This window comes from Cornus florida, unplaced genomic scaffold (genome assembly GCF_030987335.1).
Source record: "Cornus florida cultivar Cherokee Brave unplaced genomic scaffold, ASM3098733v1 CherokeeBrave_3.0.0_Hap2_Chr05, whole genome shotgun sequence".
In the NCBI taxonomy this organism is placed as follows: domain Eukaryota; kingdom Viridiplantae; phylum Streptophyta; class Magnoliopsida; order Cornales; family Cornaceae; genus Cornus; species Cornus florida.
In genome coordinates this window covers 77839649-77904698 of record NW_026775575.1, presented here as the reverse complement: position 1 = coordinate 77904698, position 65050 = coordinate 77839649, and the positions used below count along the sequence as shown (strand labels likewise).

Genomic DNA, 65050 nt, shown 5'->3' with positions numbered 1-65050 from the left:
GGAGGGAGTTTTTTTTCCCTCCACACTTTACCCCCAATTTCATTTTTAATTGAGTGACGGCTCCTATTAAAGAGGGAATCGAAACCGGTTTTTTACTTTGCTTCAGAAACGGTTCGAGGTCTTTCATTATTAGTCCGTCATACAAGATTTTGCAAGAGTTACATTCGCCCTTGCTGCACTTCTGCGTTCTTCATTCCATCGCTTTGTCAGGTTAGTTTCGCATCTTTCTCTTCAATCTTTCATTATGAGTACTTCATCTACTCCCGAACGTATAGACATTGGGGATTCTGAATCCACACCTTCATCTTCCCCCGTTCGCATTAGGGCTCCCCCTCCTAGGGTTTCTACAGATCGTCTTTCGTTGAATCCATTAGGTACTTCCCCCCTTCCAACCGAGACATCCACCTCAGGCTCTGATTATGTTCTTACTCATGAAGAGAGGAAAGCAATCATCTCTATTCGCCGCATCAAGTTCTCTATTGCTTCGGTAATGGAAGAATTTGATATTCCTGAGGGAGTAGAAATTGCAGAATATCCCGAGGGTGCCGATTTTACCTCCGGCGAGGGAATTAAGGAGAATGAATTGCTTCTTTCGGTAGGGCATCTTAACGCCCTTCGATTCCCTCTTCATCCCTTCTATCATTTAGTTTTCAACAAGCTAGGTCTTGCCCCCCTTCAGGTAAATCCTAATTTCTTTCGCATCCTTTCGACACTGTTGGTGCGCCGGAAATTAGAGGCTCTGGATTTGACCCTTGCCGACCTTCTGCTTACTTACAATATATCTAAGCATGGGACCGAGCCTGGTCGCTTCTTTTTTACCTCCCCCCTTCATCAGAGGATATGCACGAACCTTCCTTCATCCGAAAAGAAGTGGAAAGAAAGGATGGTTATAGTTAAAGGAAAATGGTTCGTGCCCCAATCAATTATGCTCCCCATCCCGCGCAAGTTCGGGAGATTAGGTATAGAATACTTAACCTCCCTTCATACCAAGTGTTCTGGCTGTTTTCCTTGCCAAGTCTTAATGTTTCGCCGTACTTATGAGTTTCTTGGTGTTTTTTCAGCTACATTCCCATCCTCCGCAGCAAGGAACAGACTTTCTTTTCTTGAGGAACGAGTCTGGAGTGACCCCTCGCCTATCGAGGACCTGCTAACTTCTTCAAACCTCAAGGATATTGCCTCCAGTGCTGTCACTGCAGACCTCGTGGATCTGTCTCTACCATCCTTTGATAGTTTCCCCATGACTGAGGAGGAGATACGGAGGGCTGAGGCTTTAAAAAAGAAAGCCGAAGATGCCCAACCCTTGGTCGTTATTAGATCAACTGAGGATGAGGTGGAGGCTGAGGAACCACCAATGAAGAAATCTCGCCTCAACCCCCCATCCTCTGGTAAGGGCAAGGTCCCTTCTAAAAGCAGAGGAAAAAAGGCTGGAGAGGCCGAACCTGAAGATGAAGTCAGGGCCTTTGTTCTGGCTGAGACTGGGGCTCCTTGGACTCCTTCCTTCACCAGGGTTGACAGGTCAGTCCTGCACTCAGGGTATTCTGTGATTACAGACCCTTCAGCTGCACTGGCTGTGGCTCGAGGGATGTGTCTCCCAAAGGACGAGGAAGCCATCAGCCAAATGGGGTTGGAACAACTACTCCCCTCTGCCCCGGTCCGGGCCATAGAGGTTCGCATTGCTCCTTCAGAATTATGTTACTCTTGCTTGCTTATGTTTCCATTTATGCTCATATTTGTTCCTCTGTTATACAGAGTCTATACCACACCATGGCCCTCTGCGCCACTGCTGAAGCCCAATCCCTCTCCATCAAGAAGCTGGAAAAGGATCTTGACAATGAAGAGAAGAGAGCCACGACTGCCTCTACCAATCTGAAGATAGCTTCTGAAGCCAAGGATGCGTATAAGAGGCAGTTGTCAGCCTCTGAGGCTAAGGTGGATTCTCTTCAGGCCGAAGTTCAACGCCTGACCGAGGCTCTTACTACTTGCTTCAAGGTGGGGAAGCAAATGCAGGGGCGCTACTCCTGTCTGGCACACCTGGCTAGTGCTAAAGTGTTCCGGTCTGGCTATAATCAGGGCTTAGGCCCTAGGACGATGGATCCGGACGCTTTTGACAAGCAGGTGGGGGTGCACTTCCCATATGATGAAGGGCCAGAGGCTTTGGAAGCTGAAATCCGCTTTGCCGAGATGGTGAAGGCGCACCTGAAGGGTACTCCTAGCTCTTCTGCCCCTGCGGCTTCAATTCCTCCTACCCCAAGTCCTACTGTAGTGGATGCTTTTGAATCTACTCCCTTCGATCCGAAGAGGAAGTAGAACCATGCATTTTGTTTTTATGGACAGCATGTTTGGGATAATGAATATAATTTTTTGTTTTAGGCTCTCAATACCTGACTTGTTTTTGCTGTATGCTTTTGATACTGTTCATATTTTTCTGACTGGTAATGTGTTTAAACAAAACACATTGTCTTTATGCTTCGGATTTATGCTATCCGAGAAAAAACAAGGATGGTGGGAAGAAGGAGATCCTTTTAACAGTTTAGTTGATATCTCAGGATGATTCATATGGACAATGATTTAACTGTTAAATGAACTCTCCTTGCCTTTTACTTGCCTGCAGTAGACGTATACATACTCTTTCCTTCTCGTGTGTTCCTGATGTGGGGTGGATCATGATGAACTTATGATATATCCACATCCACAGGGTGTTAAACACTTGGATTCCGGAGGCAAGAGTTCTGATCCGGGCACCAGAGGTCTGAAGCGAATTACTCCTCGGCACTGAGTATGGAGGAATATTGTTGAATAGGACACTTAGGGTCCGAAACTGTCTCGGACACCTAGGATTCGAGGCGAATTGTCCCTCGGCACTGAGTCGTGGAGGAATAGTGCTGAATAAGACACTTAGGGTCCGAAGCTGCCTCGGACACTTAGGGTCCGAGGCGAATTAAACACTCCCTGGCGCGGAGCCGGAGGGGAGGTTTTGCCGAGCCGGACACTTAGGGTTCGAGGCGAGATTTTTGCAGAGCCGAACACTTAGGGTCCGAGGCAAGATTTTTGCGGAGCCAGACACCTAGGGTCCGAGGCGAATGACCTACTCCCCGGCGCTGAGCCTGAGGGGAGGTTTAAATGAATTACTCCCCGGCGCAGAGCCAGAGGGGAGGTTTTGCCGAGCCGGACACTTAGGGTCCGAGGCGAATGAACTACTCCACGGCGCTGAGCCTGAGGGGAAGTTTGTTTATATTTTTCCTCAAACAACTTATCATAAGGCCGAGGATTCAAAAATGATAAGAGGCCAAGAAAGCGAGTAACAGTGGCTGTGAAGTTTCCCATTTGTTGACTTTAGAGACCTTCCTCCTCCACTGATACTCCCTTCTTGGCAACCAAATGTTGTGGACCACGCATATATGAACCGCATTTCTTTTCTATTTCTATCCGATGTGGGATATAGACTAAATTTTGTCAAAAAGGTCGGTGTAAGGAATGCCTCTGGTATCGAGCTTGACAGCCTTAAATACCAGTGGGCCCTCCTTACACCGTAATTAACTATTTGAATATTCCCACATATAACAGAATGTAGCACATACTTTTTTGTCGATGTGGGATAGAAAGTTTTAAGCATAGGCCATAACTCATGTTTGTTTTTTTTTTCTTAAAAATCATTGTGACGAATGCTTTTTAGCAGCTTGCTTCTAATTACATAAAAATTGCATAGTGCGACTTGGCATGCCTAAAAATTGCCTAATGCGACGCATGCATAAAAGTTGAATAATCATAGAGTAATATGGCCCCCATTTTTATAGAAATAAATAAATAGAGTAGAGTTGTACTGAATATAGAAGCAAAATAAAGAGAAGTTTGGCTGACTGTGGATATACTCAGCCTTATTTGTGAAGAATTTGCAGCAAAATTGACAAACTTAACTAATGGAAATACCTTTTAAGGTGTATTGCGTTCCAAGGACGCGCAATGGGACGTCCGCCAGCTTCAGCCAAACGATATGCTCCTTTCCCCACTACTTCGGTAACCCTGTAGGGTCCGGTCCAATTAGGTTCCAGTTTCTTTACATGAGCTGTCTCCTGCTTCAAAACCCAATCGCCTACCACAAAGCTCCTGAATCTGATGCGTTTGTTATAACTGTTACACACCTGCTGTTGGTATGCCGCGAGCCGAATTGCTGCTGCATCTCTCCTTTCGTCCACAAGATCAAGGCTATGTTCGAGTTGTTGCTCATTGTTCCCTTCCAGTACCAAGGATGTTCGAAGGGTTGGGATTATGGGCTCGGTAGGAATGACAGGTTCGGATCCATATGCCATAGCAAATGGGCTTTCTCCCGTGGGTCGTCTTGGAGTGGTTCGATAGGCCCAGAGCACTTGAGGGAGATTCTCGTACCACTTTGTCTTCAATTTCTCCAATTTTTTCTTTAAGCACCCGAATATCGTGCGATTAGTTATTTCAGCTTGCCCATTGCCTTGTGGATGACTAACTGCAGCCAATTTTTACAGGATTCCATGTTCGCTAAAGAACTTTCTTGTACTTCTGTTATCGAGGTTCTTACCATTGTCCATTACGATGACCTTTGGTACCCCAAATCGGCAAATAATGTTGCTCCAAATGAAATGCTTTACTTCTTCGTTGGTGACGCTAGAGAAGGCTTCAGCTTCCACCCACTTGGTGAAGTAATCCATAGCCAGAAGCACATGCTCCTTTTTTTCCATGGTTTTGGGTAACGGTCCTACTACATCAATCCCCCATTGGGCGAACGGCCATGGATTAGCCATGGCGTGCAAACCTTCGGCAGGTTGATGCTTTATTGGACCATGGCGCTGACACTTGTCACATCTTCTTGAGTATTCTTCGGCATTCCGAGCCAAGTATGGCCAAAAATAACCTTGGGTTAGAATTTTGTGTGCAAGGGATCTTCCTCCCGAGTGATTTCCACAATCTTCTTCATGAATTTGTTTTAGAATTGTGAGAGCCTCAGTGGGGGTTAAACACTTGAGATAAGGACCGGAGAATGACCTTCGGTACAACTGGTTATTGATGATTGAGTACTTAGTCGTGGTAAGCCTAAGCTTCCTTGCCTCAGCTTTTTGATTTGGGAGAACTCCCTCCTTCAGGTAGGCCTCGATTGGATCAATCCAACATGGCTCGCATGGAACTTCCGGGATTACCATCACCTCTTGCCGGGGATTAATGCTGGGTTCTTCGAGAACGTCGATTGGAACAAGCCGAATCAACTCTTCGTCTGAAGATGATGCGGCTGCGGCCAATCGATCTGCTTCGGCATTTTCATCTCGTGGTACCTGATGGAATTCGATTTGATCGAACTTCCGGATAGCACTCTCTGCAGCATCTTTGTATGACTTCATACGTTCCTCCTTGGGAGAATAGTACCCTGTCACTTGATTGATCACAAGCTGTGAGTCACTAAAAACTTTTAAACACCGTACCCATAGCTGTTTAGCTAGCCGAAGTCCGGCAAGCAACGCCTCATACTCGGCCTCGTTATTAGTAGCTGGGAAATCTAGCAAAATTGACTGCTGCAGCTTGGTACCCTCGGGTGTTGTGATGTCAATCCCGGCCCCTGCCCTTTTCTGGTTGGAAGAGCCATCAACCCGTAACTCCCAGTACGGCTCTTGAAGTGTCGGTTCCTCAAGTTGATCTTCATACTCTAGTAAGAAATCCGCTACTGACTGCCCCTTGTGAGATACCTTCGGTGCATAGGTGATGTCAAAAGAGCTAAGTTCAATAGCCCATTTTGTAATTCGACCAGACAGGTCTGGTTTAGCTAGGATAGCCCGTATAGGGTGATTTGTAAGTACCACTATGCTGTGAGATTCGAAGTAATGTCGAAGTTTCCTCTTGGCATAAATTAACGCCAGGATTACCTTTTCTGTCTTGCTGTACCGTGTCTCGGCATCCGTCATCGTTTTGCTTGTGTAAAAGATTGGGTGCTGAACCTTGCCTCCTTCTTTAATCAACACTGCGCTTGTTGCTACAGCTGATACTGCCAAGTACAGGATGAGAGTGTCTCCGGGCGCTGGAGCAGAAAGGATTGGGGGTTTTGTCATGTAGCTTTTCAATTGATTGAGAGCTTCCTGCTGCTGAGGTCCCCACATATCTTTGTTTTTGGATCGAATAGCATCAAAGAAAGGTTTATACTTATCAGATAATCGGGATATGAACCGGCTGAGAGCCGCAATTCAGCCGGTTAGAACTTGCACTTCCCTGCGGGTTTTTGGCTCTTGGTTCTGTATGAGTGCCTTTGTCTGAGCTGGGCTTACTTCTATTCCTCTTTTATTTACAATGTGCCCGAGGAACTGTCCTGACGAGACGGCGAAGGAGCACTTGGTGGGGTTCAGCTTCATATTGTACCTCTTGAGAGTATCAAAGACCTCCTGGAGGTGCTTCGGGTGGTCCTCTTTCCGTATACTTTTGACCACCATATCGTCGATATAAGCTTCAACTGTATTCCCCAGTAGATTATTGAAAATTTTATTGACAAGTCGCTGGTAGGTGGCTCCAGCATTCTTTAGACCGAAGGGCATCACCCTGTAGCAGTAAGAGCCCGTCTCTATGATGAAAGCAGTTTTCTCCTCATCTTCAGGATTCATGGGAATCTGATTATAGCCGGAGTATGCATCGAGGAATGTGAGCCTCTCATAACCTGTCGTAGCATCCACCATTTGATCAATCTTGGGCAGAGGGAAGCTATCTTTTGGGCAAGCTTTGTTAAGGTTGGTATAATCTACGCATACCCTCCATTTCCCATTCTTCTTTTGAACGACTACTACATTTGAGAGCCATTGTGGGTATTGCACCTCTCGAATGAATCCTGCTTGTAATAGTTTATTTACTTCCTCGGCTATTATGTGATTCCGTTCAGGTGCGAACCGTTGGTGCCTCTGCTTGACTGGCCTGAATTCTGCGTTAACCCTCAAACTATGGCATGAGACCATAGGATCGATCCCCACCATGTCCGAGTGATCCCAGGCAAAGACATCCGAATTGCACCGAATGACCCTGATCAATGCTTCATTCTCTTCGACTGTGCAAGATGAGCCAATGTAGGTGACCTTCTGAGGGTCTCCGAGGACTACCTCTATAGCTTCGAGGGACTCCTCGGTAGGTGCTTCAACCTCGGCTTCTTTCTCTGCCTTGAGATACTTGGGCAGAGGATACTGTAACTGCTATTTGATTGCGCCTTTGGGATTCGCCTCTAACTGAGGTGATTTCGACGCCTTCTTTGCTTCATGTAGCGTTAGCATGTAACATTCTTTTACAGCCACCTGGTCTCCCCAGAGGTCGATGACTTCCTTGCCATCTGGGGATAAATACCTCATTACTTGATGAAGGGTAGAGGGGACTCCGTTCATACGATGGATCCAACCTCTCCCCATAATGAGGTTATAAGATGGATGAATCTCCGTCACGACAAAGTTCTCCTTCAGAGTCCTCTTTGCTGCAGTAACGGATAGATCGATCACCTCAAGCGGATTCACCTTAGTACCATCAAATCCCATTAGGGGGCTGGAAGTTGGCCTGATGGACGATGGTGAAACCCCCAACTGATCAAAAGCTGTTTTTGTAATGATGTTGGCGCTACTTCCCGAATCTATCAGCACCCTCCTGATCATATAATTCGCTACCAGGAGGCTAATGACCAAGGGGTCCTCATGCGGGCGCTGGACTCTAGACAGATCATTGTTACTGAATCCAATGTTGATGCTGCCTGGTGCAACCGTGTTTACCGAAGACAATCTTCGTAACTTATGAGCCTCTCTCAGCCTGGATCTGTACAACTCTTCAGACTCTTCATCATCCTCTGACCTTCCGTGTATAGCATGGATAACCTTTACCTGATCACCCTCTACCCGTCGAGGGTTAACCTCCCGAGGTTTTACGTACTCCTTCGTGGCGAGATACTCCACCAACTCTCCTCTCGCTATCATGCTTTCTACCTGTCGCTGAAGGGACCTGCAGTCATTGGTGGTATGACCATAGTCTCTATGGTAGGCACAATGTTTGCTTTTGTCCCTCTGCTCCAAGGGTTGTTTCATGGGCTGAGGAGTTGCGAACCTCGTCTTATTCTCTTGGAATAGGCGCGCTAAGGTAGTACGGAGAGGGGTAAGCCTGTCCTCTGTCCTTCGCCTCTTCTCAGGCGCTTAGGTGACTTGTGTGGCGGTATGAGGAACCTTCTGCATCCTTGTGCTCGCAGCTTTCTCTCAAGACTTGTTTTCCACTGTGACGAGGGTAGCGTGCTGTGCACGGTGGGCTACGTTTTCCTCCAACCGAATGTAGATTTATGCCCTAGCGTTCAAAGTTTGCATATCCGGGGGGGAATATTTGACCAAGGATGTGTAAAACTTGGTTCCCTAGATCATTGCCAACTTAAATGTTTCGATTGCCGTGGCAGGGTGGCAATCTGTTATCTCCGAGGCCTCCATGTTAAACCTGGATAAGAAATCTTGTAGAGTTTCTCCCTTCCTTTGCCTTATGGTGAAAAGGCTGGCGATACTTTTCTTCTGCTTCTTATTTCCGCAATACTGGGCTAAGAACATAGTGCACAAGGTCTCATAATCAGGGATAGACTTGTGTGGCCTATTCCGGAACCATTCTAACGCTGCTCCGGTTAAACTGGTAGGAAAAACCTTACACATCCACGGATCGTTATGATCGTCCAGTGCCATCTTTTGCGCATAATGATCGAGATGCCGAGAGGGGTCTCCTGCCCCATCGAACTGGGTGAAGGATGGCATAGTGAACTTCTTTGGTCTCTCCATAAGGTACACATCGTCAGTAAAGGGGGTCTTGACCAAGGAGTTCTTGTGCTCTCTAGTCATCTCGGCTGGTGTCTGAACTCTTAATAGCTTCTTTTCGTCGAAGGCATCTTGTACGCGTGCGCCATCTGGAATGCCATTGGACCATACCGTAAGCCTATGGCTGGACTCGGCCTGTTCGTCCTGTGTGCGGCACGGGAGATTATTCGAAGCAACCGCCTCGGACCTCGTCACTTGCTTTTGCTGAACCTCATTAGGTCGAGCCCCGTTGGGTGGTGTCCCGTTGGCCGGAGGCTCGTGAACTGGAGGTAAATTCTAGGTGGGGGGTGGTGCTGCAGCATCGCCTGGTGGTGGTTGTGGCGTTAGCCTGGCCATTGCCGTGTGCAGCGTATGAGTCTGCTACTGAAGCGCAGCTATCTGGGCGACACTCGTATCGTTTGCTTGCCGGAGTGTCTCAAATTGGTGCAAGAACTCCTCTCGTATCTTTTGCATCAATTCTATCTGTTGATTCATTGCTGACTCTCCGTTTGACATTCCAGATACGACTAAGGATTTGATTTGAAGAACAAGTGGGAGTATATTTTTATATGATTCCCTCAGATGGAGCCAAAGTGTAGGTGCAAAATTTCGCTCAACCAATAATGATTGAGAAAAATAGAACAACACACTCAAAAAACAATAAGAATAAATAAGAACAGTGTATAGAGAAGCGTAGAATTGCTTGATCCCTTTATTGGAGGTCTTAGCCTCTATTTATATACAAAAGATTGTAAAATTATGGTAGGACTCGCGTTGCTTGCCCTCCAATTATTTCTATATAAACATTCTTTACTAATAGAGTTCTTTCCATTGTCTAATTTTCCATACATAGAACTTGCCTTGTACAGAACTTCATATCTCGGGATTTTCCTTCTACAGTAAATCCTTCAACTGGTAGGACTTGTGCATTCTTGAATAACTGGGCTGAGCATATTTTGATCCGGCTGGGCTTGAGTAACGGACCGGATGTTAAATATTAACAAGTTGGGCTGATGACCTCTTGATTCGGCCTTGATGGAGGTTGGAGGACAAATAACAATGGTCTTGGGCTGTAAATACCCTCAATTTGGGCTTGAGCATGATGGGCCTTATATGTCCTTGGAATATAGATATGTGTAGTGGTGACGTGTGCGCTTTTTATTGGAGGGAGTTTTTTTTCCCTCCACAGCTACGTTTTCCTCCAACCGAATGTAGATTTGTGCCCTAGCGTTCAATGTCTGCATATCCGGGGGGGGGAATATTTGACCAAGGATGTGTGAAACTTGGTTCCCTGGATCATTGCCAACTTAAATGTTTCGATTGCCATGGCAGGGTGGCAATCTGCTATCTCCGAGGCCTCCATGTTAAACCTGGATAAGAAATCTTGCAGAGTTTCTCCCTTCCTTTGCCTTATGGTGAAAAGGCTGGCGATACTTTTCTTCTGCTTCTTATTTCCGCAATACTGGGCTAAGAACATAGTGCACAAGGTTTCATATTCAGGGATAGACTTGTGTGGCCTATTCCGGAACCATTCTAACGCTGCTCCGGTTAAACTGGCATGAAAAACCTTACACATCCACGGATCGTTATGATCGTCCAGTGCCATCTTTTGCGCATAATGATCGAGATGCCGAGAGGGGTCTCCTGCCCCATCGAACTGGGTGAAGGATGGCATAGTGAACTTCTTTGGTCTCTCCACAAGGTATACATCGTCAATAAAGGGGGTCTTGACCAAGGAGTTTTTGTGCTCTCTAGCCATCTCGGCTGGTGTCTGAACTCTTAATAGCTTCTTTTCGTCGAAGGCATCTTGTACGCGTGCGCCATCTGGAACGCCATTGGACCATACCGTAAGCCTATGGCTGGACTCGGCCTGTTCGTCCTGTGTGCGGCACGGGAGATTATCTGAAGCAACCGCCTCGGACCTCGTCACTTACTTTTGCTGAACCTCATTAGGTCGAGCCCCGTTGGGTGGTGTCCCGTTGGCCGGAGGCTCGTGAACTGGAGGTAAATTCTGGGTGGGGGGTAGTGCTGCAGCATCGCCTGGTGGTGGTTGTGGCGTTAGCCTGGCCATTGCTGTGTGCAGCGTATGAGTCTGCTGCTGAAGCGCAGCTATCTGGGCGACACTCGTATCGTTTGCTTGCCGGAGTGTCTCAAATTGGTGCAAGAACTCCTCTCGCATCTTTTGCATCAATTCTATCTGTTGATTCATTGCTGACTCTCCGTTTGACATTCCAGATACAACTAAGGATTTGATTTGAAGAACAAGTGGGAGTATATTTTTATACGATTCCCACAGACGGCGCCAAAGTGTAGGTGCAAAATTTTGCTCAACCAATAATGATTGAGAAAAATAGAACAACACACTCAAAAAATAATAAGAATAAATAAGAACAGTGTATAGAGAAGCGTAGAATTGCTTGATCCCTTTATTGGAGGTTTTAGCCTCTATTTATATACAAAAGATTGTAAAATTATGGTAGGACTCGCGTTGCTTGCCCTCCAATTCTTTCTATATAAACATTCTTTACTAATAGAGTTCTTTCCATTGTCTAATTTTCCATACATAGAACTTGCCTTGTACAGAACTTCCTATCTCAGGATTTTCCTTCTACAGTAAATCCTTCAACTGGTAGGACTTGTGCATTCTTGAATAACTGGGCTGAACATATTTTGATCTGGCTGGGCTTGAGTAACGGACCGGATGTTAAATATTAACAAGTTGGGCTGATGACCTCTTGATTCGGCCTTGATGGAGGTTGGAGGACAAATAACAATGGTCTTGGGCTGTAAATACCCTCAATTTGGGCTTGAGCATGATGGGCCTTATATGTCCTTGGAATGTAGATATGTGTAGTGGTGACGTGTGCGCTTTTTATTAGAGGGAGTTTTTTTTCCCTCCACAATCCGGATGCGCTAACAAATTATTCATCTTTGATTTTTCAAATGAGGTATTATCACTGATGAATTATTTTGTGGAGGAAAAAAAATTAATGAAAATGAAAAATGAAAATGACAAAAAAAAAAAAAAAAAAGAAAAAAAAAAAGAAGGAAGGAAGAAAAGAAAAACCCAAGAGTTGGGTTGTGAAGGAAAAGAAAGAAAATTAAAAAGACTAAGTGTCTTATTAGGACACAGTCCTATATATGTTGAGGGGGATGGGCCTAAGTCTCAAGGGAGTCACCTACGGAAGTAATCCAACCTTTTGATTGGCGATTTAATCACATGAAGAAAGGTTCAGTGGGTAGAAAAAATTTGCACTGTGTGTCTCATTGACAATACTATTTTTTAGGCGGTTTTTTGTAACGTTCCGAATTTTCATAAACCCGGATAAGTCAATGACCCGAAAGTTGACCCGGATAACGGGTCTGGAATGCGGAGATGGAAAAAAAAACAAAGTCTATGGGGATATTCGTTATCCCTAAGACACAAATATGGCTTCTCATAAAGCCACAAAAAAAAATATAAATAAATAAAATAAAATAAATTTGCGGAAGCAAAAAAGGTGAAAATAGACCAAATATGCCCCGAAGGGCAAAATGATCATTTCACATGCAAACAATGTCTCAAGAGATGTGCGTCATCCCTAAGACATAAACATTGCTTCCCATGAAGCCACAGAACTTAAAAGAAAATAAAATGCGGAAGAGAAGTTTTAAAAATGGACAAGTTTAGCCTTAGGGGTGAAATCGTAATTTTTAGAAAGTTATTGGTGCTACCGAGTACACCATTTGATAGACAGTGAAAAATTAACGAAGATAGACTCAAAAATCACTTGATTCGAAATTCGGACGGAGGAGAACAGGCAGAAACAAAAATGGGCGACGTCGCGGCCGAAGGGGCACCTATGTGTGCGCCCATGCACGCCCGCGCGCGCGCCATGCTCCACACGCACGCCCTAGCGCGCGCCGTTCACGCAGCCAAGGCTGCTAACATCTGGGCACTTTTCTGAAAAATGCTGCAAACATTATATGTTTTGAACCCCGAATAACTTTTTTTTGGAAAAACACGAAAAAGAAACTCCTTTTAAAATAATTTTTTCAAACTGACCATATCGAAAGAAAATTTTATTTTTGACCTGAAATGCCAAAAATACTACTGAGATCAGTTTTGATGAAAAATGTCAAAATGCAAGTTTCCTTCAAGTGTTCAAATGACCAAATATGAAGTTGTGGGCTAAAACGATTGTGCACGCAAGCGTAATAAGTGTTTTAAAGCGTGCGGGAATTATCCGTGACCCTCAAATATGCCTGATGCAAAATCTGACCTATTAAACCTCGAAAATGCATAAAAATGGAAAGTTTGAAGCCAACCATCAACCATATCATGTAACTGTGATAATTTGTGCAAAGTAAACATTCTCGTAAGCGTAATATACATAATAAAATGCGTTTCAATGGTCCATGACCTCAAAATATTCCCAATGCAAAATATGACATGTTCAAACCCCAAAAGCATAAAAATGGTATTTTTAAGCAAATTTTGAAGTCAACCATCATAGATGCATTTAAAGAACCCTTTGGCCCTTGGCCACACTTCACATATAATAAATGAGCATTACAAAAAGTGATAAAACACAATTCCCACCATCAAAACTGAAATTGACATGCTAAAGTTTCACATTTTTCAATTTTTCTCATTTTTAAGCATAATGTCAAATAGCATAAAAGTAAAGCATGAGGTTCTTGACCTTTGGCCTCATCACATACATGTCAAATAGGTCTCAAATGATGCATTTAGGTACTTATTATATATCCCAAATAGACATTACAAGTTTTTACATAATTAACTAAAAATAAAGTAAAATCATACTAGTAAGTGCATGTATGGAAATATACCAAACTCATCAAGTAACAAAGCAAGTTCAAGGATGTTGTGCATTTCTAAAACACGGTTCCTTACCTGAAAAATGTCCCAACAATAAGGATAAGTAAACAAGTTACTCGTAGAAAATAGACATGCATATAACCTAAAGTTTTGCAAGCCTTTGTAAGTTGATATAAATCAATCCACGTGGTTCATACCACCTAACGTCTATTTCCAAGATGAGACTAAGGGATCATTCTAAGTTACGTTAGAATATCTACATCATAAACCATAATAAATAAGCAATTAAATAACATTGAAACATCAAATGCCAAATAACAAAATATAAATTCATAAAGTAAACAACTTGGATTTAAAATGCGAAATCAAACAAGTGGAAATACTATGACATGCGGTCATAAGACCAAGCAAGTTGTTTCGGGTAATTATGACCCTCAAGGAACTACCTAGTGCGCACTTATGACTAAGAGAGACCCTGTCCTTGTACTAGATCCGAACCTTAACCATCACATAAATTTATATCTTTACAAGCTTTCCAAAATCAACAAGTTGTGCACCCCAAGTATATACACATATACGAAATGCGCATAATCAAATACCATACACAATCCAATTGTGGGAATACACAAGACATGCCCTAGGTCCTCAACTACCATGACATGTAACATCATAGACCTTGAAAACATCAAAGGTGCAAATAATTTACAATTTCATTAAATGGAAACTAATTAAATAAAAATTAATTAATTTCTCTAGATTGCAAAATATCATCAAATGACATGAAATTAACATATAATAAGTAACATACCATGAATAACTCAAATATCAAATCAAAAGTCTAATTAAGCAACTAAAATACTTAATTAATTTTTAATTAACTTAATTAATTAAAAATCTCTAGATTCCAAAAGTCATTGAAAAATTCTGAAAATAATATATGATGAACTACAAGTCATGGGCTCTCCAAATATCATATTCTTAATTAAATCTAAGCATGCTTCAACTATGAAATTAAATCATCATTTAATTAAAATAAAAATCATTTCTAGATCTAAACTTTAAACATGCATATAAGTTATATAAACCTCAAAAACATGTAAAACATTAAGATTATAAATATGAAACATCCCCTACCTCACTTTGAGATGAAAATCTCAAATCATACCAAAATCGAACTCCACAAAATACGATGAAACTTCGGGATTATGACGGGGACAACAAGGAGAATAAGAAATCCTCAAGTGACAAGACCCAAATCCAAGCTTGAACTCACACCCCAAAAATTAAAGTGTTGCAAATCAAAAATCGATCGAATATAAATCACCGCGTCGTCGAGGACATAAAAAAAGTCTAAATCGCAAAGAGCTGAATTAAAGAGGAAGTAGATGAAAAGAGGAGAGAGGGAGGGCAGCTCTAAGCTCCTCTAATGGCGGCTGTCTGCTCCAAAAAGATGAAATGACTTTCTTTCTCATCCACCTACCTTAAATAGATCAAAAAGGTGTCCCGAACAGTCCGAACGGACCCCGTTCGGGTCTAAAAAGTGAAATCTATGAAGACGCGCTCAAATGAAGATGGTTCATGAATAAAAAAGTTTTGAAATGAAATTCTAAGATCAACGAAAGAAATAGGGTCAAAAACCGAGTTCCGAGCAAGGAGATATGCCCCAGACAAGTTTGACTACTAACGGGGTTCGAAAATTCAAAATAAATGAAATAAAAATCTGAAAAATATTCTGAAAGTGCCAAAGTTCATAAAAAGTGAAAATAAACCCATCATGAAGGTTTGAACCCAAAACGAAAAACTTTTCTAAAAACTTTCTAAAATTACACAAATGCCCCTCCACTAGATAACTCAAAAAGTGAATTTTCCAAAAAACCTAAAATGAAGTGTCATTCAAAAGATACATTTAAAATAACCTTAAATACAAAATATCATCAAAAGATAATTACGAAAACAACCCAAGTAAAGAAAATAATTTTCAAGAATCTTTGCATTTATACTCCTACGGGCAAAAGTAAATATCTAGCATACTTTTCTACAAAATTTAAAATGTGTAACATATGGAAATCAAGTATAATGAATGAATGCAAGGTCGGAATTGAATCCGAGCACGACCTGATAGGTTACGCAAAATGAAAAGATAGTGAAAAAAGTGACGGAAAAAGAAAACTCGGAAAAAGAAATCAACGGAAAAAAAATATCCGTAAAATTTTAGAGAATGAAAAGAAGGAAAATAACCGGGTCATTACATTTCTCGAGGAAATTTCTTTCCTGCACATCCTTATGGCATCAGTGTTATGATCTGACGTTAAGGAAGGGCTTTGCCCTAAATGAATTTGAGGTGAGCATACTCTTGCAGGGTATAGGTCACATATACCCTTGGAGGACTCACCTAAGTGAAAGTCGTCGTGAGGCCGCGACCGTGGGAGTCAGGTTGTTCCCTAGAGCTTTCATGATAATCAAGATAACAACGTATAGCCATTAATCGTGTTAACCCGTCAAACCAAATCTATCGTCAATACTATGTGTGTGGTATGTTGAAGTTTGGCTCAAGGAACCGAATTCATGACTTAATTCATTCAGGTTTCTCAAATGGAGACTATCACACTAAGTGTAAGTTCAAACCCAAAAAGCACCTATGTCAATTGCATAGTAAAAAGTTGCTCAATTATTTATATTACTTATTTTATTAAAATAGGTAGGGATTGTTGAGAAATATTTTAATAAAAGTAAATAAATATATTATAAATTATATATTCAGTTATATTATATTAAATACTATTAAATTATATTTAATCTAATCATTTTAATTTTTACTTAATATTATATTAAGTGTGGATAACCGTTATAGTTATTATTCTATATGAAGAGAAGACTTCTCATTTTTCTTTAGAGAAGTGTTTGATGTATGAGTGATGATATAAAGTGATTAAAACTCTTCTCTCTATTCTATAATCTATCTCCAAAACTCTTTCTTATGTGAGATGTTAGTGTATATTATTTTACATATTGAGTTTATGAGCAACTAGACTTATATAGACTTGGACTCGGTTTTCCTGTAGTCGTGCACAAGGAGGAGACACCGCTGCGAGCTGATTGGGTTGTATCTTGGAGCTGACTAATTTCGCTAATACCCGCATGAAGGAAAGGATCATCAGCTTTAGGTCAATGTGTTTACACATGCCTCAGCAATCAGGCCAGCACTTTCTTACCTATTTTAATATTATTTTCATTTCATAATTTCTATTATTATATTAATTTCCTATTGCAGAATTATTATATTGTTAAATCCTTATTTATCTTTATATCCATGTTGTCCATATTTTTGTATTCATTTTATTGAAAGAATTGTAAAGTGTTATTAATGTATTATTCAAATTTATTCGATAATAAATTATTTATTATTTTATTTCATTGTGTAATGTTGAGTTGATTTATTGTATTTGTGTTATTTTTATAATTATGTGGAATTCCTACAACAGTTTCTCTTAGTAAAGGAAGAAGAAGTAATTTCGTTTCAAAATTATAAAGATTTGCTCTCCACCACAAAGGAGGAGCCTTAGTGGATTTTCGAATCGAGTCAAGGAGTAGGAGTTTCCGAATCTCACTAAATTGACTTGTCATAGTTTGCAATTTCTCTTTCCTCATCTCCTTTATAATTGTGCTTTTATTACTTATTCACTTATCTATCTTGTTGCACAATTAGATGAGTTGTTTATATCAAATTACATATCTATAAATCGAAAAATTAGCCAAATTAGCCATTGTTTGCTATACACTTTATTCACCCCCTCAAAAGTAAATACTTAAGTAACACAAAGAACTAATTTTTTTCTTTTCTTTTTTGGTTCTATAATTCCACCAAATTAATATTGGTAGTAGTTTTATTTTAACATACATATGCAGATATCAACAAATTTTTAAAATTTTATTAATCATTTAGTGATAAATTATAAATTATTTACCAGCGAATAGAATTCATCATCACCACCACCATCTCCGTGATTCTTATTATGGTTTTTATCCCATTTTAGTCACATGAATTCACCTTTTTTTTTTTTTTTTTCCCTCACTCTTTCCTATTGCAAATACATTTCTTCTTCATCTTATTATTATTATTATTGTTATTATATATATATATATATATATATATATATATATATATATATATATATAAATTCATTTCTTATTAGGTTTTCTCATTTAGTTTTAGTTGGCTTCTTTCTGTTACCCTTTCATGCAAAATTAATTTTCTTTTCATCCTGATGCATCAAGGAAATTAAGGTGTAAAACTAATAGTAAAAATTAACAATTTAAAATGTTCTCCCTGATCTCTCTCAAACTTGTTTCTGCAATTGTGTTGCACTACTACTACTACTACTACGTAATAGCATCTTGTTTATTGTTTTACCAAATCACACTGATTTTTGAACTAAATGTGCCAAAAAATTGGGCTGCTCGTGGACTTGAATTGTGTGAGAGACTGTTAAATTTATCTCTGAACCTAAGTCACATAGAACGGGTGTGAGAGCGTGAAAGCGGCAAAATCTAAACACACACAATGGAATTAGAATCAAGAGCATGCGTTTGCGTATGCTAGTTACACCTGTTTAGAAGAATTACGTGACTTACCTCTTAACACTCAAGAGCATCCCCTCTCTCTCTCTCACACACACTAGTCTTTCACTATTGGTAATGTTTAATCCATTGTTTGCAATATTAGTCGTGGTGTAACGAATTCAGACAATTTCAATATAAATTGACCGAACTAGTCGCATGAGACCCTTGAAAAAAAGTAACATATCGACCGACACGACGAACTATAGTTGAATCTTGAAAATCACAAATCAATTAAAATTTCTATGCAAGATAGGTTAACTTAGCACGACTAGTGTTTTAAAATACTAATACCATGTTTCGAATCCAAAATATCGATTTTACACTCTAAAAAAATAAGGTGCAAATGTGTTCTGAATTAAAAGGTACATTCAATACTTTCAAACACAATATAACATCAATGTGTTTGATTCAATTGCGGAGTCAATCTTTAAATAGATACCCTCCTAAATGTGTTTGGTTCAATTGCAGAGTCAATCTATGAATAGATACCTCAAGGAAAACGGTAGATATATTTGTTCTTCTCTCTGCTTACGCGTGAAGAGACGTGGGGGTACATGGAGAGATTATAATACCTAGGAATGGGACCCTCAAAAGAGTGTCACTAGATACACACTTTGTTTTAAATATTGTTCGCGAGATAAACGTGTTGTTGTTTACAATATTCAATTATTGGTTACATCATTTTCGTAAATTTGCACCAAAAATAAACTATGCACTAAAAACTCTTTTTCTTCCAAATTCCATTTTACAAGTTTTAGAAAAGGCAAAAAAACTGAAAAAAAGAAAAAGAAAAAGAAGGGAAAACAAGAAGACTTTTGTTATACAAAACAAATTAAATGACACTCAATAAATAGTGTAATTAATATTAGATTAAAACTTGAATATTTACGATTTCGATAGTTAAAAGACATTGCTTTATATACATGCACAGTAATAAAATGTTGGTGTGACATGAAAAAAAAGAAGAATTGGGATTAATGATTCAATTCTTTATCTTTATAAAAATAAAAAATAAAAAGCAAAATTTAATCAACTGATTCTTGTGCGAATACAGAATCTGAATGTGACAGCTAATTTAAACAATCAATTGAGCATGCTTTTATGGATGAACCAGTCACTCAAAAAAACTCATGTGATTGTGATGTTTGAAATTGATTACTAAATTATTTTTTCGTAACATTTAATTAATATTTAAATTTAAGCAAAAGAAAAAAAAAATTCTCTTTATGCGAAAAAGATATTCAACACATCCCGTGCACTAGACCAGCACAACCATTTATACAAAAGAGTCTTTGTATCAACCAATAACGAGAGCTTAGGGTGTTCATTACATAATAAAAAAAATAAATACTTTATGTAATATCAATTTCTGAATTAAACTCTTTGTGTTGGATCACGTGGCTTTGTCAAAACATTGATTCGTGATCCTCGTGGGGGTAGTTGAATTTAATTAAATTATCCTTATAATACCCAAAATGTCCTTTGTTATGTATCAAGTTATCAACTAACGGTAAAAGGACTCATCAGTCAACTACAGAGAGTCATATACTACCAATAATGTGCATGCTACCCACGCGCCAATAAAATATTAGTATCACGTACGTGGTCGCGTGGACACGCGTGCGATTCTGCGCGTGGTTGTGTATACGAATGGGTTAGCCCGCCCAACGGAATAACGTAAACTGTATTTAGTAGATTCCTCGAGATTTTTGCATTTCAGCCCTTGTACTTTCGTTTAACTCTATTCATGAGTGGTATTATTCTCTTCAACTTCATTTCATTTTTATTTATACTATCGGTTGGAGTCACACAATCTCATTTATCTCGAACAAAACTTAGAATCCTCATTTTTTTCCCCTTTAAACAGCGAATGAGGCATCATTTGTGACATGGAAAGGTAATTATCACTATAGCTAATTCTAATAGACTTTCCTAAAAGATGACACACGAATTAAATTTGCAAATTGTTGTTAAAAATTTATGTTACTACGTAAATAATTACATCTTGTATTCTACGAAAAAATTTATTTAGTTTGCATTTGACACAAAGAAAGTTTGTGATCAGTTCAATATTTGTGTATATACTTAATTGCAATGAAGTTCTAAAATACAATAACAAAACAATAACATTTAGGACTCGATCATTGTTGATTTTGGAATTAGTTACATAGTAAAGTATAAATTTGTGTTATTTATAGTAGATAGATACAATAACTCCAAACTTTCATATGAGATGCAAAATTATTACTAGCATATTCATGATTTTTTGGAATGATGTAGTTGTCTCTTACTCTCTTAACGTCAGAAAATGCTGGACCTAAATTCCCTCTTGTGCGGGGATTCGGTTCTGTTTATCACTAAAACAACGTCATTTTGGTGCGTATAACAACTATAGAGAAAATCTACTTCAAAAAAGTATTATAAAATATTATCAAAACGAATTTAGAAATTGTAATGAATACAATTTTATTCAACTGCAAATTAAATGTTATAAGATATACCGGCCAAAAGTCTTTGATAAAAAATTTTACATCAATATAATGCATTTTGGTGGGACCCAAGTGAGTCGGGTTCCCACCATAATGCATCTCAAGGATGCAAACGTCTCCACCAGAATTTTTGGTGAAAGTGTTCTGGGTAAGTATTATTTTCGGATCATCATTTTTGAAAGAGGGTCTCAACTGCTAACTAACACAAATTTCATTGACTCATCAAATTATGTTAAAAAGACTGGGTCAGAATTATAAATCACCACAACTTTAGCCCCTCCAATTGATATTAGAATTTGGATAGTGGTAGGATAAACAAATAAACAAAAGATGCTGAAGAACGCAATTTGTCTTGTTTCAGTATATGCAATATTTTCACTAATTTATGTTGCTATAAATTGTTAATAAATCTCCAATTTTTTCTGAAAACCATTCCAAACACAGGCCTCTGAAACTTCGCCCACCACAAGTTCTTTCTCTCTAAATACACACACACATATTATATATATATATATATATATATATATATATATATATATATATCCAGATCCTTCGACTCCAACTGATCGGCCGATCAATTCAGCTTCATAAAGCCCCAACACCACTTGAGCTATTGGTAAGTATAATCGCTCAAGCTTCTTTGGAGTTCATAAATTATTGAGCTTCTAATGCTAAATTAGAGAATTCTAAGGTAAATCGTATCTTTGATTTGTGTTTACAGTTTTGAGTGCGAGTTGAATTGATTTAATTGGATAAAAAAAAAATGGAATGTTTGGTTGCTGATGAGGAGAACAAGAAAGACAATATTTCAGTAGAAGATTAAAAATCAAACTTATTGAATTCATATTTCAATTTAGTTGTACTGGATTAATTGAGTTTGTGTTTTGTTGTGGTATGGAACTGTGAAGGTTGAGGGCTGTTGACTGTGAAAATGGCGACCGGAGCTGTTCCAGCTTCCTTCACGGGTCTGAAGGGCAAGGACTGTGGCTTGGGGTTTGCAAAAAGTGGTGATTTTGTGAGAGTTTGTAACGTGCAGAGGGTTAAGTTTCGTCGAACAAAGGTCTCAGTCATCAAAAATTCAAACCCTGGTTCAGAAATTGCCGAACTTCGGCCTGCATCAGAAGGGAGTCCTCTATTGGGTATAATAGTGGTTTCTATTTTGTGCTGGAAATTATTTGAACTGTCTTTGTATGCACATTTAACAGGTTTTAAAATATATATATATATATATATATATATATTTCATAAATTAACAGGTTTCAAATTGTCTGAGAAGTTTTTTTTTTATTTTTATCAATTTTTATTTGTTTGGTTTTTGAAGAAATGGAAGAAGATAGGTAATAAAATTTTGATTCTAGTTGATCTTTGAAAATAATAAACACTAAATTCAATTTAGACAGATACTTCTGTCTTGAAATTTGAACTTTTGACATGTTATGTTTCTTTTAGACGTTTTAGCTCAGCAACAAAGCAGAAAATTACATACCAAAAAGGAAAAAAATGAATCAGAAATTTTTATTGTTAGAATATTACTAAATATGCTTATAATAAGTATTTGATTAAACATTTTCTTGGATGTAGTTCCTAGGCAGAAGTACTGTGAATCCATACACAAAACTGTTAGGAGGAAAACCTGCACAGTGATGGTCGGAAATGTGGCTATTGGTAGCGAACATCCTATAAAAATTCAAACTATGACTACAACCGACACTAAGGATGTCGCGGCAACAGTTGAACAGGTGCTTCTATTTTCCTTTTTCTTATATTTCAGCATCTGGGTTTTAGAGAAAAGAGTGATGTTTTCAAAACCAAGTGACAAGCTGCAGCTATATAGATTTATTTTGATTTAAGAGTTAATTTGTATCAATCACATCATATCAAAAGAATGTTGTTATTCTTCCTTTATATACATGTTTACCCCTGGTGTTTGTTAACGTGTTATTTCTCAGTACCAGTGATTTGTTTCTGTACCTACGTTGTGGACTAATTGTTAATTCAAATTGACCGATAATCAGTAGGAATCACTGTTTGCATTTCCATGCTATATTGGATATAATAATTCATAACAGAACTCTGTTAATGTATCCTAAAATCATTCTCATCACTTAGATCTGTCCCTTCCTTTTTGGCCTTCCCCTTCTCTATTAATGCATTTTTAACTTCCTGGTCCTCTCTTACACATGTATGCTGCCTTTAGCCATAAGTTTACTTGGTCAACATAGGTCATCTGGGTTATATATATATATTTTTGCACTGACCAATGAATATATGTGCAATTACATTTTTCAAATCCCTTCTCCCTCCCCCCCTCCTCCCTTCCAAATAAATATATATGTATGTAAATTAATAAATAAAAGAAAAAGTACATTTCCTAAATGTAGCAGTATAGAACAGCATAGAATAAACATTCTTAAATCAGACTATTCTCTGTGGCCTGCTGTTTAATTAGTCTACTACTGCTTACTCTGATACTAGCCATCAATGTGGTTAAGAGAAACTATAATGACCAACATTGAAATACCAAAGGTTAGGTCTGTCTTGAGTCTTCCCTCTCCAGGACCTTGTTGTAGTGGAACCAATATTGGGTAATTCACTTTTATGATGACCAACACTATTCTCCAACATTTCAAACGAGAATGGAGGTATAACTAACATGAAAGAAATTAACTTTGCATATTTAGTACTGAAGTATATTGTAAAATATTTCAGGCTTTAGAGAACTTGACTTCATGAATCTTCAAAAAGTTACTTTGGCCATTATTGATGCTATGTACTAAATACAAGTAAATGGATGAAAATGAGAGAAAAGTTGATTTTTTGACAATACAAACATGTTTTCTTGAAATTTTTCTGTCTTTTCAAGGTTGACAATGAGGTGATGAGTTCATGTTTAACAGGTGATGCAAATAGCTGACAAGGGAGCTGATCTTGTCCGGATAACGGTGCAAGGGAAAAGAGAAGCAGATGCATGTTTTGAAATTAAGAACTCCCTTGTTCAGAAGAAGTAGGTCTTGACTATTTAAATATTTTCGGCATTTATAAATATCAGTTTTGAATATATATATATGTCATCTGAGTAATTTACTTTTTATGCAGTTATGACATACCTCTGGTGGCAGACATTCACTTTGCTCCTTCTGTTGCACTGCGGGTTGCTGAATGCTTTGACAAAATTCGTGTCAACCCTGGAAACTTTGGTACTCTGTTAATCACCCATTAACTTCTTGTTGTTGTTGTTGTTGTTGTTATTATTATTTATTATTCTGGGATTAATACACCCACGGGATCAAGGCAATGATGGTGATGATTCAGGAACTAATGCAGTGATTCTTTGCAGCTGATAGACGGGCCCAGTTTGAAAAGCTGGAGTACACAGAAGATGACTATCAAAAAGAACTAGAACATATTGAGCAGGTCAGACCACCTAACAATTTTAGGCCACCTTTTCTCAGGAAGAAGAAAAAAAGAAAGAAAAGAAAATGTCAACTCTCTAATGATTACAAACTTGCATTGCTGTGCAAGCACTTCATACCGAATAAGCACATATTTCACCATGTTAATTGTTAAGTTCAATGATGGAGTTTGTTATTGGATAGGTGATGATATCAGGGAGAGAAGGAAAAAAAAAAAAAAATGTTAAAAAGAAAGGATTGAGGAAATTGAAAAGATGAAAGAACACATCCATCGCTATAGTAACCGCCAAGTTCTCTTCAAGTTGGAGATCAAATAACTTAAAGAACGGAGAGTGCAGAGATGAAGTGAGATTAGAAGTCCTTGCATAGTGTGTGCCAGACGTTTAGTGTGTTTGTGTTTGTAGCAGAGTAACAATTTTTGCACCTGAGTATGGCTTAATTGCTACTGTGATAATAATTTTCGAGGAAATGAATTATTCACTTCAAGAATCACTCTACTGGTGATGCTATCATCCATTATTTCCCCTCGTCCGCTAATCTATTTTCATATTTGCAGACAATTTGGCCTAATAATGTAACTCCATGTGTAAATGTCTCTTCACTTTTTTGCTTTTAACAATGCCAGGTTTTTACTCCATTGGTTGAGAAATGCAAGAAATATGGAAGGGCAATGCGCATTGGGACAAACCATGGGAGCCTTTCAGATCGTATAATGAGCTACTATGGGGATTCTCCTAGGGGAATGGTGATGACTCTATCACACATTTGTTGTTCTACAAGAGCTTCTTTTGTTCGAGTGTACTTCCAAATATAGTGATTTTATGCTAATCAAGAGCCTGAAACAGGTTGAATCTGCTTTTGAGTTTGCAAGAATATGTCGGAAGTTGGATTTCCATAATTTTGTCTTTTCAATGAAAGCGAGCAACCCAGTTGTCATGGTCCAGGCATACCGTCTGCTAGTAGCTGAAATGTATGTTCAAGGATGGGATTATCCACTGCACCTGGGAGTTACTGAAGCAGGTGAAGGTGAGGATGGACGGATGAAATCTGCAATTGGCATCGGAACCCTTCTTCAGGTACTTTTTTTATCCTAGTATGGATGCTATTGTATTCTAAAAATTCCACATCCATATAGATGGTATTTCTCTATTTGGAACTATATGTTCATAATGTGTTGTCTAAATTTCATAGGTTCTAGCAGTTTTTATTTTTATTCTTTTTAAGAAAAAAAATCTATGTGATTTGGGATTATTTTCAAGTGTACATATAAGTAGGCTTATGTGATTCTGAAGAACAATTGTCAAGTTGCATTTGTTTGCATGAAATTCTGCTAGTTTGTTCAGTTTTTTCACTGTATTGCTATGGTAGTTTGAAGAACAATTGTGCATTCGCTGTGATGTGAATAGTGATAATCATGATACTCGACAACTTTGTATAATAACAGGATGGTTTGGGCGATACAATCAGGGTCTCCCTCACAGAACCTCCAGAGGAGGAGATAGACCCCTGTAGAAGGCTGGCAAACCTTGGTATGAGAGCATCTGGTCTTCAGCAAGGAGTGGTAGAATTCTACAATATAATCCGTTGATAAGTTTGGCTTAAGTGAATTTTAACCTTGTAAAAGACCTTTCGAATTAGCTCTAATGGCTTTTATAAATCAGGTTCCATTTGAAGAGAAGAACAGACACTACTTCGATTTTCAACGAAGAACTGGTCAATTGCCATTGCAAAAGGAGGTCAGATTTAAACTTTTTATGGAATTTTTATGTTGAGCCTCCTTATTGCTTTGTTTAAACTGCTAAACTGGCAATTGTTGCTTGATCTAAGTACAGGGTGAAGAGGTGGATTATAGAGGTGTCCTGCACCGTGATGGCTCTGTTCTCTTGTCTGTTACATTGGATCAATTGAAGGTCATTCTTGGAACTGTACTTTTGTTATTCTATTTCCTTCTTATTAGCACTGTCACGCAAGATATAGTTCTTGTTGCTGTACATTGTTGAGTTTGTTAAAACCCCTTGATTAAAGGATAAATCAGAGTCCCTAGGCTTGGTCATTAATAGCAGAGGGATGCAGGAAGACACAGAGAGATGAATATGGAGAACCATCTTATTTTTATTGAGGTTTGAAAAGCAATTATCTTGGATCTCAAATGTGGTGCTTTCTGCCACAAAACTGCACGGTTATAACCCTGCTTACAAAATGAAATGTAAAGCTGTTGGCTTTCTTACAAAACCAAAGTGACAGCCAACTTCACACATTTATATTCTTTCTTCTTCTTCTTGTCACCCACTGTAATAATTTTTCATTAAACTAACCGTATACAAAAATATATGCAGGACATGCTTAAAAAATTTATGCTTTGTTTTGACAAGTAACAGTATTACTAAAATAGTGTCAGAGGGGTCGTCCCACACGCACACGTAGTAGATTTTCAACTAACTCTGATTTCCTAATTAGTCTATTAAGCTCACATCATGAATTTTAGGAGTGATGGTATGATAGCTTTACTTAATGGCATGGAATCTGTTTTAGCTGCTACAGTTAATCAGTTTTGTTGTTTAATTTCCAGCTTTTCTTTCCTTTTCTTTTGCCTTTTCCAGACCCCTGAACTTCTCTACAAATCACTAGCAGCCAAGCTTGTCGTTGGCATGCCATTTAAGGTTCATTCCTACTTCGCTTTATTGCATGAAATTATCATTGCAGGGCAGTTAAATTGTGTAGTTATGCATCACAATCTTAAGATTTTAATTGTATTTGGATTCAGGACCTGGCTACAGTGGACTCAATCTTATTGAGAGAGCTTCCACCATTAGATGACATCGACTCTGTAAGTACCCCTCATCCCTCTTGCTCCATTACCTTGATAAAATATTAATGATATTATCTATTTTGATCATGTCTAGGCTCTGCCTTGTCTTTTAAACAATTTTACGCATTGTTCTGCAATTCATTAAAGGTTTATAATGACATGATACTATTCTTCATACAATGATCAGAGGCTGGCTCTCAAGAGACTGATAGATATAAGTATGGGGGTTATAACTCCTTTGTCGGAGCAACTGACAAAATCATTACCCAATGCTATGGTCCTGGTAAATCTGAACGAATTATCCACTGGTGCTTACAAGCTTTTGCCTGAAGGTGATGCTTGTGTTACTGTTTTCTGAGCTTTCTGAATTAGGCACACTATGTTTATGCTGTTAGATGCTATTGCTGAACCTGTGTAAACAATCTACTTCTCAGGCACACGCTTGGTTGTGTCTGTACGTGGAGATGAACCCTACGAAGACTTGGAAATCCTAAAAAGTATTGATGCTACAATGCTTTTCCATGATCTACCATTTACTGAAGAGAAAATAGGCAGAGTACATGCAGCCAGGAGGTATTAATGTTACTTTTAAAAAATTTACAAGCCATTATTATTAGCTAATAGCAATTAGGCAATTAGTCATCCCTTACTGAAGTTGTTCATCAAGCGCGTGATGTATGCATGCATGTAGATTCCTATGGATTTATACATGCATGAGTAGTGAGAGAGACTCATTCTAATGTTAAGAATGCCTTATACATATGTACGGTGAGAGCTTGATACACATTGTTGGCCCATTCCATAAAAATTTAAACATTTTGTTCGGTAGCAGTAAATCACACGCACACAATCACATATACAACCATTTGTTCCATTGGGACTCAAACCTGAACCTTCCATTTGGAAGGAAGAGGAGATACCACATCGGCTAAGCCCTGGGGCTTAAAATTTTAAATTTAGGCCAATTGACAGTCTAACATGTTATCAGAGCTTTGACTCTGGGAGATCTTGGATTCAAGTTTCTATATCTGCAGCTGTTCCCCCATTCCGTATCTCTTACCTTTCTGTTTTCTTCGACATTGTTTGCTTCACCACGTACTGGACGGGATTGCACATGAGGGAGTATGTATGAGCGCTTGATAGACATTGCTGGTGGTCTATCATGTACTGACCTTTTTACCACCGAAAAAAAAAAAAAAAGAAAAAAGAAAAAAAAGTACTGATCTTAATTCTTAAAAATAATAAGAAAAAAATGAAACTATGGATATACCTTTTTGCCTATGTTTTACCTCAAGTAGCCAGTTGGAAGTTGTGTCTTATATGAGCCTTAAACTGGACACAGGTATGCAGTCTGTCAAAGTTGCCTACGCAGCAGTTAAGAGTGTAAATAGACTGTAGTGTGGGAGCTAATTTATCTTTCCTTCTTTAAGATCCTTAACTAATAAAAGTGTCATCAATATATATATATATATATATATTTTTGGTCACAGCCACAGGTTTTTTCAATTCTCATCTACCTTGGTCCTGATAATTTGAATGTATTGTTGGCTGCAGGCTATTTGAATTTCTTTCAGGGAATTCTTTGAACTTCCCTGTAATTCACCATATACAATTTCCCAAAGGGATCCACAGGTAATTACAGAATTCATACTAGTTGAGTAAGATGGATGTATGACCATATTGGCTCTCACTAATTCTTGTCATTTGCAGGGATGATTTAGTCATTGGTGCTGGAACCAATGCAGGGGCCCTTTTAGTAGATGGACTTGGAGATGGTCTTTTCTTAGAAGCCCCTGACCAGGACTTCGATTTTCTTAGAAATACGTCTTTCAATTTGCTACAAGGTTGCAGAATGCGGAATACAAAGACGGTAGGGAGTCTTGGTTTGAAAAAGCGAAGAAATAACAACTAAATGCTGTTTATTTAGATTTATTTATGAATGCCCAACTGTTATTGCAGGAATACGTTTCATGTCCATCCTGTGGCAGAACTTTATTTGACCTTCAGGAAATAAGTGCAGAAATAAGAGAAAAGACATCACACTTACCTGGTGTTTCAGTAATTATCAAATCCTTTTGCACTCAGTGATTTGAAGACATTGATTGCCACTACTTTTAATTTTAGTACACACAATCTTTGGTGTCATTTTGCTCTCTTTTTTTTCTATTGCAGATTGCCATCATGGGTTGCATCGTAAATGGGCCAGGGGAGATGGCTGATGCAGATTTTGGGTATGTTGGTGGTGCTCCAGGAAAGATTGACCTCTATGTCGGGAAGGTACAATTTTAGTTTTCCTTATAAATAGGAAAATTCGATATCCTTGCTAATCAGGATTACATGTCTATTAGAGTCACATAAAAATAGTATCAATTGGAATACTGTATTTTAATGCGGTTGGCCTCAATATGATTAATACTCCGTATTAAAGTGCATGCAAGTATTTTATTGAAATTGGTTTTAATAAAGGACTTTGTTGTGATTTTTTGCTTACATCAAAATAATTGGATTGAGATGAATCAATTTTATGTGCAAGTATACTCTTTAAGCTTTCTTATGCTGGGGTAGTTCACGAAAATTGAAGTTTGGATGGAAAATACATGAACTTTTGAAGTATGAAAATGCAGAAACAAAATATTTTGAAAAAAATAAAATGAACAGCACAAAAAAACTAAGAACACAAGGTGCCAGACAGCACCTGGCCAGGTGCCACAGTGCACTTTCTGACATGTTATCGCTTCAGGTGCAGATTCCTATATCTATATCTACCACAATGATTCACTGTCCAAATTTGATATCTCACTCTCTAGGCATTTGTTCTTTGATTAAGTGGTTCCCATTGTTTCAAGAATAGTTTAGAAGCCTTGTATAGTCGACCTTTGAGATAATAAAGCAAGATTGGACGTATTTGGATGGGATTAAGTCTCTAACCCTACTTTGGAGATAAAGGAAGCCTCACCTGTGTATACCTCATATTCACTATTCACTCTCCATCACGGGCTTCATAGTCCCCCAATTCTTATTTGTGGACCAGTCCTTGAGAACAGTAGGTCGAAAGAAGTGGTGTGCAGTCGCAGACTTTTAGGTTCATATAATGCAGTTTCACAACACTTGAGCCTTATTCACTGCTATTATGTTGTCTCCAAATACTTTGAATTGAACTTCAATTGTGAGTTGTTTTATATTTCAGACGGTGGTTAAACGAGGGATTGACATGGAGCGTGCAACTGATGCCTTGATCCAACTAATAAAGGATCACGGCCGCTGGGTGGACCCTCCTGCAGAAGAGTAAGATCATTCAATATAGTAGTAATAATAGAGTAATCAAAATGGGGATCATTGTACTACTGTTGTATATTAGGGTTCTACAGATCTGAGATCACTAAATTGTAAACAGCAGCCGTACATTATAGGAAGTTTTACTTTTACCATAAGAGCTGCTATAAGTAAGACGCAATGGATGCATTCATTATATGTTGTATGATTAGCATACATGTAACATTGTAATTTTCCAGTCACTCAATGAATTGGTATTTGAGTGTAAATGCATGGCCATATCAAAATATGAAATTTAGTTTCTCGTATAAGTCGCTTGAAGCTTCTGATTTTTGGCAATGGACCTCGTTTGTAATGAACACTTAAAAAGACATTTTTTTACAATCCTGCTTGATCATTCATGGTCACAGAAATAAGGTTGTGTATGCTTTCTCGTGGATGGGTTTGAATGATTAATATGTCATTTAGTTCCCCTACTTCAAATATCATTATGAAAACTCAATAAACATGATAATCATTGTTTTGGTCCCTCCCTCCTTCAGAACAGTCCTCCTTGCAATACCGGTAACAAGATGTACTGTAATACCTGTAACAAGATAAACTGATCGATTAAATAAAATAATAGTGACAAGTGGTGAAAAAAATATACTGAAATAAAAGCATACTTAATTGATGAAACTGGTAATATGACGGGTATCACTGCTGAACTGAAGCAGCGACTTCTTTGGCTAGCCATCCACACTCCTCGACCTCGGCCGCAATTATAGAAAGCCTGTTTGCAGCCTCCATAGCCATACGTGCTACTTGATTTGAATTTGAAATGGAGACTCTGTAAATGGACGTGCTACTACTAAATTTCTTTGATTTGAATTTGAAATGGAGACTCTGTAAATGGATGCTGCAAACAGGCTTTCTGCAATTGCCCCCGAAATGGAGCAACTTCAAAATGAAATTCAAAGGGCACCGTAGAGTGCTAAACTTCCTTTTGAGAAGTGTTAGAACAATGGATCCAGCCTCCATTTATAGAGTGGTAGAGTAATATCATACGAATTGGAATTGCATGGCTGGCACACAATCTGAGTACTATAACCACGCAGCCTGTATGAACAAACAAACTTTGCAGAATCGTTTACCTAATCGATCGTGGTGAAGTCAGCAATGGATTCTGCGGATCATCCACGTCACGCTAGGATTTTGGCAGGCACAATTCTTACTTGTTCTCCGCACTACTTTTCTGCAGTTGAATTCAATCATGCCTATTTAGTGAAAAACTGGCTGGATCCCAAAATCACATTGCCTGTATGAACAAACAAACTTTGCACAACCCAGCTTACGTAGAAAAGATTCCATATTCTCGTGACATCCATGTACTGAGTCGTCAAATGAGCCACATTAAGAAAGCCCAAGCTTATACTCATTGGCCCACAGGGTGCCCCAATGAAAGACCCAAGCCTACATGACCCATCCTACAAATGAAGACTTGGGCCTATCAAGCCCACTTTCCTTCGATGAAAGCCCACAGAAGGGCAAAAGCACAGCAAGCCTACCCCATCATCAAAGCAAGCCCAAGCTCATGCAAGTTCCAATTTGTCAACTGTAACTGGCGGGAACTGGGTGTTCCTCCAAGAAAGCATTGGCAATCTCCTCCATCATGTTCGACCGCACCGATTTCGGCTTCTCCAACCTCTCCCTCCCCACCGTCAAGTGCCGCTACAACGTCAAACCCAAAGATTGCACCGCCCACTCTGTCCTCTACGACATCGCTTCCAACTCCTTCCGCCCGTCCTCTACGACATCATTGTACTACTGTTGTATGCTAGGGTTCTACAGAGCTGAGATCACTAAATTGTAAACAGCAGCAGTACATTATAGGAAGTTTTGCTTTTACCGCAAGAGCTGCTATAAGTAAGATGCCTTCATTATATGTTGTATGATTAGCATACATGTAACATTGTAATTTTCCAATCACTGAATGAATTTGTATTTTATGTGTAAATCCATGGCCAAATCAAACTGGTCACAAGCAGCGACTTCTTTTGCTAGCCATCCGTACGCCTCGACATGAAATTAGTGATTAAAACGTGTCAGAATTTGGACTGATTCCGTTGCATGACAGCCACACCTTATCACTGGACCAAAGTCATTAGCTATCAATAATTAATGACTAAAAGAACGGACTTATAATAGGGCAGTTGCCAAGCCCACGTTATTCATATAAATATGAGTCATTTGCACACGTCTGATGCAATCCTAAGAATGTAGGGATCTGATTGCTTGGTGCTCAACAACATGGACACGGGAACAGTACTTCATCACTCACAAACTTCTGCTATCATGTGCCATCTACTTCATTTGGCAAGAGAGAAATGCAAGAGCTTTTAGGAACAGGTCTGCTGCAGCCAACCAAATTATCCACCTCATCAAGGGCTGCGTTAGAGCAAGATTTGCGTCTCTTAAGTTAAAGAATGGTGCTGAGATAAGGAAAATTCAATCCATTGATGCATACAACTCTTCATACAGGGCTGCTCCTATGCCAGAGGACAATCATGGTTTCTGTTAATATTCTTTCAGTGCTACTGGATATTTTCTATGCTGCATTTTGCTGGACATTCTGGTTGGTTCTAGTTAGTGCTCATTTGGATTACATTGTTATATGCCTCTCATTATGGTGTAATTTTCTTTAAGTTTGTTGTCTGCTAAGACTTTCTGGTTTGATGTGGTTCCAATTGCTGCTAAGGTTTGTTGGACCTGTTTTGTACATATTTTTCTTTCTATAAAGCTTATCCATTTAACAAAAAAAAATCCAAAGAATGTATATTATGACCTTAAATTAATTTTATTTTAGTATCCAAATGATACACAGCTCTGTAAATGATGGGAAGTAATTAATTAATTCCATGTTTTCAATATAAGGTGGGTGCTTTTAACAAAAAAAAAAAAAAATATAAGGTTGGTGCTATTTTTTTATTATTATTATTTTCAACAATAAAAATGAATATTAAAATGCGTTTCAATCCATTGTTCCATTATAATTTGAACGCTCAAAATTTATAAACCCTAGTCCGTGCTCCATCATACTGATACTCTCAAAATTAACGGCACTTGTGGTATATATTACTAAATCTCTTCAAACCCATCAACACTACTGTATTCATACATCAACACCAGAATGTATAGAATTTGGCTTACATTAAGTCAATATTTTGGTCACTAAAAATCAAAATTTTCTTTAAAAAACAAAAAATTCTAGACAAACCATCTACCATTCAGATTGTGTTGCTCCTCTAGCCTCACTTTACAACTTTGCGCCATCACTTGTGCTTTTCCCTCTTGCTCTAGTAACTTGTTTTTTACCAATCACACTCTCATCCATTTATAGTTATCTAACATTACATGTGCTTCTAAAATCTTCTTCAATTCACTAATTTCTAAAATTGTTCAATGTTTTAGAAACCTCTTTTTCTGCACAAATGTGGAAGGCCCTAAAACCTCCCCAAGTAGAGTCCTCCTTGGTACTCGCGTGGCGCAACCTCTAGGGTTGAAAATCCACTCTCTTCCCATTTAAAATTTATTCCATTAAATATTAATAAAAGATATCTCATGCAGGCGTCATATAGAGTTATCCTTACGGGACTGTGTAGTATAATCTCCCTACATATTAGTAAGGACGTGACAAACCTATCTCTTGCGATCTTTAAAAACTACTAAATATTTAGGAGTGTTCATTTGATCGATCTATGAATTCAACAGTCTGATTAATTTTTTAGTGCATCATTCAATAGCGATTTTATAAATAAGTAAACCAGGGATCGATTCGATTCACGATTTTGGGTCCTAAATATTTGATCCAATCTTATTGCTTATATATTTACAAATACAATATTTTTGGTTGTTACTTTTATCTCCATCTCTTTTTTCATTGTTACTTTTAGAATATAAGAACTCTTATTGTAAGATAGAAATTCAATTGAACTATGGCTATGTTTGGTTTGTGTTTGGTTTTTAATGTTTATGTTTTAGGCCTGTTACAGTAGCCCAATTTCAACCCAAAATATGTTTGGTTGGGCCTGTTATATTTTAAACAGTTACAAAATATTTATGGGTTAATTTCACTGACACCCCTTTAAGTTTGGCCAAATATCACACTGAAACAACTTTCAAAAATTACTATCACTTATACTGCAAATGTTTGTTACGTTTTTCACTTACACCTTGATCAACCATCACATGCATAGCTCTGGCACCATGTAAATTAACTAAAATACCATTTGACTTTGTCAAAAGAGTTCTTTAACCTACAAAACTAGATTACAAGACTAAATTGTCCCTAAATGCTTTGCAATTTACAATTATATTATATTATATTATATATATATATATATATATATAAATGGAAAGCTATTTTACAAAAGTACCCTCACTAAAATCTTCTACCTCATAAAAATTATGGAAGTTTATGTAATTTTAAAAACCAAACCACTTAACTTCTCTCAGGCACATTTTTCTTTTCCCTTGTCTGTAAACCCGGCCCTCTGACGCCGGCAGTGGAGGCGACCCAATTGTGAATTTTTTTAAAAAAATCCTCATTAGTTCTCTGGCTTCGTTACAAAACACATAATTTCAGAAAAAATGGAATATGAGCATTACAAACAAAAAACAAAACTTAACCGCTGCTCCCTGACTTTTTCTTTCTTTCTTTCCTTTTCTTATTTATTTTAGTGTGTGCCTAATTCAGAAATTCTAAACCAATCAATTACAAACTAATTCAAGAAAAGAATAAATTCCACTCTGATCATGGCCTTAGAGTGCATGTTGAAATCGTTCCGAGCGTAACGTGATAAGAGATTCGCTTCCCTGGCGATGTCCCAAATCTAGGCCTTGACCTCCTCACCTTCTTCATCTGAATACTATATATATATATATATATATATATATATATATATATATATATATATATATATATAATTGTGTGTATGTATATATAGATAAAGGATAGGTTATGGAGATCAGACAGCGAGACACGACGTCGCGAAGAGAGAAGAATGATCCCCTGAACTTCTAGTTCACATTGATTTGTTCGAGGATTAAAATGAGATAAAGCCAAGACATTCCAATTAATTTCATGCCGCTCTGTTGGTTGTTTCTTTTCTCCCCCTAATGGCGGGAAGACAGGCTCGTCAAAATGATAGTCAGCAAACCGTGCCTAAAAGACATCACTTGTTGTAGGTTCAAGATAATGATAGATGGAGAATCAAAACCTATATAAATCCCAAGTTGTCGTTGATGACCCATTTTGGTGCGTTGTGGTGGTGCAATAGGAACATGCACAGCGCAACCAAAAACTCGTAAGTGAGAAATATTTTGTTGTTGACCAACTAAAAGTTATAAAGGTGAAAAACTATGGTATGCAGTTGATCTAATGCGAACTAATGATACTGCATGTAATATGACATGTCCCCAAGCAGATATAGGGAGCTTTATTCTCATAAGCAATGGTCTAGCAATTAACTGAAGATCGATGTTTAATAAAAGATTCTACATGACCATTTTGGGTATGAGTGTGTGGAACAGGATGTTCAACATCAATGCCAATTGACATGTAATAGTCATCAAATGCTTGAGACGTGAATTCATCGGCATTATCAAAACGGATCGTCTTGATCGAATAGTACAGGAATTGTGCTTATAATCGAATTATTCGAGCAAGAAGTCGAGCAAATGCAACATTACGAGTAAAAAGTAAACTTACATGTGACCACCGTGTTGATACATCAATTAAGACCATAAAATACTGAAATGGTCCACGCGCTGGATGAATTGGTCCACATATATCCTCTTGAATTCTTTGTAAAAACATTAGGGATTCAACGACGACCTTTGAGGGTGACGGTCTGACAATCAATTTACCTTTTGAGCAGGAGGTACATGGATAATCATTTGACAAAACAATCTTCCGGTTCTTTAGTGGATGCCCATGTGAATTTTCAATGATTTGGCACATCATTGTTGACCCAGGATGGCCAAGACGATCATGCCAAAGTATAAAAAATCTTTGGGTCATAGCATTTCTAGAGCTTCATAGTACTTCTAGTGCATTATAACACTTCAGGTGCCTGCACTTCTAGTGCATTAGAACACTTTTGGTGCTTTGCACTTCTAGTGCATTATAACACTTCTGGTGCATCACTACATATGATTTAATTGCTCTTATAGTTGTGGAATACAACCCAGAAGAGAGAGCAACGAGTTTTTCTAATACATGCTTCTAGCATGAAACAATAGATGTAATGCAGAGGTAGTCAACACTACCTTCATTTATAGTTTCAATATGATATCCGTTACGACGTATACATTTAAAACTCAACAGATTTCTTTTGGATCTGGTTGAGTATAAAACATCATCAATATATAATTTTGTTCCACATGGTAACAAAATTTTAGCTCTTCCGGAGCCTTCAATCAAGTCTGTAGGACTTGATATTATATTTACACTAGCTTCAGCTAATGTTATATGAGAGAAATATTTTCTATCTCGAAGGATAATGTGCGTTGTTGTATTGTTTGCTACAAAGATATCCCCACTAGATTTATTGGACTTAGTTGCCAGATCCATGCCTCTTCATATATGCAAATTTATAATTGATTACTTTCAAAAAGAAATATGAAAAGTAGATAAAATATAAGTATACTGAGATAGGAATAAAATCACACTGAAACAGATACAACAAATTATACTTAGAGAGTTACAATACAACAAGTATCTTATAATACAGCTACAATATGGTCAGTTGCAAATATCATACAGGAAAACAGAAGAACATAGTTGCAGTATGGGAAGTTGCAAATATCATACAGAAAACATGAGAGCACATTAATTGGTAAAGACATCACTAATGAGATGGTTCAATTTTGCTAGTGGGATCCTCAAAGAAATCTGAGGCGTCCAGGTGAGTGATGTCTACTGGCTCATCATCATTAATAAAACTCATTTCAATATTTTTCCCTTTTTCATTTATTGAGGCTTGGTAAAGGTCGGCCAGATGTCTGGACGTACGACATGTACGCGACCAGTGCCCTTTCATGCCACACCGATAACACAGCTTCTTCCCATAATTTGAGGGGTTTTGTTATGCAAACCCTTTTTCTTTTACCTGTTTGGTCACATTTGTATTCCACTTCTGGTGAAACAGCTTCCATTTCTGGTGGGATGGCTACCACTTCTGGTGGAACGGTGTAGTGTTCCTTCTGGGAAACTGTGAGGGATTTTGAACACTATTGTGGTAATTGTTTCTACCATAACCATCCCTATTATCACGGCCAAGACCACGACCATGTCTACGGCCATGAGATGAGGATGCATTCGCTTCTAGGAATGGAGTTGCTTCGGTCGGACGGGACTGGTGATTTTTCAACAAAAGCTCATTATTTTGTTCAACTACTAGTAAGCAAGAAATCAGCTAAGAATATTTGGTAAATCGACGCTCTCGATACTGCTGTTGCAGGAGCACATTCGAGGCATGAAATGTAGAGAATGTTTTTTCTAACATGTCTTCGTCAGTGATTTTTTCTCCACATAAAATTAATTGCGAGCTGATTTTGAAAAGAGCTGAATTATACTCACTTATGGTTTTAAAATCCTGCAATTGCAAATCTATCCAGTTAAAACGAGCTTTTGGAAGAAAAACAGTTTTCTGATACTCATATCGTTCTTTTAAATTATTCCATACGATGAGTGGGTCTTTAATCGTTAGATACTCAATTTTTAATTCCTCATGTAAATGATGGCAAAGAAAAATCATTACTTTTGTACGGTCCTGCAGGGACGCTTCATTAACTACTTTAATTGTATGCCCAAGATTCATGGCATCAAGATGAATCTCAGCATCAAGGATGCATGATAGGTTGTTTTTGCCCTAAATGTCAAGGGCAACAAATTTAAGCTTAGTAAGATTCGACATTATCAGGAAACTATAAATGATAAAATAACACAGTTAGAATTATTTCATCATAATCGAACTGAGGTATGCATCATAATAAAAATAGTAATCAATTTGAGATTATTAAAATACCGTAGTCACTTATAAAAAAAAAAAAAAAATACCGCAGTCACTATAATATAATTTGCATCGTGGTGATACCATAAATATAAATAACAGTCAATATATATTCATAACAGAACAAGTGGCTTACCTCGTTAATTCAACTTGGCATTAAAGGGTTCGAATCTTGTGGTAAAAATTTTTCGTTTTCGTTTTCTTTCAAATCTTGAGCATACACTTATACAATACCAAATGTGAACATGTTTAAATTGTAGAATTAATGATGTGGGTCATGCCATTGACCTTTTGAAAGGGAGAAAACAAATTTTCCACCACATATGACATATATAGGTATGTATATATAAATATAATATCAAGTTTCTTTTGTCAACTATAACATAAAAGCTAAAACAGTAAAGTAAACGTGCATGCTATATAAATGTGTGTGTGTGTGTATATATATATGTATATATAATGTAATCAAAGGCTCATAATTTATCTTTTTATAATTTTGCGAAACTTCGGGTTCGCAAGGGATACTTAGTGTAAATGATTTCAGGTCAATGAACTTCAGTTTCACTTGGACTTCAGGTTAACAAATTTTGCAAAACTTTGGGTTCGCTTACGAAACTTCGGGTTCACAAAAAGTATCAAATAGTCGTGAAACTTCTGGCTCACGAAGAATATATTAATATATGCAAAACTTCGAGTTTGCAAAAATCATTAAATATAAATAATCTAGTATTTGGGAGACTTCGGGCTCAGCAATTTATTTTTTTTGTAAAGAATGAACTAAAATATTATAATATAAATAACTAAATAAGTATTTTTGAGACTTCTGGCTCAACAATTTTAATTATCTATAAAGTATGAACAAGAACAGTTTAATATAAATAATTATTTTTCTTACCCTTTGAAGTAAGAAAGAAAAATAAAATTTTCTTCGCAGTTGGCAGAGTCTCATGCTGATAATGTTTTATAAATATAGAGCAAAATATATCTAAAGTAAGAACTGAAGAGTACAAGAGATGAGAAGGAATGAAGAGAGAAATGAACTTTCTATTATTTCTTCTCAGTTCAGTGTGTGTTGTTTAGGATCCTCAGTAGCATATATATACAAAGTTTCTTACCACCATAGCTTTCCACCTTGCATTTTACTGACACACGTTTAGTAACCTACAATTATTTGCTTCATATCGCACACAATACATTGTATAATATGCCTTTGCTGTAGATAGTTGATCAGAAGTGGTAATAAATGGGTTGGACTTATTATGGAGGAAGTGGAGCCCACATATGTAACGTTTTCCTCATTATTATTTCTTTTTTACTTTATAGAAGCAATGAGGAGAACTCAACCACATATAACGGACACATATTCAATGTGGGGCAGTGACTGAGGTAAATATTTCTTGTATTTATATTATTTTGTTCCATTTAGCAATAGAGTTGTCTTATATTCCTTAGGAAAACTAAGCCAGGGCTAACGATCACATATTCAATGTGGGCAGCATTAACACTGAGGTTACATTTAAGAACCAGTGATTGAGGTAATATTTCTCATATGTATTATTTTATTCCTTTTTAATATTGATAATGCGCATTGCTTAGAAGAAATTATTTTAATCAAGTTTAATTGCTCAAGAGAATATTACTTAAATCTTTTAGTTTGACTTTCATAGACTCTATTCTTCCATTTACAATGTGCTTTGTTACAACTAATAAAGTGGCTCTTGCTTGGTATTCTTGTACACAAGGGTGAAGTGCATAAAGTCAAAGTCAAAGCCAAAAATAACTTGAAGAAATTTAATATTCTGGAAGACTTGTGTGAAGCCCTTGAGAGTTATTTTTTGCTTGTTAGTTTAAATTTTCATTACACCGTTGGAGAGTTGGTTTAATTTTGTAATGAAATTGAATATTGTAATGCAATTCTATAATGAAATTCGATGATTTACTCAAATTTGTGTCATTTTTTGGTGTTGAAATGAATAGAATTTAGTGTAGGAATTTAATTGAATGGCAATAAATTTGATTCTTAAAAGGGCATTTAGCAACTAAGTGTTGCAAGTAGTATTCAGCAACAAAAGTCAATCATCTCTAATTCATAGATATAGTCACTTTTGCCATGATATAGTGATGAATAGTTTCGTCTCTAAAAAGCACTTATCAGTGAGAAATGTATTTTGTCACTAAAAGTCAAAGATTTAGCGACAAAATTATATTTCGTCACTATAGAGCAATTGTGACAGCTACATTTTTTTTTTTTTTATAAGTAAAATATATTAGAAAGCGTTCAAAAAGGGGAAAAAGTCCCAAGTTGTACACAAAAAAACGGAACCTATGAACTCAAAGAGCCCAAAAGGTCCACAGTATCCTCAAGAGAAGAATAATCTCTCCCCCAACCCTAACAAAAAAAAGTACAAATAATAGAAAATTTCAGCACCCCAATGGAGGACTCCTTCCCATCAAAAGATCTTCTATTCTGTTCTTTCCAAAGGCTCAACCAAATGCAAAAATGGCTCACCCTTCAGAAGTCTCTAGCCTGAGCCACCACCCATTGGCCCCTTTCAGATATCCAGCAATTCCCGAAAAGTCCGAGGCATAACCCATTGGATACCAAACAAATAAAAAATGAGACTCTAACAGTCATGGGCCACAGCATAACTCAGCAGAACGTGATCCACTAACTCCCTATTAATTTTACAAAGACAACACCGATTAACAATGATATATCTTCTCTTCCTTAAATTGTCTAAAGTCAAAATCTTACTCCAAGCTGCAGTCCACACAAAAAAAGCCACCCTAAGAGGCATTGTGACGGCTACATAGGGACGACTGGCAACGAAATTAATTTCGTCACTAAAACCATTTAGGGACGGAACTATTCGTTGCTAAAGGCCTTCTTTGTTGTGGTGCGGGTAGGGTAGGAATGCTCTTATAGTAACAACCTAGCTTATTCAACAACTTATTTTGTATTAAAATAGGTGGTAATATAATATGTTATTCATCATTTTTACTATCTGCAATAGGCAGTCATTGGTGCATTTCCTTTGTAGGACTGTCCCTCTAGTAACTGCACATTTCGTGCAATAAATAGAAGTAGTTTTTTCAGCCCATACACTAGGTTGTTTTTGGTCAGATAAAGGCTCCCTCCCCAAGGGAAATAAGACTAGAGGCGTTAGTCTATTACTAAATGAGTTCTTCAATAAGATGTCTTCATACTAAGAGTGATGCCTTGGGACCAGTAGCCAAGGAAGGGCAAGCTACTGCAGCTAGAGTCTCTTGTCTTAACGTCTACGTCTTCTCATCTATGAGGGGGAAGACATTGAAGAAGCTAAAATAAAAGCTAACAACTGCTACGTCTTATCATCTAAGCTAGTGTCTGATGCCTCTCACTCATAAGATTGCTCTATTATAAAGAACCTCAATAGGAAAGAGCGGCTAACCATATATATAAGACGGTGCAGACGTTATCCTTTCAGTAACATCTTCTTACTTCAGTTTGTTAACGTTTGCTGCTTTAGATAGGGACAGAGCAAAGACTCATACTAACTAGCAAATGTATGGGATTTTTACGCTATGAATTTTGAGGTTAACAGTCTTCTAGTCCTAAATAAACCAAAGCCCAACTAGGTTGTTGCTCGGGGACCAATTGTACCCCATCTTTGTATCAACCGATTAAGTAGAGAAATGTTAGTGTCATAGAAGGGGTTTTGATCCAAGTTGATCTCGCCAGTCTTTCATTCATTGCTAAAGGAAAGAGTCATCGTGTCCACGTCAAAAAGGGGCAAGGCAAGAGCTTCAATTATTCAATAGCGAAAAGAAAGTGGTAGGCCAAAGGAAGCCCTTCTTCTTTATTTAAGAAAAACTGGTCCATTTCCGAAACGATTGCTTCCGCTCTACAAAAGCATAATCAAGGATCAAGTCTCTTATTTGAACCATTTTCTTACGAGACTTTGTAAGACTATCAGACCAGGCCCTTTTATAATACCCCTAATATAAAAAGGATAGTCTCGGTATTTTCTTTTATGGTTTTATTGTAATTTTAATTTCTTTATTTGTTTATTTGGCTATTTGTTAATTGGTAAATTATCTAAATGCTCTATTTGTTTTAAATGCTTTATTTGTTTTAATTTTCAATTGATTAATTTGTTTAATTGAAATCATGTACTGATGTGGACTTAGGTTAATTGTTAAATTGTCTAAATGTTTTACTTGTTTTATTTTGCTTTATTTGTTTTAATTTTATATTGATTAAAGTTACAGGGTTTTATATATATGTTTGTAGTCGTCGACTTTATTTTATTTTTATTTATGTTTTTTCTCTTTTTCTGTCTCCTCACATGAATAGAATTAGGTTAAAGGGTTTGGGCTATAAATATAGCATTATAAGTCTGCCTAGGGTTGTAAAACACAAACTATATACACGTACAGAGAAGTTTGAGACAACAGAGAGAACTAGTTAGGGTTTCGGCCGTAGATTAAAGGTCGGGCCAAAGAGGAAGGAAGGTGATTGCTTGTGGGTGGAACCAAGAGCAACAGAGGTGTTGAACAGCAGTCTAGGAATTTGCCGGAAACTCAGAGACGACGTTGAAAGGTTTCAAACTGAAACCTAAAGGCAAGTTCTATATCTAACTCTCTCCCTTAGGCTTCATGTTCTTTACATGCCTAAATAATTGCAGGGGAAATTAAATGATTAATCTATCTTCATGCATCTTAAATCTGATCATAACAGTATGTGCGCTAATAAATTTAGAATTGTTTGAACTTATGATTTCTTGTATAATTGTATGTTTAAATTAATGGTAGTAATACATAATGGACTTAAATACTGTCTGGGAAAATTTGGGACTTAGCTAGGACTGCTAGGAACCCTAACAGAAATGAACTGGATGTGTGGAAGACACTGGAGAAGTGGAAGACGAAGCAGAGGAGGGAGAGAGCCGGCTCCCATAGAATGGACGCGGTTCCCCTTAGTGGGGAGCCAGATCTAGGCTGTAGGGAGGCGGCTCCCTAACCAAGGGAGCCGGCTCCATGAGGGATGAGGCGGCTCCTTTTGTTAGGGAGCCGGCTCATTCGCTGAATTTTTTTTTTTTTTTTTTTTAGTTTTGGGCGATGGTTTTGCTACTGTAGTTGATTTTTAAGTTCCAGATTCAATTAGGATCTGCCATGGGAGGATTTGAATAACGTACATGGACAAATTTAAATCCAGTATGCATAATAAACTTGTTATTGCTAGGAATTTGAACAATATGAGGTTTTTAACAAATTTACATATTGTTACTGGAGATGGATATATAAATTGCTTAGCTTTATTTTAGCAATTTTTTTGTGAATGACAATACAGTTTGAAGCATGTATTAGCAACATAATATGATCAAGGCATTTTACATATTTTAATTATGCTTATTGTGGATTAATTGATGTTTAAATGTATTCTTATTTAAATTCATCAATTTATTGGATTTGTGGATTGTATGTACCGGTATGAGACGGTTGCATACTAAGGATGGATTAGCTCAAAATGCTAAGTCTTACCTACTCTGGAATAAGGGAACGGATTAACTTTAAAAGTTAAGTTCTACTTATATTTATGTCAGGTCAACAAATAATTAGATGGCATTACTTTGGTTTGGATGGATTTTAAATATATAGTTATGGTACTTCAATATGAGCTTGAGTCTCAAGATCGACGGTCAGGGAGCGTATATGCATTGGGATGCGTAGCTGGCTATGGTGGTTGGAGGTGTACCCTGTTAAGTTTAGGTAATTATGCCCACTTCAGGTGCATTTTGCATGTTACCTACTAGTCAGGTTGAGACCGGCCTGTAGTCCAGTGAGAGTCCCTTAGTGTGGATATATATATATATATATATATATATATATATATATATATATATACGGACTATATAGTTATTGTTGAGTTGTTTATGATGTATATGCGTATCGGGTCTCTGTTTGGATTGTAGTAGAGTAGAACTTGCTCGTAGGCCTGACCCACTCTTATTTTTCAAATGTTCGTCAGTTCCAGGCTTAGAGTTTGTTCGTGCTGAGTAGAGACATACATTCATTCTTCCGATGACGTAGGATTTCTCTTCATGGTTTAGCTTTAGATTTTATTTCAGTTGTTTATTTTTCAGTTGGTATCAGAGCACTCCAGGTTCAGTGTCTCAGGGTTATTTCGTATTAAGACTTTCGTATAGCGTATTCTCTTGTTTAGAGCTTAAGTTTAGGATTCATTGTATTCCTATACGGTCCGTTTAAATCGTATTGATGTCTGTATTTTTGTGTTAACAAAATGGTTAACGCTAAAAGAGGACAGAACATGCAAGGAAACAGGCGGCAAAGAAGAGTGGCACGTAGGCAGCAATATCTCCTACGGCATCAGCAAGTGGAGGAAGAGCAGCAATTGCCTGGGTTTCAGGATGATGATGATCAGTTTCACGAAGAACAAGAGGAAGTTCAATAAATTTAGGATCAGGGAGGAGATCCAGAATATCCTCCTCATATCAATGACCTAATTGTTCGGGCTACAGAAGTAGGGGTAACAACTGCACTTTAAGTTCAACCATAGGTTCAGCAGGCACCTATACTAGCACCGATGGTTCCGACTGATCCTTGGGAAAAGACTAGGAGTTCTTTCACAAAGGGGAGCCCACCGAAGTTCACAGGCTCCACCGATGTGAAAGTAGCTCATCAGTGGAAGAAGGACATCGAGCGACATCTTCAAATGATTCAGTGCACAGAGGTTTAGAAGCATATGCTTGTTACCTTCAAGATTGTTGGGGATGCACTACAGTGGTGGGAGTCAGTTTCCACCGCAGAGGAGAGGACTTCATTGACTTATGATCGATTCAGTGCTCGCTTCAATGAGAAGTACTTTCCATATGCAGTCAGGACAACTATTATAATACCCCTAGTGTTCAAAAGGGTATAAATGGGAATTTAAATTTATTTTCTTGTGAGTTTTAGTTGTGTACGTGGCTATGTGGTTATGTGGTTTCTTGTTAATTGTTTAAATGAATTAATTGTCTAATTTTGTTTAATTTTAAAGTGTGTGCTTATATAGGTTCATGAGTATGTTTTAAATTCTATATTTGTTTACTTGGCTGTTGGTTAATTGTTTAATTGATTTATTTATTTTAATTGAAGTATATGCTTATGTGGTAATTAAATGTTAAATTAAATGTATTCTTTTGAGTTTTAAACGGAGTATGGACTTGGATAGGATCAATGGACTTTTTGGATCGTGTAAATGGGTATAGCTTTACCCATGGATGAACATACATGTATATATGGGTATATGTGTATATGTGGATTAATTTAGTTATTATTAATTATTAATAATTGAATTTGTCATTTAAGTCATCATTTAAGGTATAAAATAATTCTAGAGTTTTATTTATATTTATAACATCACGGGATTCTAGGTTGCTGACTTGTATACATATAGTTGGTATATATAATTTTTCCTTTGTTTTCCTTAGGTAAATAGGTTTAGGTTACAAATTAGATTTGCTTATAAATATTTGTAGAATATCTGCCTAGGGTTTTAGAATCCTATTCACGGCACAGTGGAGGCAGAGAGTCGTAACAGAGAGTTATGAGGAAAACAGAGAGATTACAATGAGGGTTTCGGCTATGGATTAAAGGATGGACCTAGGTGGAGGGAAGGTTGAGTAGTAGGAGGTTGACAATGAATGGACGTCGTCGGAAAGCTTAGGAAGACGGCGACGAGGTTTTGATTCAAAACCACATAGGCAAGTTCTATTATGTCTCTCTCCCCTTGGCCTGTGTTCTGTGCATACCTAGATGGTCTCTAGGATTTTAATTAAATATTAATTGAGTTTTTGCATGCGTATTATATGTCAAAGGGATTATCTGTATATGTTTAATGTTTGTCTGAAATAATTCTTGCAAGTTTGGAAGTTCGTCACCTGTTCTTAAGGCATAACAAATTGGTGTTGTTTTAATCATTGTATTAGTTCTTACTGTTGTAAACTTAGTAATGGGATGGTACTGGATATGTATTAAACTATTAAGATCAGTTTTAAGGAAGAACAGAAGGGTAGGAAGAGACCAGAGATGAAACAGATGGTCAGAAACGGTGTAGAGGTGGATCAGTGCTCTCAAAGAAGGAGAGAGCCGGCTCTAGGAGGTTAGGAGCTGGCTCCCCCCTTCATAGAGCCGGCTCCAAGGGTTAGGGAGCCGGCTCCATGGTGCTTAGAGCCTGTTTTGTGGTTAGAGAGCAGGCTCCCTTGTTTTCCTTTGTTTTGACGAATTTCGGAACAATTTTGGGCACTATTTTGGACGTGTTTGGGATTCTGAATTGTTTCAAGGACTGGAATAAGAATTTTAAAAGTAATTTCATGGGATTTTAAACTCTCTAATTGCATAATTTGATCTGTAGTGCAAATAGAATAAACAGTATAAAAATAAGCATCTTTGCACGCTGCTAACGGATAGGAATGACTGAATTATTTAATCGTGTTTTTAAAATTTTAACGGATTGTAGCATGGACTCTAAACATGATATTACGCTATAATTGAACCCACAGTGCATAATTTATCTCTATATGCTAATGGTATTCATCGTGTGGAAGTTTTAAGCAAATGTCGCACACGGTTGACGGTTGTAAAGTATTTAGTTGCTTACATTTATTTTAGCAACCTAAATGACTGGAGTATGATTTTTAAAGTTGTTTTGGATGCATAATAAGGTCTTATACATATTAGATTTTTTTATGTTTCTTCTAGGGTTTTAAGTGAAGAATTAGTAAATTATATTCTGTCAATTAAATGGATGTTTACTAGATTTTGAATTGATGAACTATTAAATCTTGTCTCGTCAATTACATGGATGGATTCTGGATTTTAAATTGACGAACGATTAAACATTGTCTTGTCAATTACATGGATATTATTATGAATTTTTAGTTGATGAACTATTTAAATTCTGTTTTTATCAACTATATGGATTATGTGGATTGTATTTGATGTACTGTTTAAAGTGTTGCATCATTTATGGATCATATGCATTATATGCACCGGTATGGGACGATGGCATATGGAGGGACGGATTAGATCAAAACGCTAATCCCTATCCATTCATACATACGGAATGGATTAACTAAAACAGTTAAATCCTACATGGATTCATGTCCTATCAACTAAAATAGTTGAACGACGTATTGGATGGCTGTTTATATTTCTGTGTTATGAAGGATAGGGATTTAATTAAAACATTTAAATCCTAATTATATGTTGTGTTTTGGCGACGAACAGTTGACCGGCACAATATTGTATTTGGATGGAATTTATATATATAATTATGGTACCACGATATGAGCTTAAGTCTCATAGTCGACGGTTAGGGAGCGTATATGCAGTAAGATGTGTAGCTGGCTATGTTGGTTGAGGTATACCCTGTTAGGCTTAGGTAGTCATACCCACTCAGGTGCATTTTGCATGTTACCTTCTATTCAGGTTAAGACCCTCATCATAGTCCAGTGAGAGTCGTAGTGTGGATATATATATATATATATATATATATATATATATATATATATATATATATATATATATATATTTACGGACTATATAGATATGGTTGAGATATTTAGGATGTATCTACGTATCGGGTCTCTATTTGGATTGTAGTTAGGATAGAACTTATTCGTGGGCCTGACCCACTATTATTTTTTAGGTAACGGACGGTTCCAGGTCTTAGAGCTTGTTCGTGCTGAGTAGAAACGGTCACTCATTCTTCCGACGACGTAAGAGTTTTCTTCATGGTTTAATATTGGATGTTCTTCGGGTGTTTGTTCTTCAGTGTTGGATTTTTATCAGGGGTCCACCAGATAGATTCCCGAGTTGTATTAAAAATGGAGAAGTTGAATGTATCAGAATAGTTTCTTATTTATAAAATTTTATTCTGAGGATTAAGTTTAGTTTATCATTTTAGTTTTCTTTCAGTTATTTTTATTTTTCTATTTATCAAAATTGTATTCTGTGTTCGATTATTGCTAATTGGTTTGATATCCTCGGGTAATCGGGCGTGGGCGTGGGCCTGGCCAACCCGCATCCGAAAATCTGGGGGTATCACAGCCATGAAGACAGAGTTCCTTAATCTATAGTAGGGGAACATGACAGTGGCAGAGTATGAGCAGCAGTTCACGCGCTTGTCTCTTTTTGCACCAGAGGAGGTGGATACAGAGGAGAAGAAACGTAATAGTTTCATTAAAAGACTGATGTGGTCTATTAAGTGATCTATTACCGGTAGTCCAGCCTACATTACATATGCTCAGGTGGTAGACACCGCTTTATAGTAGTATCAGTTGACCGTGGATTTCAGACAGGCTGGGGGTGAGAAGCAGGGTGACAGAGACTCTGCTAATCAGTCAGCTGAGAAAGGGAATGGTAATGGACACCGACACAATGATAAGGGCAAATTCTAGGGACATCAGTCCTGAAAGAAGCACAAGGGTGGTTCAGATGCTCACAAGAATGGGGCACCTATTCAGAGGCAACAAGATGAGGGATCACAGGCAGGACAGGGTCAGCCATAGGCTAACCGAAAGAGGAGGCCATTTGGCACTTTCCAGGGTAGTTGCTATACTTGTGGAGAGTTTGGTCATACTTCTAGGCAGTATCCTAAAGCAGAACAGGAACAGGGACAACATGTGCAGCAGTAACTGAGGGCGCCAGTACCTTTACCCGCTCCACAGGTTCCACAGATTTAGGGACAGACATATTCAGCTTTACCAGTACCGTCACAACCTCAGGGACAGGCATCGCAGCAGTTGTATTATGGCAGGGTGTACAACCCCATGCGACAGGCTGTTCAGGCACCTCAGATTGTTGAGGGTGTGTTTCTTATTCATTGTTCACAGGGTCGTGTTTTATTTGATACGGGTGCTGCAAATTCATTTGTATCTAAATCTTTTGTTGCATTATTTGGGATGACGACGCGAGTATGTGATAGACTTCATGGTATTTCTACACCTTTAGGTAATACTGCCATTTTACATGAGAGTGGTGGGCCCGTGACACTAGATATTAGTAGACTCAGACTTCTAGCCAATCTATTGGTCCTAAACATGCACATTTATAATGTGATACTTGGGATGGATTGGTTATCTCACTACTATGCCCAAGTTAATTGTTATGTTAAGTCTATTATCTTCACCATACCTGGTCAGGATATGTACGTCGTCACTATGCCACGTTCTAACGGGGTCACTAGCACTAATTTGTTCCATGTAGAGGAGGAAATGGAGGAGGAGATTACAGTGTCATTGGATAGCATACCAATTGTAAATGAATTTCCGGATGTTTTTCAAGAGATTACAGGGTTGCCACCTAGTCGAGAGATAGACTTTGTGATTGACCTAGCTCCAGGTACTACGCCTATTGCTAGAGCACCATATAGGATGGCACCAGTGGAGTTACTAAAGCTGAGGGATCAGATTCAGCAATTACTCAGCCAGGGTTTTATTCGTAGGAGTACTTCACCCTGGGGAGCACCAGTTCTATTTGTGAAGAAGAAGGATGGTTCACTTCACTTGTGTATAGATTACATGGAGTTGAACAAGGTTACTGTTCATAACAAATACCCTTTGCCCAGAATTGATGATCTTTTTGATCAGTTGAAGGGAGCTACATACTTCTCTAAGATTGATCTGCGTTCTTGATATCATCAACTTTGGGTTAGGGAGCAGGATGTTCCTAGGACAACATTTCTCACTAGATATGGTTCTTATGAGTTTCGTGTCATGCCTTTCGGATTAACTAATACACCAGCAGTCTTCATGGATTTAATGAATATAGTCTTCAGGGCTTACTTAGATCAGTTTGTCATCGTTTTCATTGATGATATTTTGATTTATTTTAAGTCGGAGGACGATCATGCTAAACATCTTCGCATAGTGTTGCAGATGCTTTGTGAACACCAGTTATATGCCAAGTTCGAGAAGTATGAATTTTGGCAGCGGGAAGTGAAGTTTCTGGGTCACGCAGTGTCAAAAAGGGGAATAGCGGTAGATCCAACCAAGGTTTCAGCAGTGGTAGAGTGGGGATAACCTACTTCACTTACCGAGATTCGGAGTTTCCTCGAATTGGTAGGATATTATCGTAGGTTCATTCAGGGGTTCTCGAGGATAGCGGGACCACTCACTCCTTTGACTAAAAAGGGTGTACGGTTCGTATGGGATGAACATTGCCAGAAAGTTTTTGATGAGCTAAAGAGTAAGTTGACTTCTGCACCGATTCTGTCTACTCTATAGAGCGGGATAGGGTATCTTGTCTACACAAATGCTTCTTTGCAAGGTCTTGGGTATGTTTTGATGCAGGAGAAACGACTAATTTCTTCTGGATCTCGTAAGCTTAAGCCTCACGAGCTTAATTATCCAACACATGATTTGGAGTTGACAACTATGGTATTTGCTTTACATATTTGGAGGCATTATCTGTTGGGAGAGTCCTCCAGATTATTTAGTGATCACAAGAGTTTGCAGTATTTATTCACTCAGCGGGAGCTGAATATGAGACAGCGCCGATGGTTGGAGTTTGTGAAATATCATCCAGGGAAAGGGAATGTGGTGGCAGGTGCATTTAGTCGTCGACCCTATGTGAGTCTTTCTACTTTATTCACCACTAAATTGAATGCTTTAAAGACAGTTGATGAGTTGTCTGATACTTTTATGGCTTGCATGGTAGTTACACCTTCTATCATTCATAAGGTTTTAAAGGCACAACTCACGGATCAACAGTGCATTGACAAAGTTGCAGAGATAGCTTCTGGGGAGGTTCCATTTTACTATGTTGGGACTGATGGAGGTTTGAGGTACAAAGGGCATTTAGTAGTACCTTCTGCTGACGATTTGAGGAAGGATGTAATGGCTGAGACTCATTACTCTGAGTTTTCTGTTCATCCAAAAGGAGACAAAATGTATCAGGATATGAAACAGTATTTTTGGTGGGCAGGTATGAAAAAGGACATTGCTATTTTTGTCTCTCAGTGTAGTACTTGTTAGATGATTAAGATTGATCATCAGAGGCCTAATTCATTCAAGGATCATGAGTAGAAGTGAGAGAGCATTGCTATGGATTTTGTGGAGGGATTGCCTAATTCATTCAAGGATCACAATTCCATTTGGGTCATCGTTGATAGGTTGACTAAGTCAACTCATTTCTTGCCTATTCGCACTAACTTCACATCGGAGCAGTTGGTGAGACTTTACAGAGGTTGTGAAGTTGCATGGCATTCCGTTATCTATTATATCGGACAGGGATTCGAGCTTTGTGTCAGGGTTTTGGAAGAATTTTCAGCAGTCTTTGGATACAGAGTTGTATCTTATCACTGCTTATCATCCTCAGACTAATAGACAGACCGAGATGGTTAATCAGATCATGGAGGATATGCCGCGTTTTTGTGTTTTGGATTTTAAGGGCCACTGGGAGAATTATTTGCCACTTGTGGAGTTTGCGTATAATAATAGCTTCTAGAAGACTATTGGTATTGCACCGTTTGAGGCATTGTACGGTTGACCATGTCGATCTCCTGTTTGTTGGATGGAGGTTAACGAAAGCAGATTTTTGGGTCCTGAGTTCATTAAGGATACCTTCGAAAAGGTCGCTCTTATTCGGGATCGCATGCGTACTGCTCAGAGTAGGCAGAAGAGTTATGCAGATCGTCGTACTCGTGCATTGGAGTTTCAAGTTGGGGATCAAGTTGTACTCAAAGTATCTCCTATGAAATGAGTAATGCGCTTTGGGAAGAAAGGGAAGTTGTCACCACAGTTTGTCGGTCCTTTCATGATTACGGATCGAGTTGGAGCTGTAACTTATCGGTTAGCACTTCCGAACCATTTGGATCGTGTACACAATATGTTTCATGTTTCCATGTTGCAGAAATTTCTGTGGGCTGAGGATCGGTATCAGCATATTGATGTTGGGGAGATTGAGTTGCAGCCGAATGCAATATATTTGGAGCCACCTTATCGTATTGTAGATCGTCGGGATCAGATTCTTCCCAAGAAGGTTATCCCTTTAGTGCGTGTTCAGTGGAGTCACCACAATGAGGCTGAGTCTACTTTGGAACGGGAGGATGCCATTCGCTCGCAGTTTTCTGAAATAATGGAAGAAGGTAAAAGTGAATTCCGATGACAAAATTCCTTTTGTTAGGGGAGAAGAATGTAATACTCCTAATTTTAAAAGGATAATCTCGGTATTTTCTTTTATGATTTTATTGTAATTTTAATTTCTTTATTTGTTTATTTGGCTATTTGTTAATTGGTAAATTGTCTAAATGCTTTATTTGTTTTAAATGCTTTATTTATTTTAATGTTCAATAGACTAATTTGTTTAATTGAAATCATGTACTGATGTTTACTTAGGTTAATTGGTAAATTGTCTAAATGTTTTACTTGTTTTATTTCGCTTTATTTGTTTTAATTTTATATTAATTAAAGTTACAGGGTTTTATATATATGTCTGTAGTCGCCGACTTTATTTTATTTTTATTTCTGTTTTTTCTCTTTTTCCGTTTCCTCACATGAATATAATTAGGTTAAATGGTTTGGGCTATAAATATAGCATTATAAGTCTGCCTAGGGTTGTAAAACACAAACTATATACACGTACAGAAAGGTTTGAGAGAACAGAGAGAACTAGTTAAGGTTTCGGTCATAGATTAAAGGTCGGGCCAAGGAGGAAGGAAGGTGATTGCTTGTGGGTAGAATCAAGAGTAACAGAGGTGTTGAACGGCAGTCTAGGAATTTGCCAGAAACTCAGAGACGACGTTGAAAGGTTTCAAAATGAAACCTAAAGACAAGTTCTATATCTAACTCTCTCCTTTAGACTTCGTGTTCTTTACATGCCTAAATAATTCCAGGGGAAATTGAATGATTAACCTATTTTCATGCATATTAAATCTGATCATAACAGTATGTGCGCTAATAAATTTAGAATTGTTTCAACTTATGATTTCTTGCATGATTATTTGTTTAAATTAATGGTAGTAATACATAATGGACTTAAATACTGTCTGGGAAAATTTGGGACTTAGCTAGGACTGCTAAGAACTCTAACAGAGAGGAACTGGATTTGTGGAAGACGCTGGGAAGTGGAAGGCGAAGTAGAGGAGGGAAAGAGCTGGCTCCCATGGAGTGGACACGGCTCCCCTTAGTGGGGAGTCGGATCTAGGCTGTAGGGAGGCGGCTCCCTAACCAAGGGAGCCGGCTCCATGAGGGAGGAGGCAGCTCCCTTTGTTAGGGAGCCGGCTCCTTTGTTGAATTTTTTTTTTTTTTTTTTTTTTTAAACTTTTCGGTGACGTTTTTGCTACTGTAGTTGATTTTTAAGTTCCAGATTCAATTAGGATCTGCCATGGGAGGATTTGAATAGCGTACAGGGACAAATTTAAATCGAGTAAGCATAATAAACTTGTTATTGCTAGGAATTTGAACAATATGAGGTTTTTAACAAATTTGCATATTGTTACTGGAGATGGATATATAAATTGTTTAGTTTTATTTTAGCAATTTTTTTGTAAATGATAATACAATTTGAAATATGTATTAGCATCATAATATGATCATGACATTTTACATATTTTAATAATGCTTATTGTGGATTAATTGATGTTTAAATGTATTTTTATTTAAATTCATCAATTTATTGGATTTGTGGTTTGTATGCATCGGTATGGGACGGTGGCATACTAGGGATGGATTAACTCAAAACGCTAAATCCTACGTACTTTGAAATAAGGGAATAGATTAACTTTAAAAATTAAGTCCTACTTATATTTATGTCAGGTCAACAAATAATTGGTTGACATTACTTTGGTTTGGATGGATTTTAAATATATAGTTATGGTACCTCGATATGAGCTTGAGTCACAAGATCGACGGTTAAGGAGCGTATATGCATTGGGATGCATAACTGGCTATGATGGTTGGAGATGTACCCTGTTAAGTCTAGGTAATCATCCCCACTTCAAGTGCATTTTGCATGTTGCCTACTAGTCAGTTTGAGATCGGCCTGTAGTCCAATAAGAGTCCCTTAGTGTGGATTTATATATATACTGAAAATTAATAATGGGCCAGGCCAATGAGCAAGTTCTACTCTACTACAATTCAAACAAAGACCCGATACGCATGTACATCCTAAACAACTCAACAATAACTATATAATCCGTATATATACATATATATATATATATATATATATATACATATATATATATATTAATTTTCAGGTGTTCATCAGTTCCAGGCTTAGAACTTGTTCGTACTGAGCAGAGACAGTCACTCATTCTTCCAACAACGTAGGATTTCTCTTCATGGTTTAGCTTTAGATTTTATTTCAGTTGTTTATTTTTCAATTTGGGATTATATTAGTGGTCCACTAGATGAATTCCCGAGTTATTTAAATATCGGAGGTTTTGGGATTATTGGAATTTAATTATTTAATTTTGAAGATTATATTTTAGAATTCTTTCAGCCTTTATTAGTTATTTCTTATTAATATTTTGTATTCCATGGTCAGCCTTTATTAGTTATTTCTTATTAATATTTTGTATTCCATGGTCATTTATATACTTAATTGTTTGGTATCCCTCGAATCTGTATTCGAACTTGATCACCCGTGGCTCTAAATTTGAGGGGTATCACACTTTTCTCTGGCTCCTCGATCAGGTCAGTGTCAGCACCTTCTCGTCACAACGGATCCTGCTCATGCTCTCAAATCTGCGGGTAAAGAGTGTTTAGGCCAGAAGCCCTTTTTTGTTAATATACTTTAACCTGGCTTTCAAGTGATCGATCTCAAAATTAGAGAATGTGATAAAACAATGGATAACCAGGAATCACACACGACTTTAACAATATTGTAGTAATTAAAAACATATTCCGTTCCAAGCTTGTAAGGGTCGAGGTTCAAACTCCAATCGCAGTGGTGAGATTTGTGGGGTGGGCCCGGGGAAGCTATTAAGTAAACGATAGTAAACCTAAGGGTCGGAAAATCAGTCTCATTTGAAAGATTGAATCCTTTTTGAGTGCAGGAATATAGGCAGTTGGTGGAGCCTGCGCACTCATAGATATCAGTTGTTGCTTCTAGTTCCGAGCTCTGAGAAATAACTTACTATCATAAAACCCTCGCCCAGAGACTCCATAATTGATTATCTCATTCTTCGGCCTGATGAGGCTTCCAACAATGCCCTTGATTCGCGAAAACCAATCCGAGGTCGAGGTTGAAACCACTGAATTTCTCCTTTTTCGAATTAGATTACTACTACATATATAATTAGAAGTATAGCCAGCCATAGTTTGAGGTAAATATGAATACATCCATATTCATATGGAGGATATTGCTTGTATGCTTGGTTAGACAGCTCATCCATATTCCTTATTGTTAATCAAGTTTGGTTAGAACTTCTATGGGCTGGGGTCAACTATGAATACGAAATGAATAGAATCAAAATGTGAAGGGGGGTTCGCCTCGAGGAGTCCCCTCGCGGATCTATGTCTGCACCTTATGGCTATAGGAAGCAAATCAAGATAGAATATAGGTACGCCCTTTACTCAATTCCGGATCTCATATCCTGCTTGCTCGTCAAGCTTGATTCCCATTCCGTCTAGTCTGCTCTGTAGTTTTTGTAGTCTCGGCTATGTCTAGGCGCTTTTTGCCCTATTCAAGTCAAGTAGCTTTGAATGAATATTGTTAGGTGCTTGCTATTTGAGTTATCGATAGTTTCTCCGATGCTGCTATTATTCTTTCTTCTGTGTGGGTGAGTCGCCTGATTTTGCTTCTAGTCTAGTAAAGGGGTGGCAGAGCCATTAGAGCCCTCTCCCTTGGCGCTGCTCGGAAGGGAACATGAATCATATACTTAAAAGAAAACTTCTATCAAAATTAAAAGCAGACTCCAAGTACTTGGGAATTGGGATAAAGACTTCTCGTGTAATGGTTGTAATACTTGCTCTCGCACTAGTAGGACTCGCAACCCAACTCGTACGAACTTGAGCCTAGCTCAAAAAATTTCAGACTTGGGCAAATTGAAATTCTCTTCGGGCTTGAGCTAAAAGGTAAGAACTCGATTTCAAATCCGGCAGGGCTCAGTTACTGTGTCGGGCAACCCATTGCCCAACTTGAGTCATTTCCGAATTACAAAATCTGACAAACCCGAACTATGAAATCCGATATGTTTATATATATATATATATATACATTTTCTCTTTTTTGTTAGTTGCATGTGATTGGTTATTTAATGGGTTCACCTAGTTGTAACATATATTACATGTTGAATGTATTAGCTTGTCTTCGTTCGAAAAATGAAAATAAAAAAATTAGCTTGTTATTGGGTAAAGCCAATATCCCAGTTGTTTTAGTTGTGAAAAAAAGTTAAAGATTATTTTATTTATTATTACAACATGTCGTTGAAATTCAACCCAAAATTTTAACCTTAGAAGCAAGTCAATTCAACCCGATTTGTAAGCACAAATTCAACCCAAGCTTGAAAAATTAAGGATAAGTTGGGTTCGGATAAGTTAGGTCGAAATTCAACCCAATTTGTATTGAAGATTTTATAATTGAGGCTGAGTTGAGTGTTCAACTAATCCAGTACGGTGAGGAGGAACCTCTTTCACACCATAGATTTAAGTACAACGATAGAATACATTATTTTTAAGTTCAAAATAGATAAATATTAAATATTCTCCAATAACTTAATTGGTAAAACGTCTAACTCTCTCTCCCTACTTAATTGATTCGAAAAGAATAAAAAATGACAAATCATTTTATGTCACGTTAGAAAGTGAGAAAGTTCTTAATCACTAGTATGGAGGCATGTATGGTAAACAAAATTAGAGCAACTTTCACATTACAAGGATTAAAGGGAAAAAAACATTACAAGGATTAACAATTTATCAAGTTGAATTTTAGTTGAATTTTGTCTAGCAAGTTAAAGTATTGTATTTTTGACATATGTCATTTAAAAGAGACCATATCATCTACTCCATAAATAAAATAAATAAATAAAGAAAAACTCACCAGACTGATTACTAGGTTATTATTTTCTATCTTTCTTTGTTATTATTATTATTATTATCAAATCATAGACACAACCTAGAGATTTTTTTTTTTTTTTTTTTTTTTGGGGGCAATTAACAACCTAGAGTTAAAAGAACGACTAAAATGTTTTTTTCTCCCGGACTTGGATCCTTTAAATTAAAGATTTTCTAAATTATCGTAAGTTGAATTTTTTACAGAATGACATGTAACATTAAAAACCTATCTACTGCTGTGTTAAACCACGTCAACTAATTTAAAGAAACTTTAAAAACTGCACCGTTTTGAAATAAGAAAAATTTACCAAAGTTTAAAAACTGTACCGTTCTAAATTAAAGAAAATTCACCATATTCTGACGATGTTTAACATCGCTATCTCTCCCTCATCTTTTCCAAAAAAAATCCTCCCTCCCTCTCCTGTTTATTTAGAAACAAGTTGCGTCTCTATTTTTCTTTTAAATAGTAACAAATTTTAGATATAAATATTTTTTTCTAGTTGGTATTCACACAACCCCAGCGTCTCTGTTTCTCTTTTAAATGTAACAAATTTTAGATATATATTTTTTTTTTTCTAATTGGTACTCACACAACCCCGGTTCCAAAGGTTTGTCACATGAAATTTTTAGATTTTAAATTTTTTTGTCATTTTATTTTTTGATTTGGGTAATACAATAAAAAAGGTAATAGATCCGTTAAAGCAGAATTCAACTCAACCATAGGCATGGTTAATATCACTATAAATAGTCCTTTGGAACCGGGGTTGTGTGAGTAAAATGTAAAATCTAAAAATTTCGTGCAAACAATCCTTTGGAACTGGAGTTGTGTGAGTAATTAGGGAAAAAAATCTAGAATTTGTTACTATTTTTAAAAGAAAAACAGAGACGCAAATTGTTTCAGATATGAATAAAGGATGAGAGAGAGATAAGTTTAATTTAGAACGCTAACTTTGATAAATTTTTCTTATTTCAAAACAAAGTTTCTTTAAATTAGTTAACATGCTTTAACATCAGCAAAACTTACGATTACTTGAAAAATCTTTAACTCTCTCTCTCCCTCCCTCCCTCCCTCCCTCCCTCCTACCCCCTTCGCAAATTATATTTACACGCAACATACTATAAGTCACTCGTATCGAGCAAGTGCAGAACTAATACATAAATAAGCCTAGAAATATCCCACAAAAATTGTTGACTTCGATGGCTCGAACTTAGGACCTGAATTATCATCCACTAAAATAGATTACTAAATTATGAAACTAAAAAAAAATTATTCATTTGTAGCTTGAGTAATGATAATTACATGGATTTGTTGCATGGAATGTTTCTAATTGGTTATTTATACATAATGTATAAATGAGTTCGATTAAAAAAAATAAGTCTGACAATTTATTATAACAAATCACATAAATAAAGAAATTGGACCTTCCACTTATATACACTATGCATAAATATTCAATCAAAAACCTTATGTGCAAGGATCATTATTCTTTGCGCCTTTCACATAACAAGAAAATAAAACCAAATGCTTGACAAACGAAACATCCAAACAATAGCTCATTGAATAATGTCGATAAAAAAAACAAAAACATTTAATATTTATTAGCTCTAAAGAATCAAACAAATAACCATCCAATAATGTGTAAATAAAAATAGTAGATTCTAAAAGATATTATTCAATATTTATTATCACTAACGAATCAAACAAATCACCATCCCAAGATCAACGTATAATAACTCTATATATCGTAACAAAAGATTCATATACTCATATACTGAGAGATTATATATATACTATATCTAGAGAAGGTCTCTCCTGGCAGTGTACCCGAACTGAGCACGCCGGATGTTATCCTGCCGTTTCTTGTACACCAACCCGCCAAACCCGACGAGACATGCGGCGGCGATCACTCCGAACACCATCCCAGCCGTATGTCCACCTTTCGCTCCACCGGACGACTCCGCTTCCCCAGCATCCGCATTCATAGCATTCTTGACGCTAACAATGTGGTCATTAATCGGCGACGGAACCGGAGCCGGTGAAGTATTCGCCGGAGAAGGTGCCAGCGACGGCGTTGGAGACGAACCAGGACCAGGAACAGACGGCGGAGGCGCCGGAGGAGAACTTATTCCCGTCGAAGGCGAGGGACTCACCGGAGATCTGGCTTCTGGCGACAGAGACAATGGAGACGGAGATTTTGCGGCGAGTCGCGGAGCTGGAGCCGGAGCCGGATATGGAGACGGAGACGGAGATTTTCCGGCGCTCAGCGGAGCCGGAGCTGGAGCCGGTGAAATCTTCGGTGGATCTGCAGATACAGTGAGTTGCAGCAAAACAAGCCCTAACAGAAATGAGAGTGTTTGGAATTTCGCCATTGCAAAAAGATTTCTTTTTTTCTCGACCTGCTAACAAAATGATTAGCAATGTCTCTCAGATCTAAATAAAGCTTGATAAATGCAGCGTAGAGAGAGAAGAAGATCTCACAGAGGAAACGAAAGGCGGTTGAAAAAGCGTAGAAAGGGAAAAGTAGAGAGAGAAAGCTGACCTAGAGATGAGCGAGAAGACGGCGTGGGCCAGTGACGTATGGACACGTGGAGATGGAGCGAAATTATTGATCAAGGGAACACTAGATTCAAGGGATGGCGTAAAGGAGAAAGAAAAGGTGGGAAGGAAGGGAAAGGAATGGAGATTTGCTTCAGCGAGAAGAATGGTATGGAATTATTATATAGAAAAGGAATTGGAATTTGAAATTTAAATATGAAAAGGAAAAGAAATTGATATTTAAATTTGAAATATCAGTTCCTTTTCCTCTTAGTGAGAGAGAAGGAAATGTGAAAAAGTTTTGGGAGGAAAGGGAAGTGAAAATGAAGGAAGAAGAGAATAATGAGAGGGGGAATTGATGGAGGAGAAAGCAATGGAGGACAACAAATATGAGGATGGAGAAAGACTAATCGGTATTTCAGGAATATCTAACTGTAAAATGCTATTTAAATTTAATACGCTTTGTTGGAGAGGCCACTAATTTCGGCAAAATGCTATTTAAATCTCATAGGTTGGTCGAAGAAGATGTCAGTAATTTTGGTGCTAATAGTATTTTTATATCCAATAATATACTCATTATTTTCTTTATTTATAAAAAAATAATTCCCCTCCATTTATAATTTTCTATATGAAAATTAATGTTCCCTTCCCCAAAAATTTCTCAATGGTAAATATAGTTAATGTTGTTAGGAGAGAAATTTCTTTGGAGAGGATCATAGTTATTGCAATCCTTGCTCCAACATATTATTACTATATATATATATATAGATACACATACACATACACATATATAAATTATTTTTTATGATTTAAAGAGAAGAAAAATAATAGAAGATAATTGACAACCTCGCTTATCTTAAATAATCTTCTCTTAATCTTTCTCATATTATTTGTAGATATGCTCTAAAAACATGTACATTAAAAATGCACCCAAAAAAAAAAAAAATCTTTACAATTATTTTTTTATTTTTAAACAATTATTTTTTTTTAAACTTTAATTTTATATTAATACTGTCTGTACTCTCGCATTTTTTTTTTTTTTTTTATGCACAAGAGGGCAAAGATGCTCTCTCTATCTCTCAATATGGACAATGTTGTCTCTAATCTCAATTTTATCTCAATTTTATCTTATTTTTTCTCAATGCTAGTCATCCAATTTATCTTTTGGATGGTTAGTTTAAAAAGTGAATCAGTAAATAAAAAAAATAAAAAATAGAAGTTTGAAATAAAGAGGAGTCTAGGGGTTTGATTTCCATTTTTTTCCTTTTAACATCTCAAATAATTAATTATATCCACTTAATTAGTGTGAGTGACAAATGTTATCACTTATGTAAAAGAACAATACTTAGGTCCTTACTAGTATGGATTTACATTATATTCACAGTTAATGTGGACCAATAATAAATTGACACATCTATTTTAATTACTAAATCATAGATAGTAATCAAATCACTATCTATGATTTGGTAACTGGTATCTACCCATTATATTTGATTTGGTAATTAAAAATGATATATTCATTTATTATTAGTTCACCAATGCCTATGATATAAAGGATCTAAGTATTGCCCTATTTAAAATGGTATCCTCTAATTCGAATTTAAACAAATTAATAAGATTCTATCAAGTGGGTTCATTCGAGATGGTGGAGATCAATCCATCTACAATGTGGGGCCACACTGGAGCTGGATTGATTCAATAGTTCTTGGTGCATCTAAGAAGATTTTTGTTACTAAATAGAAATTGATAAAGCAGAGATAGAATTAATTTTTTGACACAATATGGAGAAAAAATGACATTTAATTGTTGTTGATTTGAATTATGTATGGCGAAAGTAACATTTTCATGTGGTCAATTTAAATATTTTAATTATTAATTTAATGTCATGTAAGTGTGATAAATATTTATTTAGATCTAACAATTCACGGTGCAAAAATCATTTCCCTTTGGCTACTTCTATTGCCATTTCATCAGTATTCCAAATCAGCTATTAAAAGAATATTTTAAAAATACTTCAAAAATATTGTTTAAATTTACATACAAGTCGCATTAAAATATTACAGATTTTAGTTGAAATTTAAATACAAGCTTGCAAGTTTGATGCCTTTTAGTTGTACACATTCTTTTTCTGAGTTTGAGAGAGAGAGAGAGTTAAATTCAAGTTCCAGTGCAACAAAAAGAATTCAACAGAAGGTGGTTGGGCCAATGGGGTGTGATAGTGAACTATTACAATTCTTTTGCATAAATTTCTGGAAGGCACAGGGGATACAGAACTTAAAGCTAAAATTCCTAGAAATTAAAAAGAAAATATAAAAAATAAAAATTAGATTTGCTTTTCCTCGGACATTATTTTCGAAAGACAGCTACCCATATTCTCTCTCATATTGTCACAAACCGGAGATGCATGTCATACAAAACAACCTCACAATTCATCCTTCGCATCACTGGCGCCGCTCTTGGTGCTTTCTTTGGCATCAGAGGCCTCGGATTTTGGAGTTGAACCCGGTTTCTCAAGCTTGAAAGGGATGGACGCGTGTTTCTTGATGAATTTGTAAAATGCCACCACTGTCCGATCAATGTCAACAGTGATCTGCTTGACCCCAGAAAGCATATATCACTAAATTTAATCTCATACAGAAGCAAGAAATGTGAAGGATAATTAAAAGACCCAAATCAGTTAGTTATATTTCTGAACACTACTTACAGGATCAGAGCTCTTTTTTCCGGCCGGGAAGAAGAGAATTGTTGGGAATCCTTCAGACTGCCAAAAAGAAAAAAAACGAGCTTTTCATGACAATCTCTTTACATTTCTATTCAGCTTTATTTTTTCTACCAAAGATCTAGCAATGATGATGCATCAATAATAGGTTGACATAATGCAAACAAGCTTTGCACCCAATTGTTCAGTTATTCTTCTTAATAGAAAAATTAGGCCCCAGGTAGTCACGGAATTAACATTGGCATAAATCAGTTTTCACTCTGGAAGATAAACTACCGAGTTGAGCATAACCGAGTATTCGGACATTTCTAAACACCAATCAGCAGGTTGACTCAGAAATTACCTTTGCCTTGGGATGATCATTTGTAGTTCCATCCATTTTGGCTATAACAAGAGACTCAATACCACGTAAATGTTTGGCAAGCTTATTGTATGTTGGCTCCAGCGATTGGCAATGCCCACACCATGGTGCATAAATCTGGATTTTTAAGACTATTAGAAAGAGGCCCATAAAGAGAGGAATGAGGAAAAGCAAATTGTTTATGGCATTCTATAATACTAGGGAACTTGGGATGATACCTCAAGGAGCACGTCTTTTGACTCATCCAAAACAATTTCATCAAAGTTATTCCCAACCACAATTTTCACATCCCCGTCATTCTATGAAAAAATCAAATCATATGGAGAGAAAGTTCAATTAAAGAAAAAATATAGTAAATTTATCAGCTAGAAAATGAATACTACCAACTCACAGTTTCAGGAACCGGATCTGACTTGTAGAAAGGTTTAAGCTTATCTTCCAGGAAATCTTCCCCGAAAGCCTAAAAGATGATAGATGAGACAAATATTTACAAATGTTTAGTTAACATAATACATATCCCAAAATGGAACAAGAAAAACAGTAGCCTAATATTCTTCCTAACCAACAACATGTTGAAGACACTGAAAACAAGAACCAAACAAATTAGGCAGGTGTTGCAACCTTGATTTTATCCAGGGTTACTTCCCCATCAAGTACAAATTTCTTAGCATCATCATTTCCTGTGTATGCAATAACCTGCAACAAATAATAGATACCAACTAAAAATTTTAATCTCACACTACATCACAAGCCGCCATTAGCTCAAAGAGATAGGAGAACAAAAAAGAAAAAAAGAAAAGAAAAACTTACCGTGGGAGTATTCCCAGTGATACCAAAATAATCTGACACCGGCCTTCCAAAATCTTCATTGTCCATTTCCACGAACACAAATATAAGCTGCAATGAATAAATATATAAATTAATTTTAGTTTATAAAAGATTTGGTTCCTGGAAGTGAAGATATTGCACTTGGATGACATCAGCAGGAAAAAGAACAGTTTAAATAGCCAATATGTATTGGCCAAGGTTGAAGGTCCTAGAAGGCAAGTTATTAAAATTAATACACGCGCACGCACACACACACAATCAATCACCGGCCTTCCAAAATTTTCATTGTCCATTTCCACGTACACAAATATAAGCTGCAATTAATAAATATACAAATTAATTTTAGTTTATGAATTTGTAGATTTCGTTCCCGGAAGTGAAGATATTGCACTTGTATGACATCAACAGGAAAAAGAACGGTTTAAATAGCCAGTATGTATTAGCCAAGGTAGAAGGTCCTAGAAGGCAAGTTATTAAAATTAAGACACACACACAATCAAACAAAATAGATACCAGAACTAAAAGGACAAACACCATTCACTGATCCAGGATAACAAAATTTAGTCATCAACAATTGAATATCCAATCACCTTGGGATTGCTCAATCTTCTGGGGAGAAAAATACGGAACCATGATTGCCACCTCCACATCTTTATTTTTACATTTCAGAGAACCCTAAAGAACCAACCCTTTAGAAATCCAATAGGAATCTTTATCAGATCCATCCAGATTTAATAAGGTCTGACTCATGTCAAGCTACCTTGATCAAATAATCACTTTAGCTATCAAGAAGATTTCGATCACATTTCTCCAACCCATCTTAAAATGTTCTAGAAAAGGAACCTTCTCCTCATTTGGACTCTAGAGTTTAAAAAAATTATTTCAGAATCCACTTCAATTCAGATCTCTGTAAAAGATATTCAACTGGCTAGAAGCAAACTATCCAGCCATTTTAAGCTTTCATATGTTTGTTCCTATCCATACTTTAGAATCAAAGCATGAAGCATTAATAACATTTTTTTGCAGCAAGTCTGCCCCTAATCTCAGGTTACCTTTCCCTTAAAGAATTTTGCAGCTTCTTGAAATATTGGTACAACCTTCCCTGAATCTTTTGAAGTGGCAAAGAGCAAGAGCTGAAAATAGAGAATTTGATACATGTCAGTACCATAACCACAAAACTGTTCAACTCCATACAACTCTGCAAGTAAATTATCATACTCAAAAGCCACAGTTATACTCCATAGTACCTGTTTCTTAATAGAACTTTCAAAAATCACAGGGGCACTTTCTC

General features: G+C 37.2%; 3 protein-coding genes across 4 annotated transcripts in view; 1 reads left to right on the top strand and 2 right to left on the bottom strand.

Moving 5' to 3' along the window:
* The first annotated feature begins 21143 nt into the window (after positions 1-21143).
* On the top strand, positions 21144-30487 carry LOC132306973 (4-hydroxy-3-methylbut-2-en-1-yl diphosphate synthase (ferredoxin), chloroplastic). Of its 2 annotated transcripts, none has more exons than XM_059804598.1 (20): positions 21144-21339; positions 21632-21862; positions 22305-22462; positions 23621-23727; positions 23820-23920; positions 24061-24137; positions 24762-24881; positions 24982-25212; positions 25581-25697; positions 25798-25872; positions 25969-26046; positions 26737-26796; positions 26901-26963; positions 27133-27277; positions 27380-27518; positions 28500-28577; positions 28656-28815; positions 28905-29003; positions 29118-29222; positions 30133-30487. In XM_059804598.1, the coding sequence occupies exons 2-20, from the start codon at positions 21655-21657 to the stop codon at positions 30232-30234; spliced, it is 2223 nt and encodes a 740-aa protein (XP_059660581.1). In that variant the 5' UTR covers positions 21144-21339; positions 21632-21654; the 3' UTR covers positions 30235-30487. The 2 variants fall into 2 exon arrangements, with proteins under 2 accessions (XP_059660581.1, XP_059660582.1); XM_059804599.1 differs by lacking the exon at positions 21144-21339 and adding an exon at positions 21394-21414.
* Positions 30488-58880: 28393 nt separating this feature from the next.
* On the bottom strand, positions 58881-60075 carry LOC132310236 (vegetative cell wall protein gp1-like). The gene has a single exon (XM_059808435.1). The coding sequence runs from the start codon at positions 59683-59685 to the stop codon at positions 59113-59115; it is 573 nt and encodes a 190-aa protein (XP_059664418.1). The 5' UTR covers positions 59686-60075; the 3' UTR covers positions 58881-59112.
* A 1973-nt stretch (positions 60076-62048) lies between these two features.
* Positions 62049-65050, bottom strand: part of LOC132306972 (protein disulfide isomerase-like 1-4) — a 5831-nt gene continuing 2829 nt past the window's right edge. Inside the window, exons 4-12 of the mRNA XM_059804596.1 lie at positions 65007-65050; positions 64812-64892; positions 63742-63828; positions 63553-63627; positions 63323-63391; positions 63150-63230; positions 62914-63048; positions 62556-62612; positions 62049-62441 (exon numbers count right to left, since the gene is read on the bottom strand). The exon at positions 65007-65050 is cut by the window's right edge and continues 75 nt beyond it. Coding sequence (XP_059660579.1) covers positions 62274-62441; positions 62556-62612; positions 62914-63048; positions 63150-63230; positions 63323-63391; positions 63553-63627; positions 63742-63828; positions 64812-64892; positions 65007-65050 — 797 coding nt within the window. The 3' untranslated portion in view covers positions 62049-62273. The remainder of the gene's footprint in view (positions 62442-62555; positions 62613-62913; positions 63049-63149; positions 63231-63322; positions 63392-63552; positions 63628-63741; positions 63829-64811; positions 64893-65006) is intronic.

Bases quoted from the DNA above. Each gene is read 5' to 3' on its own strand.
- LOC132306973 (XM_059804598.1), top strand. From the start codon at position 21,655: ATGGCGACCGGAGCTGTTCCAGCTTCCTTCACGGGTCTGAAGGGCAAG. The intron at 21,863-22,304 runs GTATAATAGTGG...TCTTGGATGTAG, and splicing joins AGAAGGGAGTCCTCTATTGG to TTCCTAGGCAGAAGTACTGT. The intron at 26,047-26,736 runs GTCATTCTTGGA...TGCCTTTTCCAG, and splicing joins TTACATTGGATCAATTGAAG to ACCCCTGAACTTCTCTACAA.
- LOC132310236 (XM_059808435.1), bottom strand. From the start codon at position 59,685: ATGGCGAAATTCCAAACACTCTCATTTCTGTTAGGGCTTGTTTTGCTG.